Genomic DNA, 69,882 nt, shown 5'->3' with positions numbered 1-69,882 from the left:
TCAGGCAGTCTCACACGTGCTCTCAGCACCAACAATTTTGCCATCATCAAAAGCCTTCATTAAATGAAGAGAAATAAACAAGCCAACCAAATGACAACAAGGACGTGGGTTTAAAACTGCTCCTTTGTAAACATGAGCTGACAATGCGTATAATGACTTGAAAAGAAAACATGATTTCTGGGAAATGTATGTCCATAACACAGAATATTCCAGCAGAGGGTGTAATAATCCTGTCCTGCCAATGTTTAGAGATTTAGGCACGTGTAGGCGTGCGCACGCGCGCACGCGCACGCACCACGCCACACCCACCCCCAACAGCAAGTCTTTGGGAGAAAAGTGGGAATAGACTAAATGAGGACAGGAGAGTGAAGAATCCGGAAGGAGAAGAGAGCACGACATTGGGCCGTGAAAAGAATAAACGGCAGGAGAGCTTCCAGAAAGGGATAAATAAATGATAAGAGATTGAAGCATGAATGGATGCTAATGGGGCAGGGAACAAGAAGAAAAGAAAATTAATTATTTGCTAGTTTTCCAGCTCGCTCATGGATTTTGTGAAGTGTATGAACAATTTCAGCACTGCAGAATATTGAAGATTCAAATTTAAAGAGTATTTCAAAAGGAAGCAGATAATCCTTGTCTGTGATCCTTGCCATATTGGACATCGTCCCCAAGAAAATGAAATAAGAACATGGATTTATGTTTAACTTGAAGTACTTCCATGCTGGGTAATAAAAATCTACAGCATCAGCATCATTATCAGGGTTTCAAACACTTTCTTATTAAACACACTTGGACCCAAGATCAAACTTTCTTGAGAAAAATAATTCTTGAATTAAGATGAGACAAAAGTAATATTTTCACCAAATCTGGAAATGTTTTTTACTGATTTTTTTTGCAAACCATCGAGAATTCTTTCTGCAAAATTGTCGGTCCAAAAGCAACCAGACATCTTTACTTACCTCTATGCAGGTATGTGCATGCGTACGTTTGGGGGTGTTGTGTCTGCAGACAACTGAAGTCAGTACCAATGAAGAAAGCAATTCTAAGCAATTCTTCTGACTTGACTTACATATCCTCTGTACAGGGTGAGTCAAGATACTTAATTCAAGTTCACACACTGAGTGAATAACAAGTGCTTTAGTTAAACGGGATAAAATCCCTGTGTGAAAGCTGTAATGAAAATGGAGCAGGGTTTAATACAGAGAGTGTAAACCACTTCCAAAGGAAATGAAACCAAAGCAAATTAAGGTCATGACAATTTTCTGTGAGACTGTCCAATCAGGGGCTCAACCCAGATTAAACACATCACTTCAATAATTGGATTCTAATCCAGAATGAATTTCCAAGTGTCCTTCCTTGTCCACACCAGCCCTTCGACTCAGTCAGTGACGCCGACCTCTGAGGGTGCCCAGGCCGGCAACCTGCCTGCACAGGCAGAACCGTCTCTGCCTGCCAGGGGCCCGTCACAGAGGGGGACGCACAGGAGGCAACGCTGTGCCGGCACCGTAACAAAGTTCCCTTAGGATGATGAAGGATAATTAGTGTGAGCCCTAGCATCCCAAGTTCACCTAGAGATCCCTCTCCAAACCCAGAGATCGCCTGCATAAAGACCTAAAAATTAAGCTAGAGAAGGCAGAAATGCCTTTATAATAGCGGAATTCTTTGAAATTCAGGTGTTCTGTTGGGAGGATTTTTCTGTGAATGAAAAAGTAATTGAGAAGCACTTCCACTGCGCTAAGACATGAACATTTATTTATTTATTTATTTATTAATGTCATGCTGGTTTATCCCTGCCTAAACGATGTTAAAAAGAAGAGAAGTTGCTGCCGTGGGAAAAAGGCCTTTTTTTTTTTTTTTTTTTTTTTTTTGACACACATTACATTTCTTCCTTGCTAGACAGTGGGAATACGGCCACTAACAGACGCACATTCATCACTCTCGCTGCGTAAAAAACTGTCTGGATAGTCGGGCCCAAAGAGTGGTGGTGAACAGAGTTAAACCCAGCTGGCGGCCGGTCACGAGTGGTGTCCCCCAGGGCTGGGTGTTGGGGCCGCTCCTGTTTAACATCTTTATTGATGATCTAGACGAGGGGATCGAGTGCCCCCTCAGTCAGTTTGCAGATGACACCCAGTTGGGTGGGAGTGTGGATCTGCTCGAGGGTGGGGAGGCTCTGCAGAGAGACCTGGCCAGGCTGGAGCCATGCGCTGAGCCCAGCTGGGGGAGTTTCACTAAGGGCAAATGCCGGGGGCTGCCCTTGGGCCACAACAACCCCCAGCAGGGCTACAGGCCTGGGGAGGAGTGGCTGGAGAGCTGCCAGTCAGAGAGGGACCTGGGGGGTGATTGACAGCCAGCTGAACAGGAGCCAGCAGTGTGCCCAGGGGGCCAAGAAGGCCAGTGGCATCCTGGCTTGTGTCAGCACTGGCGTGGCCAGCAGGGACAGGGAAGGGATCTGAGCCCTGGGCTCGGCACTGGTGAGGCCGCCCCTCGATGAGTGGGTTCAGTTTTGGGCCCCTCACCCCAAAAAGGCCATTGAATGACTCGAGCGTGGCCAGAGAAGGGCAACGGAGCTGGGGCAGGGTCTGGAGCACAGGTCTGCTGGGGAGCAGCTGGGGGAACTGGGGGGGTTCAGTCTGGAGAAGAGGAGGCTGAGGGGAGACCTCCTGGCCCTCTGCAACTCCCTGCCAGGAGGGTACAGAGAAGGGGGACAAGCCTCTTTAAGCAAATAGTAAGTGGTAGGACAAGAGGTACTGGCCTCAAATTGTGCCAGGGCAGGTTTAGACTAGATCTGAGGAAGGATTTCTTTGCAGAAGGGGTTGTTGGGCTTTGGAATGGGCTACCCAGTGCAGGGGGGGGAGTCCCCATCCCTGGAGGGGTTGAAGAGTCGGGTCAACACAGTGCTGAGGGATCTGGTGTCGTTGGGAACTGTCAATGATAGGTCAAGGTTTGGAGGACTGGATGATCTTCAAGGTCTTTTGCAACCTAGACGATTCTGTGTGATTCTGTGACCAGGGGGTGTCTGATTTCCTGACAGGCCAGGCAGTCAGAAGTCTCTGGGTGCAATGCAGGTCTATATCAATCCAACAGAGGTTGGAGTATCCGGGAGCCCAGCCCTGGGGCTCAGGCGGGGTCGTGGAGCTCCCGGTGCAAGCCAGGGCCGCCCTCGTGCTGTCCCGCTGCTCTGTCTGGGGCAGTTTAGGGGCCCCGGGAGCTCTGTCCTGCCAGGGGGTTTGTGCTGTGCCCGCTGCAGGGGCTGCAGAGCCTGGGGCAGCGGCCGTGGCCCAAGGGGCGGGTGTCCCCGTGGGGCTCTGGCGCCTGTGACATCACAGAGGAGAAGTCCCCGAGGGTGTCACCAGGGTGCCAGGCAGCAGCACCCGCTGCAGTCCGGCTCGAGCCAGCGGTGAGTGAGGGTGGCGGGGGGAAGGCTGGGCCGGCCGAGGGCCGGGGCAGAAGCTCTGGCCCCCGAGGGGGGTTTCTCCAGCGGGTGCGTGGGCACAGCCGCTGCGGGGAGCGCCTGGGGCAGGGCAGGTGCCGCCCTCGGGGCTGGGCGCAGGGGTGCCGGGGCTGCCAGCCACGGCCAGTGCCCGGGGGCTGTGGGGAGATGTCCCCGTCCCTGCAGCACTCACCACCCTCCCCCTTACTGCCTCCCAGCTCCCTCTGGCCCTCTCCCACCCGTCCCCAGGCCCCTGCATGTTCTCCCCTGCTGCTCCAGCCGCCATCTCTCTCCCACCCACTACCACTGAGCCCCTTCTCTCCCTCCTCCTCCAGACCATGGCTGTGGGCATCACCCGCGTCCTGATGGTGCTGACCGTCCTGCATCACGTGCTGAGAATGGATGACCAGAGTGACCCGGCCACACAAGACCTCCTGCAGCAGCGTGAGAAGCAGCAGCAGCAGGAGATGACCTGGCTGATGGAGCAGATGGATCAGATGGAGCAGAGGAGCCAGAAGCTGTTTGGCCTCATTCCGGTAGGCGTGCTGCACGCTGTCTACCAGTACTGGTGCTTTTGGACCTCTGCCGAAACCCTGCTCCTGCTCCTTGAGCTCTACCAGCTGCGCAGGCGGAGGAGAGCTGTCTCCGACAGCGGCAGCCAGCAGGGAAGCTGCAAGCTGTGCCAAGAAGCAGAGAGAGGAGGGGGACTGGGAGGGCAAAGCAGAGCCCTGTGACTCCCTGGGTCGAGAAAAGCCTTCGCTGCATCTGCCAAGCCCTTCCCAAGAACTCGTCTCTGATGGGGTCGCATCCAGCCTTGGGATGGGACAGCGCCTGTGAACACCTGAGCACCTCCAAGAACAACATCACCAACCGCCTGCTGCTCGTGCCCCTGAGATCACCCCTCGGGCACGTCTTCCACCAGAGCTGGGCACTGTGGGGGACCTGCCGGCGAGGCGCTGCTGCATCCCCGTGGAGCACCTGATGAACTACGCGCTGTGCTTCCTCCTCTGCCCTGTGACGAGCTGAACACAAGCTGGGTCCCCGCTTCCCACGCAGCCTCTACGTCTGCTCCCTGTTGTGATGCTCCTCCCGCTTGGAGGCGCAGGAGGGATTTACCCGATGTAAATATCCAATAAACAGGCTTGTTTTAAGAAATCCTTGATTGTCTGGGCAAGTTCGTGGTGGAATGTTATCCCTTAAAGAGGTGAAGTTTGTTCTTGAATTTACGTTTGCAGTGGTTACACTTAAGAAGTTTAGTGTCTCCTTCTTCTTCTGGTGTTGTCCAGAGCCCCTCCTCCCCGCCTCTTTTCCCACGGCCTGGACCAGCTCTGGACTTGCTTCAGAGGCTTCCGCTGAAATCAGCTGTTCCATCCCTGGGTCTGGCTTTTTCTGGCTGCCGGGCATCTGGCCGAGATCAACCCACCACAAGTGGTTCCCTTCTTTTCCTCGGGGAAAGAGCACCGAAGGTACAAACAAAAGCAATCCTATTAGTAAGGAGCAGAGTACCAGTAGGCAAGGAACTCTGAAGTTCAGTGGTGTGCTGAAAATCTAGAAGATGTCTCTTTGTCCCCAAAATGCAAATTAATGCGTTGTGTGTGGTGATTCATGTACGTGTAGTGACTGGTGAGAAGATTTTGCCATCTCTTGGGTGCCCGCTTAAGCTCCATCTTAAGTAAGGGGAGGGTGCCCTGCAGGTCCCGAGCATCCGGGGGGAGGAGGGGGTGGCAAAGAGGGGGATTTGGAAAACACGCCCCTCCCCAAATTGCCAAATCCCCAGTCCCCCAGCTACTTACTGAGGCCAAGGCAGGAGCAGACCCCTTTGCACCCTGGCACTTGAGAGGAGCAGCTCCAGCTCTGCCGGACATGCAGCATCAGGGCTCTCCTGTGGTACTTCGGTGCTTGAGAACAGAGACGCTCCGGCCACCTGGGGCCAGGCAGGATCCGACATTGCGCACGATTGGAGCACAAAAACCATACAGCCGGCCCGGAGAACGCTGCTGACCGGTCATGCACCAGCCCCAAGGGCTGGCCCCTGTCGCCAGCACAGTGAAGTTGGTTGTTCACCCCATCTGCACCGGGAGATCCCACATTAAATGTCTTGGCACATGTCAGATCAGCTCTGAGAGCATCCGCTGCCTTCTGGTGATAGGTCACAATCTTTAGTCTCGTGCTAGGTTTCCACCTGCCAACGCTTCCGTGTACTTCTTGTCCTTACAAAACCGACAGCCGGTCTCTGGGTCTTGTGCTTTGTAGTCAATGATACTGTTTTGTAGTTCAGGTCATCTGCACGTCTCTCTTTCTCTCGGTCCCTCTCTGGTTTGAATAGCTGAATAATGTAACAACCTGTTCAAGACTAACCGTGTGCCTATTCCTGTACTAAAGAAGACAACGTAGGAGAGAAAGGCCGAAGCGTCTCATCAGGACACACGTAAAAATGCAGCGGGGTTGGCAGTTTCAGCTGTGTTTGGCTGTGGTGGTTGCTCTAGCCCTGGGCTAGCTCAGTGCTTCCGGCTCCAACACGCTGCACAGGTTGAGTTGCTTGCCGGGTTCCGTCCATGTGTGGCTGGCTGCAGTGTGGCTCCGCTCCTTACCCGATTCATCTGCTTTGGGAAGATTTTGAGCTGTTGCACAGGTGGGACTGAGCAGGGAAGGTGTCTGGCTTTGGGCTCTAGCATGATTTCATTAATGCAACAACACTGACTACTCTTTGGCTTATCCCTGTTGTTCAGTCCAGGCACATCAGCCTCCGAGAAGGCTTAGCCTACCTTGGCACCCTTTTGTTTTTACAGAACTGTTATGCAAGCTATTGAACGTGCTTGAATGTCCAGAAATGCACTTCTTCATGTTTCAGCTCTGGACTGAGGCCACAGACAGAGTTCTTAGCTATTTTAATGGGAAGGAAATCCTTGAGTTCTTAGTTCTATGCAGGACAGTTTCTTCTTGTCAGAGAAGAGAGGACCAGCTGGCAGGAGGCTGACCTGAGGCTGTTCCCAAGGTGGCCATGTTGCCTGAGAGCACACTCCACTTGAAGAAGGGACAGCTCGACTTTGCAAGGAAGATCAGTTTGCTTCCAGTAGTGGTTCTCCAGAGAAATCCTGATTCGTGGTGATGAGTTTTTCTCCACATTAAAGCCTGTTCATGAGTAACTGGGTATCTTACAAGGCCTTGCAGAAATTATTTCTAAAAAACGCTGCAAAACCCCTCCCAAATCTGCCCTCATCCAGAACTCAGTTTCCTGGGGGAGGATAAGGCCATTGTTTTAGTGATCAGAGCTCAGGTGTTGGAAGAACTATCAGATGCTGCCTTTTCTTGTCTTTGTAAAGCCGTTTAGCTGTGTCCTGGAAGTAACCGGCTTTTAGTGTTCTGGCTTCTTGGTTTACCCTGAACTAATTAACTCTCATCTCTTCAAACTATTCCCAGTGCAGCTGATTACCTGAAGGCCTCTCATGCCTGTGCAGCAATGGCTGCCCATCACTGATAAGGGGAAGCATTCTCCATCACGAGACGTCTGCCCAAACACAACTAGACCAAACTGCTAAGCAGTGCCGGCATATCGTACCCAATATTCTACCTTTTCTCTAGCTGCTTTTTCTTCCTTTCCGGGGGACACTGACTACAGCTCTGAATGCTGTTTTTCTATTGTATGGGCTGCAACATCTTCCCGAGAAACAAGACTCCGTGCAGGTGGCACAGCTCGGCTTGATGGCGCCCCTTTGCCCTTCAGTGGCTGATGATCCATGAGTGGCAGAAGATGACAGCCCTGCGTGGGTTCTAGGGTACAGAACACAACATCATTTTCCAAGCACGAACGGCGCCCCGGAGTTACACGTCACTGCGCTCCTCTGCACCTCTTAAGCAATGGCTTGGATGCAAAGAATGGTGAAATGAGGTGGGGTCGTAAGAGGAAGCCAAAGCCACACCCCACTATTACAGCACAGCATTTGTTGGTTCTGAGACCTTGAGAAATGCGAGGCACAAGCAAACACCAGTTACTTATTGCTAAAAGATGTAATGAAGTGGGATGTTCTTTAGAAACGAGAGAGCTGAGACCATCAAAGGAGTCTGAGTGCAGCGTGCTTACGAACACCATTCCCAGGGGTTACGTGTCTCCAGTGTCCTAGCCATGAATGTATCATCACCAGCAATTCCCCCCAAACATTCAAAAGAGTCACAGAGGAGCTATAGAAGTTCATTGTCCAGGAAGCTTTTGCTAATCTTTCTCTCTCTGATGCTAAAAGAGAAGCTGTCACCTGCCTGTGTGATGACTGGTGCCGGAATTCCAAGCCTGAGGCTCAACTTCATGTAAGAGAAGATGTTTGGCAAACACTGGCTGAAGCTGTTTGCTTGTCAGAGCAGCCTTGGGTGGTGTCCATCCAGGAGACTCAGTTCCTCTCTCCACCCAGATGGCCACAGAGAATCCCTTGCTAATCCTCTCACATTGCCCTTGGTTATTACCTGCGTGTCCAGCATTAGAGTTGTCAACACAGGCGTCTCCAGCAGCGGAATCGGTCCCTGCTAAAGCCTTGAGACGGAACCCCCAACTTGCAGAAGGGGCCCTTTCTCTGTGAACCATCCCAAAATGCAGATCTGGACAGCTGCTGCCACCAGAAGCGTGTGAAATTCATCTTTGGAGCTGAGTATTGCAGCACGGCCTGCGAATCTGCCCGTTGTTAACCTTCCACACAGCAAGCTGAGGAGACGTCCTCCAAAACGGGGGCGTACAGTGAAATTTGCGTTAAGATTCAGTGACCTTTAGGAGCAACACATCGCCATCTGTGTACTATGTCAGACATCACAGAGATCTTTGGAAACTGCTGGAGTGTTGGAAAATACTTTTTCTGAGGTGGGACATTTTTCTAATTAGATTTCGGCAATCTACTTCAGATTTGCAGTGTTGTTTACCTGCTTTGTTCTCAAGGATCTTAAACACCTCCTCAGACCTTCAGCAGACCACATCAGGGTGCTTGGGTGGTTCCCCGATGTGCATGGATCCGAGGCTCCAAACCTGTCCTCTAGCCTTACAGGACACCCATAAGAAGTCAATCGACTAATGAAGATTACACAGAGAGGAATCTGAGGGGAGAGACAAGCGGGAGGAAGTTTTTAATCTTACCTCTTCTTGCTCACATCCCGCCCTTTTGTGTCATCCAAAATTTCTGTCACAAAAGTTACTCCTCCTCTGCACTGAGCTGCGTGAAGCCGTTAGGTCTGAATGATGATCTCGCCAATACTCGACTGTTTCTGTATGCCTGTGTATCTTGGGTATGAGCACCAAATCCCTTTGCAGACAAAGTTAGTAAGCGACACCTTCGGCTCCTCTCCTGAAGATGTTTGTATCATTTTGTCACGATCTCTTGCCATTACCTGTCCAACGGAGGAGCAGTTCTGGGCTGCTTCTTGAGTCAGACTCCTAGTGACAGCCCAGGTGCCCAGGAAACTGCCACTGGTGTCTGTGCTAAATAAGTGGGTTGGCTCAAGGTCCTTGTTCAGCGGGGTTTAGCATTTTCATCCCGCTTGATGTGACCGGAGTGCGTCTCCTTGTTCTTGTGTGGGTGGGCATGAGATAGCTCGTCTGGTGTTCAGACCTGATTTTCCACGTGCATATTACCAGTTTCTTTGTAACTGAAAATATTTCTCTTTATTCCAAACAGGGAGCTGACCATACTCTAAAAGAAAGGAAGAGCATGGTGTTCCTCTGTGTACCCCTGAAGAGAATCACAGAACAGTGTTTCAACAACTTCACACTTCAGAGACAAGCAAAGCTTGTTATCCTATGTCAGGTAATGTCTGTAGTGTAACTGAAAGAAACAGTGACAGCAAAATGTTCTTTCACTCCAATTTTCCATCATACTTGTCTATAGATAAACTTCTGTGCTTAGGGTCTTCCTGATCCCACGTAAACTTCCTCTATAATTATGCACCCCGATCTACTTACACATTCCTGGATTTTCTGTAGGCAGATGAACTGCTTTGTCTGTTTCTAACCCCTGGGACAGATCATCTGGCAGGGATATCCCTGATCCCTGCGTTCCTTGCCGCATAAACAGATTCCTGAGCTGCGGGAGCTGCAGGCTTCCTACAACGACAGAGTGCGACGGTTCCTCTCCTCTTCCTGAGTGGAAGTGGCAGGGCCAGAAAATCCTGAACAACCTTCACCAGTGTGGCTGCAGATGTACAGCGTGGTGAGCTGGAAGAGCTGGGCACCATGAAGTCTTGTCTGTCAGATGGAACCTGAGGTCCTGGCACAAATACCCTTGAAGCCAAAGAGAAAGTTGCCTCGAAATATATGTGTTTGTCTCATGCAGTTTTAATTAGCAAGGATAACTATAACAGGTTACTAGGCGGTGGTTGGTTGCTTTTTAATGTTAAACCTTTGCTGTCAGCAGCCCATCAGAGATGTGCAAGATGGTCCTTATTAAGGAAGGGTGCACCTGTCAGGGGGAGGGGAGTGACCCATTGTGCCAGCTTCCCTGCATTTTTCCACCAAGCGGTTGTTAAGTCCTCTCTGCTTTATGGATTTGGAGGTCTCCTGCATCAGATTCAGAATTTCACGGAACTGCAGAAGCATCAGAGCGATAGCCAGGAGTTGTACAATGCCAGTGCTTTGCTTAGAGGCTTGGTCAGCAGCACCTCACAACAGCCGTTCCATGCGGTTTCTTCAGGCAGTCTCACACGTGCTCTCAGCACCAACAATTTTGCCATCATCAAAAGCCTTCATTAAATGAAGAGAAATAAACAAGCCAACCAAATGACAACAAGGACGTGGGTTTAAAACTGCTCCTTTGTAAACATGAGCTGACAATGCGTATAATGACTTGAAAAGAAAACATGATTTCTGGGAAATGTATGTCCATAACACAGAATATTCCAGCAGAGGGTGTAATAATCCTGTCCTGCCAATGTTTAGAGATTTAGGCACGTGTAGGCGTGCGCACGCGCGCACGCGCACGCACCACGCCACACCCACCCCCAACAGCAAGTCTTTGGGAGAAAAGTGGGAATAGACTAAATGAGGACAGGAGAGTGAAGAATCCGGAAGGAGAAGAGAGCACGACATTGGGCCGTGAAAAGAATAAACGGCAGGAGAGCTTCCAGAAAGGGATAAATAAATGATAAGAGATTGAAGCATGAATGGATGCTAATGGGGCAGGGAACAAGAAGAAAAGAAAATTAATTATTTGCTAGTTTTCCAGCTCGCTCATGGATTTTGTGAAGTGTATGAACAATTTCAGCACTGCAGAATATTGAAGATTCAAATTTAAAGAGTATTTCAAAAGGAAGCAGATAATCCTTGTCTGTGATCCTTGCCATATTGGACATCGTCCCCAAGAAAATGAAATAAGAACATGGATTTATGTTTAACTTGAAGTACTTCCATGCTGGGTAATAAAAATCTACAGCATCAGCATCATTATCAGGGTTTCAAACACTTTCTTATTAAACACACTTGGACCCAAGATCAAACTTTCTTGAGAAAAATAATTCTTGAATTAAGATGAGACAAAAGTAATATTTTCACCAAATCTGGAAATGTTTTTTACTGATTTTTTTTGCAAACCATCGAGAATTCTTTCTGCAAAATTGTCGGTCCAAAAGCAACCAGACATCTTTACTTACCTCTATGCAGGTATGTGCATGCGTACGTTTGGGGGTGTTGTGTCTGCAGACAACTGAAGTCAGTACCAATGAAGAAAGCAATTCTAAGCAATTCTTCTGACTTGACTTACATATCCTCTGTACAGGGTGAGTCAAGATACTTAATTCAAGTTCACACACTGAGTGAATAACAAGTGCTTTAGTTAAACGGGATAAAATCCCTGTGTGAAAGCTGTAATGAAAATGGAGCAGGGTTTAATACAGAGAGTGTAAACCACTTCCAAAGGAAATGAAACCAAAGCAAATTAAGGTCATGACAATTTTCTGTGAGACTGTCCAATCAGGGGCTCAACCCAGATTAAACACATCACTTCAATAATTGGATTCTAATCCAGAATGAATTTCCAAGTGTCCTTCCTTGTCCACACCAGCCCTTCGACTCAGTCAGTGACGCCGACCTCTGAGGGTGCCCAGGCCGGCAACCTGCCTGCACAGGCAGAACCGTCTCTGCCTGCCAGGGGCCCGTCACAGAGGGGGACGCACAGGAGGCAACGCTGTGCCGGCACCGTAACGAAGTTCCCTTAGGATGATGAAGGATAATTAGTGTGAGCCCTAGCATCCCAAGTTCACCTAGAGATCCCTCTCCAAACCCAGAGATCGCCTGCATAAAGACCTAAAAATTAAGCTAGAGAAGGCAGAAATGCCTTTATAATAGCGGAATTCTTTGAAATTCAGGTGTTCTGTTGGGAGGATTTTTCTGTGAATGAAAAAGTAATTGAGAAGCACTTCCACTGCGCTAAGACATGAACATTTATTTATTTATTTATTTATTAATGTCATGCTGGTTTATCCCTGCCTAAACGATGTTAAAAAGAAGAGAAGTTGCTGCCGTGGGAAAAAGGCCTTTTTTTTTTTTTTTTTTTTTTTTTTGACACACATTACATTTCTTCCTTGCTAGACAGTGGGAATACGGCCACTAACAGACGCACATTCATCACTCTCGCTGGGTAAAAAACTGTCTGGATAGTCGGGCCCAAAGAGTGGTGGTGAACAGAGTTAAACCCAGCTGGCGGCCGGTCACGAGTGGTGTCCCCCAGGGCTGGGTGTTGGGGCCGCTCCTGTTTAACATCTTTATTGATGATCTAGACGAGGGGATCGAGTGCCCCCTCAGTCAGTTTGCAGATGACACCCAGTTGGGTGGGAGTGTGGATCTGCTCGAGGGTGGGGAGGCTCTGCAGAGAGACCTGGTCAGGCTGGAGCCATGGGCTGAGCCCAGCTGGAGGAGTTTCACTAAGGGCAAATGCCGGGGGCTGCCCTTGGGCCACAACAACCCCCAGCAGGGCTACAGGCCTGGGGAGGAGTGGCTGGAGAGCTGCCAGTCAGAGAGGGACCTGGGGGGTGATTGACAGCCAGCTGAACAGGAGCCAGCAGTGTGCCCAGGGGGCCAAGAAGGCCAGTGGCATCCTGGCTTGTGTCAGCACTGGCGTGGCCAGCAGGCACAGGGAAGGGATCTGAGCCCTGGGCTCGGCACTGGTGAGGCCGCCCCTCGATGAGTGGGTTCAGTTTTGGGCCCCTCACCCCAAAAAGGCCATTGAATGACTCGAGCGTGGCCAGAGAAGGGCAACGGAGCTGGGGCAGGGTCTGGAGCACAGGTCTGCTGGGGAGCAGCTGGGGGAACTGGGGGGGTTCAGTCTGAAGAGGAGGCTGAGGGGAGACCTCCTGGCCCTCTGCAACTCCCTGCCAGGAGGGGGCAGAGAAGGGGGACAATCCTCTTTAAGCAAATAGTAAGTGGTAGGACAAGAGGTACTGGCCTCAAATTGTGCCAGGGCAGGTTTAGACTAGATCTGAGGAAGGATTTCTTTGCAGAAGGGGTTGTTGGGCTTTGGAATGGGCAACCCAGTGCAGGGGGGGTAGTCCCCATCCCTGGAGGGGTTGAAGAGTCGGGTCAACACAGTGCTGAGGGATCTGGTGTGGTTGGGAACTGTCAATGATAGGTCAAGGTTTGGAGAACTGGATGATCTTCAAGGTCTTTTGCAACCTAGACGATTCTGTGTGATTCTGTGACCAGGGGGTGTCTGATTTCCTGACAGGCCAGGCAGTCAGAAGTCTCTGGGTGCAATGCAGGTCTATATCAATCCAACAGAGGTTGGAGTATCCGGGAGCCCAGCCCTGGGGCTCAGGCGGGGCCGTGGAGCTCCCGGTGCAAGCCAGGGCCGCCCTCGTGCTGTCCCGTTGCTCTGTCTGGGGCAGTTTAGGGGCCCCGGGAGCTCTGTCCTGCCAGGGGGTTTGTGCTGTGCCCGCTGCAGGGGCTGCAGAGCCTGGGGCAGCGGCCGTGGCCCAAGGGGCGGGTGTCCCCGTGGGGCTCTGGCGCCTGTGACATCACAGAGGAGAAGTCCCCGAGGGTGTCACCAGGGTGCCAGGCAGCAGCACCCGCTGCAGTCCGGCTCGAGCCAGCGGTGAGTGAGGGTGGCGGGGGGAAGGCTGGGCCGGCCGAGGGCCGGGGCAGAAGCTCTGGCCCCCGAGGGGGGTTTCTCCAGCGGGTGCGTGGGCACAGCCGCTGCGGGGAGCGCCTGGGGCAGGGCAGGTGCCGCCCTCGGGGCTGGGCGCAGGGGTGCCGGGGCTGCCAGCCACGGCCAGTGCCCGGGGGCTGTGGGGAGATGTCCCCGTCCCTGCAGCACTCACCACCCTCCCCCTTACTGCCTCCCAGCTCCCTCTGGCCCTCTCCCACCCGTCCCCAGGCCCCTGCATGTTCTCCCCTGCTGCTCCAGCCGCCATCTCTCTCCCACCCACTACCACTGAGCCCCTTCTCTCCCTCCTCCTCCAGACCATGGCTGTGGGCATCACCCGCGTCCTGATGGTGCTGACCGTCCTGCATCACGTACTGAGAATTGATGACCAGAGTGACCCGGCCACACAAGACCTCCTGCAGCAGCACGAGAAGCAGCAGCAGCAGGAGATGACCTGGCTGATGGAGCAGATGGAGCAAACGGATCAGATGGAGCAGAGGGAGCAGAGGAGCCAGGAGATGTGTGGCCTCACTCTGGTAGGCGTGCTCCACGCTGTCTGCCAGCACTGGTGGTTTTGGACCTCTGCCGAAACCCTGCTCCTGCTCCTTAAGCTCTACCAGCTGCGCAGGCGGAGGAGAGCTGTCTCCGACAGCGGCAGCCAGCAGGGAATCTGCAAGCTGTGCCAAGAAGCAGAGAGAGGAGGGGGACTGGGAGGGCAAAGCAGAGCCCTGTGACTCCCTGGGTCGAGAAAAGCCTTCGCTGCATCTGCCAAGCCCTTCCCAAGAACTCGTCTCTGATGGGGCCGCATCCAGCCTTGGGATGGGACAGCGCCTGTGAACACCTGAGCACCTCCAAGAACAACATCACCAACCGCCTGCTGCTCGTGCCCCTGAGATCACCCCTCGGGCACGTCTTCCACCAGAGCTGGGCACTGTGGGGGACCTGCCGGCGAGGCGCTGCTGCATCCCCGTGGAGCACCTGATGAACTACGCGCTGTGCTTGCTCCTCTGCCCCGTGACGAGCTGAACACAAGCTGGGTCCCCGCTTCCCATGCAGCCTCTACGTCTGCTCCCTGTTGTGACGCTCCTCCCGCTTGGAGGCGCAGGAGGGATTTACCCGATGTAAATATCCAATAAACAGGCTTGTTTTAAGAAATCCTTGATTGTCTGGGCAAGTTCGTGGTGGAATGTTATCCCTTAAAGAGGTGAAGTTTGTTCTTGAATTTACGTTTGCAGTGGTTACACTTAAGAAGTTTAGTGTCTCCTTCTTCTTCTGGTGTTGTCCAGAGCCCCTCCTCCCCGCCTCTTTTCCCACGGCCTGGACCAGCTCTGGACTTGCTTCAGAGGCTTCCGCTGAAATCAGCTGTTCCATCCCTGGGTCTGGCTTTTTCTGGCTGCCGGGCATCTGGCCGAGATCAACCCACCACAAGTGGTTCCCTTCTTTTCCTCGGGGAAAGAGCACCGAAGGTACAAACAAAAGCAATCCTATTAGTAAGGAGCAGAGTACCAGTAGGCAAGGAACTCTGAAGTTCAGTGGTGTGCTGAAAATCTAGAAGATGTCTCTTTGTCCCCAAAATGCAAATTAATGCGTTGTGTGTGGTGATTCATGTACGTGTAGTGACTGGTGAGAAGATTTTGCCATCTCTTGGGTGCCCGCTTAAGCTCCATCTTAAGTAAGGGGAGGGTGCCCTGCAGGTCCCGAGCATCCGGGGGGAGGAGGGGGTGGCAAAGAGGGGGATTTGGAAAACACGCCCCTCCCCAAATTGCCAAATCCCCAGTCCCCCAGCTACTTACTGAGGCCAAGGCAGGAGCAGACCCCTTTGCACCCTGGCACTTGAGAGGAGCAGCTCCAGCTCTGCCGGACATGCAGCATCAGGGCTCTCCTGTGGTACTTCGGTGCTTGAGAACAGAGACGCTCCGGCCACCTGGGGCCAGGCAGGATCCGACATCGCGCACGATTGGAGCACAAAAACCATACAGCCGGCCCGGAGAACGCTGCTGACCGGTCATGCACCAGCCCCAAGGGCTGGCCCCTGTCGCCAGCACAGTGAAGTTGGTTGTTCACCCCATCTGCACCGGGAGATCCCACATTAAATGTCTTGGCACATGTCAGATCAGCTCTGAGAGCATCCGCTGCCTTCTGGTGATAGGTCACAATCTTTAGTCTCGTGCTAGGTTTCCACCTGCCAACGCTTCCGTGTACTTCTTGTCCTTACAAAACCGACAGCCGGTCTCTGGGTCTTGTGCTTTGTAGTCAATGATACTGTTTTGTAGTTCAGGTCATCTGCACGTCTCTCTTTCTCTCGGTCCCTCTCTGGTTTGAATAGCTGAATAATGTAACAACCTGTTCAAGACTAACCGTGTGCCTATTCCTGTACTAAAGAAGACAACGTAGGAGAGAAAGGCCGAAGCGTCTCATCAGGACACACGTAAAAATGCAGCGGGGTTGGCAGTTTCAGCTGTGTTTGGCTGTGGTGGTTGCTCTAGCCCTGGGCTAGCTCAGTGCTTCCGGCTCCAACACGCTGCACAGGTTGAGTTGCTTGCCGGGTTCCGTCCATGTGTGGCTGGCTGCAGTGTGGCTCCGCTCCTTACCCGATTCATCTGCTTTGGGAAGATTTTGAGCTGTTGCACAGGTGGGACTGAGCAGGGAAGGTGTCTGGCTTTGGGCTCTAGCATGATTTCATTAATGCAACAACACTGACTACTCTTTGGCTTATCCCTGTTGTTCAGTCCAGGCACATCAGCCTCCGAGAAGGCTTAGCCTACCTTGGCACCCTTTTGTTTTTACAGAACTGTTATGCAAGCTATTGAACGTGCTTGAATGTCCAGAAATGCACTTCTTCATGTTTCAGCTCTGGACTGAGGCCACAGACAGAGTTCTTAGCTATTTTAATGGGAAGGAAATCCTTGAGTTCTTAGTTCTATGCAGGACAGTTTCTTCTTGTCAGAGAAGAGAGGACCAGCTGGCAGGAGGCTGACCTGAGGCTGTTCCCAAGGTGGCCATGTTGCCTGAGAGCACACTCCACTTGAAGAAGGGACAGCTCGACTTTGCAAGGAAGATCAGTTTGCTTCCAGTAGTGGTTCTCCAGAGAAATCCTGATTCATGGTGATGAGTTTTTCTCCACATTAAAGCCTGTTCATGAGTAACTGGGTATCTTACAAGGCCTTGCAGAAATTATTTCTAAAAAACGCTGCAAAACCCCTCCCAAATCTGCCCTCATCCAGAACTCAGTTTCCTGGGGGAGGATAAGGCCATTGTTTTAGTGATCAGAGCTCAGGTGTTGGAAGAACTATCAGATGCTGCCTTTTCTTGTCTTTGTAAAGCCGTTTAGCTGTGTCCTGGAAGTAACCGGCTTTTAGTGTTCTGGCTTCTTGGTTTACCCTGAACTAATTAACTCTCATCTCTTCAAACTATTCCCAGTGCAGCTGATTACCTGAAGGCCTCTCATGCCTGTGCAGCAATGGCTGCCCATCACTGATAAGGGGAAGCATTCTCCATCACGAGACGTCTGCCCAAACACAACTAGACCAAACTGCTAAGCAGTGCCGGCATATCGTACCCAATATTCTACCTTTTCTCTAGCTGCTTTTTCTTCCTTTCCGGGGGACACTGACTACAGCTCTGAATGCTGTTTTTCTATTGTATGGGCTGCAACATCTTCCCGAGAAACAAGACTCCGTGCAGGTGGCACAGCTCGGCTTGATGGCGCCCCTTTGCCCTTCAGTGGCTGATGATCCATGAGTGGCAGAAGATGACAGCCCTGCGTGGGTTCTAGGGTACAGAACACAACATCATTTTCCAAGCACGAACGGCGCCCCGGAGTTACACGTCACTGCGCTCCTCTGCACCTCTTAAGCAATGGCTTGGATGCAAAGAATGGTGAAATGAGGTGGGGTCGTAAGAGGAAGCCAAAGCCACACCCCACTATTACAGCACAGCATTTGTTGGTTCTGAGACCTTGAGAAATGCGAGGCACAAGCAAACACCAGTTACTTATTGCTAAAAGATGTAATGAAGTGGGATGTTCTTTAGAAACGAGAGAGCTGAGACCATCAAAGGAGTCTGAGTGCAGCGTGCTTACGAACACCATTCCCAGGGGTTACGTGTCTCCAGTGTCCTAGCCATGAATGTATCATCACCAGCAATTCCCCCCAAACATTCAAAAGAGTCACAGAGGAGCTATAGAAGTTCATTGTCCAGGAAGCTTTTGCTAATCTTTCTCTCTCTGATGCTAAAAGAGAAGCTGTCACCTGCCTGTGTGATGACTGGTGCCGGAATTCCAAGCCTGAGGCTCAACTTCATGTAAGAGAAGATGTTTGGCAAACACTGGCTGAAGCTGTTTGCTTGTCAGAGCAGCCTTGGGTGGTGTCCATCCAGGAGACTCAGTTCCTCTCTCCACCCAGATGGCCACAGAGAATCCCTTGCTAATCCTCTCACATTGCCCTTGGTTATTACCTGCGTGTCCAGCATTAGAGTTGTCAACACAGGCGTCTCCAGCAGCGGAATCGGTCCCTGCTAAAGCCTTGAGACGGAACCCCCAACTTGCAGAAGGGGCCCTTTCTCTGTGAACCATCCCAAAATGCAGATCTGGACAGCTGCTGCCACCAGAAGCGTGTGAAATTCATCTTTGGAGGTGAGTATTGCAGCACGGCCTGCGAATCTGCCCGTTGTTAACCTTCCACACAGCAAGCTGAGGAGACGTCCTCCAAAACGGGGGCGTACAGTGAAATTTGCGTTAAGATTCAGTGACCTTTAGGAGCAACACATCGCCATCTGTGTACTATGTCAGACATCACAGAGATCTTTGGAAACTGCTGGAGTGTTGGAAAATACTTTTTCTGAGGTGGGACATTTTTCTAATTAGATTTCGGCAATCTACTTCAGATTTGCAGTGTTGTTTACCTGCTTTGTTCTCAAGGATCTTAAACACCTCCTCAGACCTTCAGCAGACCACATCAGGGTGCTTGGGTGGTTCCCCGATGTGCATGGATCCGAGGCTCCAAACCTGTCCTCTAGCCTTACAGGACACCCATAAGAAGTCAATCGACTAATGAAGATTACACAGAGAGGAATCTGAGGGGAGAGACAAGCGGGAGGAAGTTTTTAATCTTACCTCTTCTTGCTCACATCCCGCCCTTTTGTGTCATCCAAAATTTCTGTCACAAAAGTTACTCCTCCTCTGCACTGAGCTGCGTGAAGCCGTTAGGTCTGAATGATGATCTCGCCAATACTCGACTGTTTCTGTATGCCTGTGTATCTTGGGTATGAGCACCAAATCCCTTTGCAGACAAAGTTAGTAAGCGACACCTTCGGCTCCTCTCCTGAAGATGTTTGTATCATTTTGTCACGATCTCTTGCCATTACCTGTCCAACGGAGGAGCAGTTCTGGGCTGCTTCTTGAGTCAGACTCCTAGTGACAGCCCAGGTGCCCAGGAAACTGCCACTGGTGTCTGTGCTAAATAAGTGGGTTGGCTCAAGGTCCTTGTTCAGCGGGGTTTAGCATTTTCATCCCGCTTGATGTGACCAGAGTGCGTCTCCTTGTTCTTGTGTGGGTGGGCATGAGATAGCTCGTCTGGTGTTCAGACCTGATTTTCCACGTGCATATTACCAGTTTCTTTGTAACTGAAAATATTTCTCTTTATTCCAAACAGGGAGCTGACCATACTCTAAAAGAAAGGAAGAGCATGGTGTTCCTCTGTGTACCCCTGAAGAGAATCACAGAACAGTGTTTCAACAACTTCACACTTCAGAGACAAGCAAAGCTTGTTATCCTATGTCAGGTAATGTCTGTAGTGTAACTGAAAGAAACAGTGACAGCAAAATGTTCTTTCACTCCAATTTTCCATCATACTTGTCTATAGATAAACTTCTGTGCTTAGGGTCTTCCTGATCCCACGTAAACTTCCTCTATAATTATGCACCCCGATCTACTTACACATTCCTGGATTTTCTGTAGGCAGATGAACTGCTTTGTCTGTTTCTAACCCCTGGGACAGATCATCTGGCAGGGATATCCCTGATCCCTGCGTTCCTTGCCGCATAAACAGATTCCTGAGCTGCGGGAGCTGCAGGCTTCCTACAACGACAGAGTGCGACGGTTCCTCTCCTCTTCCTGAGTGGAAGTGGCAGGGCCAGAAAATCCTGAACAACCTTCACCAGTGTGGCTGCAGATGTACAGCGTGGTGAGCTGGAAGAGCTGGGCACCATGAAGTCTTGTCTGTCAGATGGAACCTGAGGTCCTGGCACAAATACCCTTGAAGCCAAAGAGAAAGTTGCCTCGAAATATATGTGTTTGTCTCATGCAGTTTTAATTAGCAAGGATAACTATAACAGGTTACTAGGCGGTGGTTGGTTGCTTTTTAATGTTAAACCTTTGCTGTCAGCAGCCCATCAGAGATGTGCAAGATGGTCCTTATTAAGGAAGGGTGCACCTGTCAGGGGGAGGGGAGTGATCCATTGTGCCAGCTTCCCTGCATTTTTCCACCAAGCGGTTTTTAAGTCCTCTCTGCTTTATGGATTTGGAGGTCTCCTGCATCAGATTCAGAATTTCACGGAACTGCAGAAGCATCAGAGCGATAGCCAGGAGTTGTACAATGCCAGTGCTTTGCTTAGAGGCTTGGTCAGCAGCACCTCACAACAGCCGTTCCATGCGGTTTCTTCAGGCAGTCTCACACGTGCTCTCAGCACCAACAATTTTGCCATCATCAAAAGCCTTCATTAAATGAAGAGAAATAAACAAGCCAACCAAATGACAACAAGGACGTGGGTTTAAAACTGCTCCTTTGTAAACATGAGCTGACAATGCATATAATGACTTGAACAGAAAACATGATTTCTGGGAAATGTATGTCCATAACACAGAATATTCCAGCAGAGGGTGTAATAATCCTGTCCTGCCAATGTTTAGAGATTTAGGCACGTGTAGGCGTGCGCACGCGCGCACGCGCACGCACCACACCACACCCACCCCCAACAGCAAGTCTTTGGGAGAAAAGTGGGAATAGACTAAATGAGGACAGGAGAGTGAAGAATCCGGAAGGAGAAGAGAGCACGACATTGGGCCGTGAAAAGAATAAACGGCAGGAGAGCTTCCAGAAAGGGATAAATAAATGATAAGAGATTGAAGCATGAATGGATGCTAATGGGGCAGGGAACAAGAAGAAAAGAAAATTAATTATTTGCTAGTTTTAGTCTTTTACATTTCTGTAGGTAAATGCCCTGTCCTGGCAGGTGTGCTGTCTCTCGTGCAGTGTTTGCAGAATGTCTCTAGGAAGATGTACCAGCTGTTACATCAAAGATAAATATATCTTCTGCAAACTTGATTATTTCAAGTATATCATACAGGAATATAATTTTATTAAACATGTTGCACTTGCTTATTGCTTTTCACTTAAGCCACAACCAGAGTGCACATTTCAGCTCTTTGGTTTAATTTGCCAGGTTTATTTTCAGTAGTCAAACTTGGGAAACCCCAAGTCAATCTGATGTAACTACTTACATTGCACCCCACTCCCCCCCCCCCCCCCCCCCCCGCCTCACCCTTGTCCTCGGCCCCTTCCCTCACACCCCTCCTGGCTGACCCCTCACCTGCAAGCTCCATTGGCTGCCCCTTCTTCGTGCCCTGCAGACCCCTAGAGCACCCTCCCTCAGCTGACACCCCTGCCCTGCTCTATCTCCCCCACCCCTGCTCCCATCACCCCTCCGTGTGCCCTGTCACCCCCTGTGCTAACCCCAGACACCATCCCTGCCCTAGGCCACCTCTGCTCCCCACTCTACAGATATCTCTCCCTCCCAGGATCCCTTGACCCTGCTGCTCCACCCATGGCCATGGCACATGCCCAGGTGTTCATGGTGGTCATACCAGTGGGGGGTCGACCTGTTGGCATCTCCAATCTCCGCACATCTTCCTCACCCAAAATTCCTCTTCACCCGTCTAACACACAGGTGCAGCTTGGCAGGCACTGCCAAGCATGAGGTTTCAGATTTGGGAAGATATCGTTGTTTTGTTGGGAATAATTTGTCTCTTTCAAAGTGTACTCCTCCACAGTGACAGGATGCTGAGGCCAGGAAGTGGTAGTGGCCCAGCAGCAAAGTTGAGACATAGTCCAACACAGTCCCTTATAACTTAGTGACAAGCTACTGAGAATACCCGACAGTTTAAGGCGTAAAAAAAAGCCTTTGTGGTGAGACAACAATGTTTTGCCAGTGGCAACACTGTTGGACAGTTTGCTTTTCTCACAGATATTCAGTGTAATATTAGTTCTCTTTTTTTTTTTGATGTTGTGCACATCTTGGTTTTCCCTAAGTGCCACCTACCTTTTTTCACTTTGAAGTTAATTACTTCCTAGCAAGGGTTAGGAGAGCAGAAATTACCATGAGTAGCATTTCCAAAACCATAAAATTATCCATTTGGATGGTTTTGCGTCTTACCAAAACTCCACCTGCTCAGCCTACAGGCGTGCCCGTGTTTTGAAAGCACACAGCTGGCACGTCTGACAGCCACACCACCAGCAGCACAGCAGGGCTCTGAAGCGGAAACTGCCAAATTCAGCTCAATTCCGTGTCTGGTTCAAGTCCTCCAACCATTTTAGAAATCAGTTGCCTTACAGGAGCCAGACGTGAACAGCGCAGTGTCCCAGGCATGGGTCGGGCTCACGTCACCCTGCAGCCGCGCTGTGCCAAGCAGCTGCCCATGGCATTGCCAGTGTGTCAAAAACTGAGGAAAAAGGTGAATATGTGAGCGGGGGGAAACCATCTGGTACAGTGCAGAGTGAGCTGTCAGGATGGGGTACGGGTGGTTTCCTCGCTTGTATCCATCCTGTAAATGTGGCTGTCAGAAGGAAGCATGAGAGAACAAAGATTATTTCATCAGTACAGTATGAGCTCAGAAATTGTGGGGTGTTCTTGGGAGATCTGATCTTTTCATTTTTCCTATCTGTATATAGAACCAGAGTATCTGAAGTGTGGGTTTTTAGAGCAATACAAGAACTGGTATGAGTCTGCATGCTCCTAAGCAAAGGATTAATTTCCCTAATTGTTAAATTCTTATGCACAAGTGCCATTTATAAGTACTTTAGATAATGAATTGTCAGCTTTCCAGTTCCCTCCAACAACTACTGCACCGTTCATCTGGGCCTTGCCCGGTGCTCCAGGTGTCCTGCCGCCCGAGCGCCTCGGCAGATCGGCTGCCTCGTGGTTCCCCACTCGCCTGCTCTCCCCCAAGGCCGAGCGGCACTAGTGAAGCTGTCTGCTGCCGCTGCCAACCCACCCGCCCCCAGCGCCGGGGTTCTCTAAAGGCGGCTTCTACCCCCAAGGAAAGAGCCCTGGCCCCTGGGAGGGAAGGGCCGGGGCTCGGCTGCAGCCCCGGGGACATGGGATGGGGCCGCTTGGGGCTCCTGGGGGGCTGCGGCTCCCGGGCACAGCACGGAGCCCGGCTGGAGCCGGGACCCCGCTCCCGGTTTGCGGAGCGAGAGGATTGTCTGAGCGTGCGTGGAGAGGCCGTGCAGATGGCTCCAGCGCTGGCCTGCGCCGGGCGAATCAACCCTCCCGCCTCGAGCGTCTTCTCTCTGCGCTCAGTGAAGCCGCTCAGATGAGCCAGTGCGGCTCGGGACCTGCCCAAGCGCAGCCTCCGGTCTAATCCCGACCCTCCCGGGGACTCCCTGCCAAGGCAGAGCTCTGCGCTTCCCCCTCCGCCGCCGGTCACCCGTAGCCCCTGAACTGCATCACCCACGGGCGCCGGCCAATGGCTTCGGCACAGTCGCGCCCGCAAGCCAGAAGCATTTGCTTTGCAGGGGATCTGCGTGACACGGCTTCAGCAGCACAGATGGAAAGGCAGCCTATGAAATGGAGTTGTGGGTGAAGGGCACCTGGATTTGATGCAAGAAGAGCAACAGCTGTTTGAGAATTGTCTAAGTGTCAGAAAAAGATCAAGTGGAGTTGATGAGAATTGTTCAAACAAGTTGTTGAGGGCAGCATTTGTCAAAAGGCGTAGTAGTGGAGAGAGGGAGAGTTTGTAGAGAGAGAGTGAGAATTTCCAGCCAGAAAAATGGGGGAGGAGAAGCAAGGGGGGGGCGGGGGGGGGGAGGGGAAGCAAGGAAGGAAGGAAGCAGGGAAGGGGTGGGGGAAGCAAAGAGGGGGGGAAGGGGGCTCCAAAGCCTCATCCTACCTCTGATCTGCAACTCTGGACACACCATTCTTTGCAGCTGAATGCTCACAGACTCAATCTTTTGGACAAGTGGCACTACAATAGTCTCATTAATCCACTAGGAAAGAAAAAGGTGAAAATTCAAGAGGTCAGAAGCAAGAAAAATGTTTAAAAATCCCCAACCTTTAGCTTACATCCTACTAATCATCACTGTTACGATCACAAAGGAGCTTAACAACGGAAATGCTGAAGCCAACCAAGGAGAAAAGGAATTCAATTAGCATATCAAGTTAGGCGGAGTTTCAGTGACTCTCTAATACTTTCTAAAAGACCAGAAAATTCAGTACAGAAATGGACTAAAAGGTCTAAAAAAACCTAACAGGTCTAAAAGACCAGAAAATTCAAATAAAGGAGGCAGGAAAACACATCTCTAGAAAGTATCAAATAAAGCTTTTCTTTCTGCAGCTTTTCTGAACCGTGAGGAAAGGGGCATTAGGAACACAGCCCTCCAACCATAAAGGGAATTTATACTTTGATGAGGCCACTCTCTCTCACATTTGTCTGGGGAAATCAAGAAGCTGAAAAACACTCCGTGTGGGATTTGATAACTGAAGCGCGCTAGCCCTGGGTTTAGGAATAGATGCTCAGCAATCTGGCATGGATCTCATACCCATCTTTGCTTTTCACAACTCTTATTAAAAAACAAAAAAACACACAAAACACACAAGCAAAACTTTAGACCTGATAGATGGCTGTGAGTGAAGGGGCAATCCAAAGCCAGACCGACTCATTATTTTGCCACCGTGTGCAATTCACTCTGCCCTGCTCCAGCAAGGGCTGTTGCTAAGATTGAGGTTTTCCCTTTTGCTTTTATTACGCTGCTCGGGACAGTCAGAAAAAAAACAGCCTTTGGGTTGGAATTTGCCACGCTTTGAGCCCGGGGGAGTGAGTTAGAAATACTGCAGAAATACCAATTTAGCAGTCTGGGTTCCAGCAAGGAAAACCAAACCTTGTCACAGAGACGGGACGTCTCGGCCCCAGACGGGACTTACGTTTCTGAACTTCATGGTCCAGGAATCCATGGGACCAAGGAGGTGGCGCTGCATCGTCCCCCGTGCCCAGACCTATGGAAAGGTTCATTAAGTACGTGTAAGAACTTCCGAGAATACCAAGAGTTTTAGGGTCTGTGACAACTTCTGACACTAGCTGCATCATTCCAATCGCATTTTTCCCCAAATTCTTATACGCCTGCTGGCTGGATCACGGGACTCCTACAGCAGCTTCACGGAGGACACGCTGACTCTCCAGTCACGCTACAGCCACCCGCCACGAGGCCAAGTCAGTCTGAAGCTCTCTGCTCTACGAGGATAAAATTGCTCTGAACTGCAGGCTTGATGGAAGAGGTACCTGAATGGGCAGCTTCATTAAAGTAACGTAGGAAATAATCGATCCTATTTCAGTGAAGCCACGGGAATGGCATTCCTTGGCATCAGACTTCTTTCAGACGCCAGCGTAAAGGCTTTATGCTTTATATCCTTCAGCTGTTCCACGGGGTTAAACACAAATCCCTTCCAACTCCAGTTTTAGATCAGAAATTTACTGTATCCAGTGTGAGCCTTGCTCTCCAAGGGAAAACTACTTTTCCCACTACAATTCAGAGTTTGCAATGGCCATTTACAGTGACCAGGAGCCTCGCAAGCTGGATGAAGACAGCTCAGAGCCAGAGGATTTCTCTCTCCCACTTTTTTGACGCAGCTCAAATCCAAACGTCTGCCCAAAGCTGTGTACTTTACAGACCCGTTTCTCTCCCTTGACCACTTTTGCTGTGGAATTTACCTCTTCTGCAGCCCATATCGAGCGCAGGTCAGGTACATCCTTGTGTGGTGATGGGGCCCGGGGCCTGCAGGCCAGCTGGTACCGGAACTTTCTCAGCACCTGCACGCAGTCGGCGATGGAACGGCTGCAGTTCCCCAAAGCTGGGCTGCTGGAAGGAGAGCTGGAATCCGAACCCCCGGAAACGATTCCTTCATTAAACACTCACGTACAGTCATTGCATAGAAGTTCTCAATGCAACAGCACAGGCACAGCGGGTGGAGGCTTTGGCCAGACACATGGACACGAACTGCCGTGAATACAGACACTGAGGTCAGTCTACAGAAACACCGACTGCACCCCGACTGTCCCTATCCAGGACAAAAACTGCCTGCAGGTAATTCACCCCCCGCATCTGAAACGCCTTCTCCACAAGATATCCCTCTCATCACACGGCAACACAGCCCGGCAGCTTATCACGGGCCGCTACGGCCAACAAGTGCCACAGAGACGATCTTTCAGCACACATTCCCAGCTCATCCCCAGCAAAACTCTGGAGGAAAACATCCTGAGGGCCACGGAGACAGGTAGAAATGATGGTGTCCCACCTCACGTCCGAACCCCTCAGGAAAAGACTCCACTAGTCAGCAGCCACCTTTACCAAGGTCACAGGCGATCACCATAAACGAGTCAGGTCTATCTCCTAGTAGGCTGCACTGGAATCCTTTGGGACTTTTCTCATCCGTAAAAGCCAATCTCCAATAAACCCAGCCCCTTCTCCTGACCAAGCTTTTCCCATCAAATCAGTTTGTTTTTTACCGAGTTGAACTCTCTGTCGCCTCTGTTCCTCTCTCCGAAGGAGGGCGTGCAGTGCCTTGAGGTCTGTCACATCCTCCTCTGCGCCCGTAGAATTACACAGAGCGGGGGAAGAGCGGCAACGAGACCTTAACCCGCCGCTTTCCACTGGCCCAGCGCTACTGGGGGACGGTGACCTGCTGGGAGAGGAGCTGGGGCTGGAAACCTTGGGCAAAGGAAAACGGTTGTGTCATAGAAGGCAGACAGAATTCCACCTTGATTTCTAAACGACATGAACGTAAAAGACTCTTGTTTGGGGTCTGGGTTGCGTCTTTTTTTGGTCTCCTTTGCACTTACATTTTGATTGCTTGGTTTTGCCTTGTTCTGAAACAAACCAGCTGCTCTAAACGGAAGGAAGCGGCACGAGGGAAGAAGGACAAATCCCCATACGACAAATTTAGATCCGCTTTGCAAAAGGAGCAAACACACACATAGACAACTCTCCACTGGCTACCGCTCCCCTTCAGCAGCACAGGGCACCAAACAAAGACCCAAACTGCACCCTGGGGAGCTGTCCTGGTCCTTACCTGAGTGCAGCTGCTGCTCGGGGAAGAGGTTCCAGTAAGGCTGTAAGAAGCGCTGCCGCTTGGCAGAGCCCGTCCTTGGGGGCTGTACCCCGGGACACAACCGGTACCAAACTGTGGGTGGGTGCGAGGGCAGCGGGACGGGCTGTAACTCAGCACACTCTGGCCCCAGGGCGGAGGAGAAGGTGCCGGAAGGGAAAACCAGAATGAGCATTGCGGATGCAGCAGCCCCAAACTCTCCTCCCCGCTTTAGACGCACACACAACGCCAGCTTAAGGCGATTTAGAAAAGATGCTAGAAGGGATGCTAGAAAAATCTGGCCCCCACAGAACTCGGCAGTCAAGCCACTGACAGAAAAAAAAAAGAGAAGACTGAGACACAGGACCACAACTCAGCACGAATCCTGCAGCTTCAGATTTCAGTTCAGTGTTACCAGGCACCTTGCTTAACGCAGGAGGGTTCTCTATTCCATCACCTATTTCATCACGTCCTCTACCTGCCTCCTCTGTGCATCTTGAGCCGCTGAATGTCTCAAGTGATCTGTGCAAATAAACACGGGAGATGCTCAGACCTTGGTGTTACAGCGTTACAACCGTCTGCTCCCCATTTTCTAGGCCAGATGAGCAGAGCGCAATACTACCGTGCCAGCATTTCGCTTTTGGTATATTTGCCTTGTCAGGTTCTTTTTAGAACTTTGCTTTGATCTTCAAAAGCTTTCTGAGTGACCACTCTCGAGGCTCATTTCAGACTTCACAAGAAGGTCTGTCTGTCCCTCTCCTTCGGTTCTCCTTACCCAGCGTGACAGTAGTAAGACATCAAAATTAAATATGAACCTGCGCTCTCTGCCCAGATCCTAGTTCCATGGACAAGTCACAAATTCCTTGCCCGACCTCACAGGGTTCAAGTCCCTCCCTGTCCTGCAGCCGCCGCTCTCATCCTGCCCTTTCCCACCGTCTGTGTTTGTTTCCCCTCCAGTTCTCCCACAAACACTCATCAAATTATCACTTGATGCGGTGAATTTTAATACGCTGCGGGTAATTCAGTTTACGGCTCCTGTCAGAGGAGGCGATTCAGAACTTGCTTCGCTAGAGAATCCTGCCCTTAAGACAGACACCATCTTGAAACAAGCAAAAAAAAAAAAGAAGAATTGCCGGAGATATTGACTGCACCCAGCTGCATTCTGCAACCCCAGCAGGGTCTGCTGGCGAGGACTCGCGACCAGGCTGGTCGGTGCCACTGTGTATTTGAAGTACACCCAGAAATCAAAGGCAGCGTTCAGGATGAACAGAGATGCAAGTGGTGCGAGATCTAGAAGAAACAGAGAAGTTTTTACCGTAGCTTGAGCACAGGGAATAACCAAAGCGTCTCGTTTGCAAAAACGGGCATATGCCCATTAAAAACAGGTCTAATTATCAGTGCTGTCAGTAAGTACCAATTTGGGCAATAGCCAAGATTTCTTCACCTTTGCATGCCAGAACCCTTGGAGACAATTTTCCTTTCTATATTGACATTAACTGATACTGCTAAAATGGAATTTTTAAAGATGGACAGTCATTTTCAAATCCACTACGGTGAAGTTTCACAGTATTTCTCAAAAACCATCTTCTGTCAAATCATCTGTCATTCATCTCATGATTTTTCTCCTCCTCTTGCTTCATCCTCTAACCATATTTGATACAGCTGGCTTAGAGTCTGCTCCTCCAAACCAAAACTGAATTCTTGTGAAATGCCATCCACGCCCACGGGACAACAGAGCTGGAAAATCTGCCGTGTTCCCCAAAGCCTTCCTCTACACGGTCAACAGATTTAATGCACCAAGTAAGTTCTTCCTATCTAAGAAAGCTGTTAACACTCCTTACCTGTCACTAACACGGATGAAATTCCAAGTTTCAAGGGAGGCAGCAGAAAGCAAACTAAAGCTTTGGTTTAAATTTAAAACAAAAAAACCTTTTTTAAAAAAAAAAAAAAAAAAAAAAAAAGCTTGTTTAAAGACTACTCTCCAGCAATCAAACTGACAAGTGAAAAAAAAGAAAAGAACCCCAAACACTAATTTAAATGCTGCAGCAACTCACCAAGATGCCAGATTGGCCAGCATGTGATGTTGTAATATGAGCTGATGAGATTTTCAGTCCTGAAAAGACACAAAAGAAGTTATCATTTTGCAACTACTCAGTCCCAGGAAATACTTAGGGAGATACGAAGGAGGAGGCTTTGCTTCTTTGACTCAGGTGTGACAATTAACGCACATTTCAGTACATCGCATGCCTGCGAGAGACACATTAAGGAGTGCCCAGGCCAAGAGCCCTTTCCGGGCTTCCATCTCCTTCCTCATCTTGACGGCCCTGTCGAGGATGGAAGTTGCTGTTTCTGGTGCCATGATCTGTAACAACAAACACAGAGAAATGCCAGAATTTGACAGCTTTTATACAGTAAGACCCTCAGTCAGCACAAGATTCAAGAAAAAAAAAGCAGTAATCCAAAACAGACTATGTGAATGGACTTGCCCTTTAGCCAGAGTCATGTTTAGCATCTTAAAAAAACAAACTAACCAACCACAGATTCCTTTTACCAGTAAAAACAGGTAATACTGCTTTGATGAACACTCCTGTCAGCACTGCCACCTCATTACTGAGGAACAGCACCCACCTTCTCCAGTGAGGTGCAGATAAGAGGACAGAAACAGACTCCAACCTCAGTTTTGAAAAATAACATCCTTCAGCAGCCAGAGGCAAAGCTCCTGCCTCCTCCAGGCAAAGGGAGCCAGAGGCTGGACAGGCCTTGCACAGCTCTGCAGTTTTTCTACTGAAAAATCCCACTCGTTTCAGTTGGGAACAGAGGATTTTCAGACTGTACAGCCACATGCTGGGCGTTCGGTACATCTAAAAGTTAATACCAGATATGAAAGAAATAACCCTGGTGACTTTTTCTTCTAGTCCTGTCACCAAAATATGCTGCTGTTCCTTCCTGCCACTCACTTGAAAGCTTGTCACATAGTTCCTCACTAGAGGGGAACATAAATAATTTGCTTTCTGGGACAAATACTTCTCGTACACATCACTACCTCCTTACTGGTACAGGATTCAACGGTGAAATAGTGAATATCAGGGTTACTGGGAGAATTCTATCAGAACACGTTGTCTGGCAGTTTTCTTGACAGGTTTTTCACACGGTTTCTTTCAGCCCCAAGACCTCCCTTCCCACACTGACAAAAGGAGCGACCCCAAGCAGAGACCCTCTCCCCATCCTCACGCTCCCCACCTCTCTCCCTGAACCACGTCCTCCTGCAGAAGCTGCACTCTCGGGGCACGGAACTCAAAGGCACGCTGGATCCTGTTCTACCGGCAGGGGAGGGCTGCCGGGGGGGTTTCCCCTCCAGACTGAACGGTGTCCTCCCACGTCCCTGCCCTCTGCTGCTAAGGAATGAGGGGAGGCTTCGCCCTGACAGCCCGGCAGGCGCTGACCCCGGGGCCACACAGGGAGGTGCCCCACACCTCCCCTTGCCCCAAGCCCCCCGGCTTCCCCCCACGCCCCCCCTCTGCCACACACAGCCCCAGCTTCCCCCGCCCCGCGGCACCTCCCCCCAGAGCTGCCACACACACACACGCAACTGCCCCAGCTTCCCCCGCCACGCACAGGGACCCTCGGAGCTGCCCCTGCACGTCCCCGCTGTCACGCGCCGGCAGCCCCACAGCTCGCACCCCCCTCTCACAGGAGAGGCTCCCCATCCCCCGTCCCGACCCCTGTCACACACGGGTGCCCCCACACCCCCCAGCCCCGACCCCCCCGCACAGGCCCCCCGCCTCTCCCTCAGACCCCGGCCCTGCGCAGGCCCCGGGCCCCAGGCGGTGCGGGGCGGGGGCAGCCACAGTACCTGCGGCAGAGCTGGGGCTCCGCAGAGGCGAGGAGGCTCCCCCCGCCCTCAGGCGGCGCAGGGGCTCCCCCTCCTCCAGCCGGCAGCGGGCGGGGGTGCCCGGCAGCCGCGGCCCCCCCACACCCGGGAGCCAACGGCCGCGCCGCGCGGGGGGGGCGCCTGTTGCCGCGGCGGCAGGCGGGGCCGGGCAGGGGGGGCGCGGGCGGGAAGGGCCGCCCCGGGTAGACCCGGCCTCCCCGCGCTGCGCCGGGCGGACCCGCCTGCCGGGGCACCGGGCAGGGGCGCCGCCGCCGCCGGGACCCCCTCTGCCGCCGGCACGGAGCCCGCGGGGACGCCGCTGGGTCCTAAAGGCTCCCGCCTGCCTCCCGCGGGGGGCAAAAAGCTTGCCAGCTCTGATCTGGGGCTCAGCGGGGCTGCTGCACCATCGGGTGCTGTTTCCCGGCGCCCCTTGCGCTGCCTCCCCCTCCCACACTGACAGGAAGTTTTTCTAGAAAACAAATTTTAATGAAAAAAACAATAGAGAAGGTCCTGTCCAAACTATTCTAATCCCACTCCCCCCCCCCAAACACCAACATTCCCCCCTCCCCCGCAAATACACCACCCTCAACACCCCACCCACAAAAGAAAACAATAGTCCCCCCCCAAAATACCCCACCCTCCTTGCCCACCGCCCCGCTCCCCTCATCACTCCCCCCGGCGCCCCCGGCCTGGCTGCGAGCGCCCTGCGCTTGCTGGGGGGCGGTGACAGGGTGCTCTGGCCCCGCTTCCAGTCCCTCTCCTCTGGCACGGCCGGCTGGGACGGGGGCGGCTCCATCCCCGCATTCCCCCACGGCTCCCGGGCCTCCAGCCCCATCCCAAAGTCCTCCAGGCCCAGGATGGCGTCGGCGGTCTCGAGGACGCTGCAGTCGGGGCTGAGCAGCTCCTCGGGCAGCGAGAGCCAGGCCAAGTCACGGCTTCAGTCCAGGCTCCGCCCCACAGCTGATGAGGTCACAATGGCCACAGTGGGGGCTCTGTTGCTGGGGCGCACTGGGGGCCACTTGAGCTCCACTCGCTGAGAGCTGCACTGGTGTCCTGGGGGAATCTGACCCCCGATTGCTCTGGAGGGTCGACTGACCCCAAAACCAGTGACCAACGTGAGGATGAACCCGAGTGGGGGCTACAACACGTCCCTTCTGGAAGAGTTACAGGTACCAGAGCCGGGGCTCTGCCGAGGGGCTGAGCATCCCCCAGCCAGGGGGAAAACTCTCCCCAAAATCCCACTGGCATTTCCCCGGTGCGCAGGAGGGAGATGCTTTGCGCCAGGGAGAGCTGCTGGGGCAGGTTTAGTGTCGCTGGTTGGAGCACAGAGGAAAAGTGGTTTCTAAGAGAGAAGGAGACTTTCCCCGTGTTGCCCAGGGGCGTTTGAAAGCGGCGACTCCCAAATCGCTCCGTTTCTGCCCACTCCAAAACCCATGTAACACACTTGAGCTTGTGATTTTATTTAAATTGCTTTTTTAATTTAAATTGTGATTGAAAGCAATTTTATTAAGCCCTTTCATCCCGTGATTTTTCCAAGGTCGGGGTTTGGGGTTTTCTTGACAAATCCAGAGGGGAGCAGGATGCGTTGCTCGGAAGGGACGGAGGGTGGTGGGGGCTGTCATCAGAGGGAGGGCACGGTAATCTGGGTGCCGGGAAACATGGGCACGTCCCGGGAGCTGGCAGGGAGGTAGCAACAAGTTGGCTCTGAAATTAGTACTCAGGGACCAGCAAACTCATCACCAGACAGGAGCGTTTGTTCCTGTTGCCCATCAGGTTAACCGGTGCCACCAAGTGCTTCCAGGAGGCCCTTTCACAGTCACAGTTGTGACCTGAGTGTGAGACCCAGTGGCTGGGATTTTCTTGCTTTGAATACGATAATCCTGGCAATGCCCTTCCCCAGCCCCGGTGGCAAGGGGAAAGAGAAGCCAAAGGACTTATTTCTGTTTGCCCCTGTAGTTCTCCTTCAGCTTTTAAGGCGCAACTGCTCTTCATGCAGCACCAGCAGTGGTACTTCAGGCGAGGAGGGCGTCAGCTCTCAGCCCCTGGCTTTTGCAAGGATAAAATCGGTGTGTTTGGTGGGAAGCGCCCCTGCAGCAAGGGAAGCTGGAGCCTCGTAGGGCTGAAGATGCAGCTTTGCCCTTACAGGCTCTTGAGAGCCTTTGAGGGTTGTTGGTGGCCATGTCCTGTGGCCAAGGGCCAGCTAGTGAGTCCCGCAGGTATCGCCTTTGGAGACTGTAACCTGCTGTGATAAAAGGTGCAGGGTTTGGGGTTTTTTTCCCCCAGTTTGGAAATCCCTCTTTGTTTGTTTTTAGAAAGGAATGACAGGAAGGAAGCAGGAGGTTTGTTTTCCTGGTCTGAAACCCTCGGCTCTCCTCCCCTGTAGTAAATACTTCCCGACTCACGTTGTGTACAACGGAGGTGATGTTATGAGCTGTTTTATTTCAGTATGGGAAGAAAAAGCTCCTACAAGTCCGTGTTTTTAGGGCTGTGCCTGGAGGAGGAGGAGGCACGCAGAGGCCTCGTGGACTTGCGTGGAGGCCAGGGTGGATGATGGGTGGGAGGATGTAAGGGAGCTCCACACACCCAGCCCCAACTTTGTACCTTCTTCTCATTGCTCTCCAGAGACACGACGAGGAGGCAGTGATTGACCAGGGAAGGGTGAGCAACCTTGCCAATATTCACTATGAGAGGGAGGATTTGGAAGGTGAGTCTCTGCAAGTGCTGTGCTTCTGAATAAAGCAGCACAGTTCTTTTCACAGAATTTACTATTATGGCTTTTTTAACAAAGGGAAAAAAGCCCCTGCAGAGGCGATGGTGTGAGTTTTAAATGACCCAGAGCCATCGCTTGTTGCTCAGTTGTTGCAAAGCTCGGGTAAAATAAACCTCAATAAAAGGGCAGGTCTGTGACATTCAGGGATCCAGTGAAAATCACAAAATTAAGAGAAGTTGGTGTTTCCTCCTGGGATAGCTGCACTGTTTTAACTGTGATGTCTGCGTCAACCATCCCACAATAGTGAGAACGCTGCAAATGCTGCTTTTTCTCAGGCCACTGGACCCTGGACATGTGGATGCCACCGGTGAGGCAGAGCCACCGGCGTCACCGCCGCCACAGCCAGAAGCATCGGAAACGGGAGCGGGAGAAGGACTCTGCCCCAACGGAGCCAGGCTACCACTGTGAGTCCCGCCGCGGCCTTCATTAAACTCCTCAGGGCTATGGGGGTGCTGGGGTCCATGTGGCTAGCTGGAGTGACTTGTTGTTCTTCCGAGGGAAAGGGGCATTATTTAGCAAGACTCCCTTTTTCCAAACTTTTCTCAGATTTTTTCTCTTTAAGGCAGTTAAATGCATAATGGAATTAGGGTCACCTTCCTTAGAGGGATCCTGGCTTTAAGAATGGAAATGTGGGGAAGGAAAACTGCCCATCCCTATGCAGAGGTGGAATCGAAGCTTCTCCTTCTCCGAGGCTCTGTGCAAGCCTGGCCAGAGCCAGGGGAGAGGGCCCAGCCCAATATTTGTGGCTGAACTGGTGCTGATCCGATGACCACTTTGCATGTGAGCATGACGCGCCGTATTCAAGTGCGGTAACGGGACGGGCCTTTGTCTTCTAGCCCCAGACACCCCGTCCCAGCAGGTGCAGTTCATCCTGGGGACCGAGGAGGACAAGCAGCACGTCCCCCATGACTTGTTCACCGAGCTGGACGAGATCTGCGCGAAAGAGGGTGAAGGTGCCGAGTGGAAGGAAACAGCAAGGTAAGTCTCTGCTGCTGGCTGCGGTAGGAGAGGAGTCCCCGTGCCGACAGCGCCCGCGGGCTCTGCTTTCTGCTCTGTGGGAGGCAAGGCTTTGCAGCTGCAGGTGATGCTGTGAGGAGCCTTCTGCTCTCGGCACCCCACAGCTCGATCCCGGGGGCTGCAGGGCTGGGGCTTTTTTCTTGCAATGGGGCTGACGGTGCTCGATGTCTGCAGGTGGCTGAAGTTTGAGGAGGACGTGGAAGATGGTGGCGAGCGCTGGAGCAAGCCCTACGTGGGAACGGTGTCCTTGCAGAGCCTCTTTGCACTGAGGAGCTACATCCGCAACGGCACGGTGCTGCTGGACATTTGTGCCAACAGCATCGAAGAGATCGCAGGTACCGTGGGCGCGGCGAGTTGCAGTCGATCGGCCAAGGCAACTCTGGCAAAGACTGTGCCGTAGGTTGCTTATAAGTTGGTTAAATGTGTAGAGTCAGACAGAACGGCCAGACGGGACAAGAGAATTGCATTCTTTAGAATGGGAAATAATTACCTTAGTGGAGTAACGAATAAGCATTTTGATGATGTTTTTTAGCAAAAGAAAATTCTTGCTGTGGCTGCAAAGGGTGAACTGTGTTAAAACGTCTTGCTAAGCAAGGCTGAGTCCGCGTTAGGGTATCCTGCATGGCATGGGCCTCCCCGGGGTCTTTGGGGGTCAGGACTTGTGGGGGTTTCTGCTCTGATGGCTTCATTTCCCTCTGCCATCCCCAGATGTGATCCTGTGCCAGCAAGAGCCGTCCACGGAGTTTGACGAACACATGCGGGCGAAGGTTCGAGAAGTTCTTTTGAAGAAGCATCACCATCAGGACAAGAACAAAGGAAACAAGTTTTCTGACATTGTCCACTTCTTTGCTGACGAGAGCAAGAAGCCGCCAGACCTGCATGTCCTCGACAAGACCGGTGAGGGTTCCTGCAGGGCTTCGGCCCCATTACATTGTTCCTGGCAAAGGGGAAGCATCCCAGTTGTGCTGTGTCTGTCTTTCTGACTGTTTTTCTTTTTCCTACCAGCCCAAACACTCACCCCTCTTCCTTCTGCCACAGCTGCAGAAGCTAAAAATGGGGTGAACCAAGAGACCAGCACAATGGCTTTAAGCAAGGTGAGACACTTGTAACTTTCTTATGCTTTTGGGGCCAGATTTGCTCTTGCAAACTTGGCTGCAGAGTTCTGTGGGCTTTGTTTTGGGGGTAATTGCCTGAAAATTGCTTGTTGTGCCCAGGCGGAGCTGCACTTCCTGAAGAAGATTCCTGTTGGCACTGAAGTGTCCAACGTGCTTGTAGGAGAGCTGGATTCCCTTCAGCAGCCCATTGTGGCATTTGTCCGCCTGACCCCGGCTGTCCTCCTCTCTGGCGTGACGGAAGTTCCCATCCCGACAAGGTCTGAATGAGAAGCTGAGAATTTTATGAAAAAAAACCCCAGCAAAACAGTATCAGATTGCATGCATCAGTTTGGTGTCCCAAGGGAACAAGGCCAGCGGGAGCAAGCACGTTTCTCCCCTGCACATCTCCTCACCATTGTTTCTCCCTTCCCTGCTGTATCTTTTAAACCCACTGGCCAATTTTAATGACAGTTGGCCGAAAAGTTAGATTTGGGATTGGTTTTGGTGAATTTCAAATTCACCACAGAGTCGGTGAGCCTATGAGTCCCCTTTCAAACTGTGCTCTGGGCTGGGAGCTCCCAGGGGTTTTCTTGGGTGGCCTTTGACCAAGGGCACGTTCGTCTCTCTCACGTTGTTTTTCTTGCCCAGGTTCCTGTTTGTTTTGCTCGGACCAGAAGGAAACAGCCATCAGTACCATGAGATCGGCAGGTCCATGGCTACCCTCATGACTGACAAGGTGCGATAAGAGAGATCTCCGGGTCACTTTTGGCTTTCTTCCCCTCTCCCTGTCTCTGTAGTAGTGAGGAAGAGGATTTGCTGTCCCGCAGCTCTCCAAATAGCCCACCCCTCGTTCTCAGCCCAAAGCAAACACGCACATTTGCTGGAGGCTGAAATCCCACCCGGGGTGCATCCTGCACCTCGTCCTTCTGCCCGGGGGTTCCCAGCATGCTGTCCCCAGTGCTAGCATTGCGAGGGCCAGGAAAACTTGCCTTGCTCCTGAAGGAAAAGGCTGTGGTGTGCCGTGGGGGACGGGGCCTCATGCAGATACCTGGATGCACAGATTTTTCCTTTGTGGGGAATATTTCCCGCCATTTGCAGGGGAAAATGACCTTGCGTTTATCCAAGAGCTGATTGCACTGCTCAGGCTGTCCGGGATGGGTTGTCCTCTCACCAGGTTGTCTCCTCTTGGCAGGTTTTCCAGGACGTGGCCTATAAAGCCCAGAACCGGGCTGACCTCGTGGCCGGCATCGACGAGTTCCTGGATCAGGTCACGGTCTTGCCACCAGGAGAGTGGGATCCATCGATCCGAATCGAGCCCCCCAAAAACGTCCCTTCGCAGGTGGGTGCTGCGGCGCAGGGAGGCACGAGGGGGCCGGGCAGGACGGCAGCCTGGCTGGGGATGCTGCTCAGGGCCCGAATTCCCAGGGTCCAGTTTGACACAGTCACATTCCCAGAGCAGAAGCAAGGCAAGCCAGGGCTTGCAAATCCATCCCTTTACCCTACTCCCATTTCAACAGCAAAAAAGGATGATGTCAGGAGCTCCCGATGACAGTGCTCACAGCAAGCTGGAGAAACACAGCGGTCCTGAACTGGAGCGAACGGGAAGGTGTGAGCTTTATTTGGTTTTTTTTTTCTGTTTGCCTCTCAAACGTGAGCAGGTACCTTCCCTTCTAGCAGGTTCCTGGGGTTAGATGGCTGAGTGAAGGGGCTCCACGTTACCAGCGTGGTCCCCTGGGCGGGGCAGGTGGGAGATCTGGGCAGCTGGGCTCAGCCACAGCATCACTGCACACAGGTTTTCCTGATTTGGGGTGGAAGCAGATGTGTAAGTGCCTCCAGGTCGAGCTCTGCTGCTTCCCAAAGCAAGGGACTGTTGCAGTAAGAGGGGAGAGGCTCTCAGGTTGGGTCCTTTGTCTTTTGGTCGGAGGGGTGTGTTCGTGGGCCTGTTTCTACTGGGTATGAAATGGGAGGAGGCAAGCGCTTCTGTGGATCAGCGCCTGTGAGGGCCCTTCTGCAGCAGAGCAAACTCCCGTGTGTTCTTCCACGAGAACAGTCTATATTTTTATTTTCCATTCCTCCAGGCTCTTTGGAGGTTTGATCCGGGATGTGAAGAGGAAAGCCCCATGGTTCTGGAGCGACTTTCGGGATGGGCTGAGGCTGCAGTGTCTGGCGTCCTTCCTCTTCCTCTACTGTGCCTGCATGTCCCCCATCATCACCTTCGGGGGGCTGCTGGGGGAGGCAACTGACGACCACATCGTGAGCACCTCTCTCTGTTGGGTGGCACGGGGGAGGGTAACACTCGTGCAAAAGACCTTGCTGCAGTGAATTTGCTCTGGTTTTGGTTTTTTTCCCCCTCATGATTTATTCCCTGACTGCTGCCTCTCTTCCCTGGACAGAGTGCCATGGAGTCGCTGCTGGGCGCATCCATGACCGGCGTGGCGTATTCCCTCTTTGCTGGCCAACCTCTCACCATCCTCGGCAGCACCGGACCCGTCCTTGTCTTCGAGAAGATCCTCTACAAATTCTGCAAGTAAGGCTGCCTGCTGCTGCTGGGTGCTGCCAGAGTCTTCAGAAGGCAGCAGTGATGGAGAAACAATGTTTTTCTTCTTTTTTTTCGGTGGTAGTTGTTAGATTTGTCTTCTGTGTCCAAGACATTGCCTGCTGCTGCTGCTTTAGTATGTGATGGTGCAAGAGCCCTCAGCCTCTGAGGGATGGATGGGGGCGTTTGGGGTTTCAAGGGTTGAAGTACAGCAGTGGCAGGAGGAGAAGCCACAAGAATGTGGATGCCCAAGATGGGCTGCACAAGGAAGATGAGACAAATCAGTCTGGTTTGGGAAGGAGGGAAGACTTGCTTTTCTCAGAGTTCAAAAGCAGGCACTTCCTAGCCCGGATTTTGCAGGGAGAAGAAAGACATTTTTCCCAAATATCCAAATAGTTTTTCTGTGTTTGTCCATCAGGGAGATGGGGGAGAACACCGTCTTGCACACCAGCTGCAATTAGCCTCAATTAGATGAGTGCTAAATGATGATAATGAAATAACTGGCCTCTCCTCCTGCAGCCCCCTACCCTGCACTGCAGCACCAAGGCAGTCTGTGGTAGTACGTGGAAACTGCATTTACCCTCCACAGCCTTGATGGGCTCCTAAATTGTTTCCCCCTTCACGGGAAGGCCTGGCTCGGAGCCTCGTTGCTGGCCTTCCCACCCTTGGTGTCATTTTGGTTTCCCAGGGACTACGCGCTCTCCTATCTCTCTCTGCGGGCGTGCATCGGGCTGTGGACCGCCTTCTTCTGCATAGCGCTGGTGGCCACCGATGCCAGCTCTCTGGTGTGCTACATCACCCGCTTCACCGAAGAAGCCTTCGCCTCCCTCATCTGCTTCATCTTCATCTACGAGGCTCTGGAGAAGCTGAGTCACCTGTGGGAGATCTACCCTGTGCACATGCACAGCAAGCTTGACTTGCTCACCACCTACTAGTGGGTTTTTCCTCCTAAAACATGGCTGCCCCTTGGCAGGAGCCCAGGGCTACACCTTCACTGCCTTCCCCTGACCCCTCTCTTGGCCTGTTTCCTCCCAGCTGTAAGTGTGAGGCACCGACCCATCCCAGCAACGAAACCCTGCGCTTCTGGGAGAGCAACAACATCACTGGGTCTGGCATCGCCTGGGAAAACCTCACGGTGACTGTAAGTGCCCTGAGCCACTGCTGGGGGAAGGGACGACTTGTCTCTTACCCTTTCCTGCCATGGCTCTCTTACACCTCCTTCCCCGTTCCCTCTTTCTCTATCCCCAAGAGTTTCCAGCGTTTCCTTCCCCTCTGGTGTCTTCTTCAGCCACGGCTACCTGCCATTCTGGGGGAGGATGTGCCGTGGCTCTGTGTTATGGTGTCCCATCACCTCCCATCTCTCCGCTCTCCTCTCTGCAGTTCCCTGTGTCACTCGTTCAGCTGCTGCTGCTCATTAACTATAAATCTCCAGCAGCAGCAGCAGCAGTCACAGGACCTTTGACCACGATCCTCCAATCCCGCTTGTTATCCCAGGTTTCCTGGCCGCACGTGCACTGCGTGTCCTGACGCTCTGTTTCTCCAGGAATGTCGGTATTTGCATGGAGAGTTTCAAGGACCTGCCTGTGGACACAACGGCCCCTACGCACCCGATGTCCTCTTCTGGTGCTGCATCCTCTTCTTCTCCACCTTTGCGCTGTCGAGCTTCTTGAAGAAGTTTAAAACCAGCCGTTACTTCTCAACCAGAGTAAGCAGAAGATGGTGGCCTGCAGCAGTTTCCATGCTCATTTCCCAAAATGGCTTTCCTGGAGCACTGAGCAGTGTTTGCCAGCACTTGGTCAAGCTGGGAAACACCGACCTTGGAGACCGAGCTCTCCATCAGCTGCCATGTCCCTCGCTCATTTCCATGAGTGCAAAGCCATTGTAGCATTTCCCACCTGCCTTGCGACCTGCCCCGGAGTGATTTTTTGATCAGGCAGTGGGAAATCAGGTCTTCCAAAGTGTTGGGTTTTTTTCCCACCTTCTGTGCATCATGTGCTCAAGGGGAAAGTTGGTTCAAATGAGGAACAAATGGTGCCTCGGTGCCTTATTCCCACTGTAGCAGAGAGCGTGGCTGTAGTGGCAGACATCCATTTCCTTATTTCTTGATTATTTTTTTTTAAAGGTCTGAATTCAAACAACGCTTTTCCACCCAATTAAGCACCAGATCTCCCAGGGACAAACGCAGCAGCAGCAGCACCTAACCAAGGGAACTGGCTGCATGTCTGCAGAGGGCGGGGGGGGGGGGGGCGCGTTTTTAACCAACCTTCACGTTGTTGATGTCCCCAACTCTTCCACCTCGTGTTAGGGCCCCATTTGCGATGCCCCTCTCAGCTCTGGTTCTTGCTCCAGGTACGGTCCACAGTAAGTGACTTTGCTGTTCTCCTCACCATCGTCATCATGGTGCTCATGGACTTCATGGTTGGGATCCCATCCCCGAAGCTCCACGTCCCCCATATGTTCATGGTAACGGAGGGGTTTGGCTTGGAGCTGGTTTCAGCTCTTGGGGATGCCCCAAGGGGATGTCGGGGCAGGGCAGGTCTGAGTCTGGAGGAGGTGCTGGTGGTGTGACCATCTCTTCTTCCACCTCTGAACGCATCGTTTCCTTCTGGAAAAGAGAAGGCAGCCCCAAAGTAGATACCTACAGGAGAAGTATCTGTAGGTGCTTGCACAGAGGACGCTGGCACTCTGAACCCCACGGGAGAGGGCGACATGAAGCCAGGGCTGGGAGATGCTCTGACACAGGCAGGGAGGGAAAATCAAAACCAGTGAAGGGGCTGGGCTGGGAGGTGATGCTGAGGTATGAGCTTTGTTTGCAGCCTACCAGAGACGACCGCGGGTGGTTCATCAACCCCATAGGACCCAACCCTCGGTGGACGGTGTTGGCTGCGCTCATCCCAGCTCTGCTCTGCACCATCTTGATCTTCATGGACCAGCAGATCACTGCCGTTATTGTGAACAGGAAGGAGCACAGGCTGAAGGTACGGGGCTGCAAGAGAGGGGCTTGTGCTCAAGTAGGGTTTGAGCCGGACTTGTGACGTTGTTCTTGCTCTTGTGCCGCGGGGTGCTGTATCTCATGTTTTGCTCCCTGCAGAAAGGATGCGGGTACCACCTGGACCTTTTCATCGTGGCCGTGATGCTCGGGGTCTGCTCCGTGATGGGGCTGCCCTGGTTTGTGGCTGCGACCGTCCTGTCCATCACCCACGTGAACAGCCTCAAAGTAGAGTCCGAGTGCTCAGCTCCAGGAGAACAACCCCATTTTCTGGGGATACGAGAGCAGAGGGTCACTGGCTTGATGATCTTTGTGCTCATGGGCTGCTCCGTCTTCTTCACTTCTCTGTTAAAGGTGAGAGGAAAATGCAAAACACCCAATCACCGTGAGCTTTTTGGGGGTTATGCACAAGAAGTCCCCTCTCTGCAGGGCTGAGTGGTTGTGGAGCAGAGGAGGAGGTGATCCCAGACCTTGGGGCTTGACCTGCAGTAGGAACCAGCCTCGGCCACGCTTTCCAGCCCTTCAGAGCCCCGTTTGCTGTGCTCGAGGCAAGCGAGCAATGCAGCGGCTTTAACTTTCGGGCATCTTTCAGGCCCACCCGTGTTTATGGGTTGCAACTAAGGGTATTCAGAGCAGGACATCTGCTTTCTTTCAAACAGGCAGCACTTCACTGGTTGCAGTTTGCTGCTCCCAGTGCCCCAAAACTGCTGTTGCCAGTAGCTGAACACACTGACATCGTCCCCATGGGCTTCCTCACACAAAGTGATCTCATCTCTAGGCTGAAAGCAGGCACGTCACCTTTGCACGTTGCCACAAGAATATGTAGAAACAGAACATGGCATAGGGTAGCATGGGTGAAGTCACCTCTTTTCCTCCAACCTTTCGGGAAAAGAGGATTATTCTCATGAAAGAACTCCAAGGTTCAGCCTAAAGCAGAGCATTAGCTCACTTGCACACACAGAATCTCTGAGGGGGAGAATCCGACACACCTCTAACCCCGTGGAAAGTGGAAACCTTTAGGCAATTTTCGGCAGTGCCTGTAGAAGAGAGAGATAATACTGAAATTGCAATTCAACGCCCCAAATGATTGCATTCTTCGTTTTCAGTTTATACCAATGCCGGTGCTTTATGGCGTCTTTCTCTACATGGGCGTGTCGTCGCTGAGTAGCATTCAGGTATGGACTCTTGTGCAGCATGTCGGCTCCCTGGTATTTCACCTCTGTAGAAGCAGGAAAAAAGCAGCAGTGTGGGAAAAAACCTCTCCAAAAGCGAGCAATGACAATGTTTGGTGTAAGGGAAAGATTGGTGGAGGCACAGCAGGTATAGAGGGCTGGGAGGGGCAGGCGGGTTCAGTGCTCTCTGTTACACAGTTTAGAGCAGGTCGGTGTTTGGTTCTGTGAAAATGGGGGAATTCAGGGCAAATGGGCGGTTTCTCCCACTGGTGGAAATCCTTGCTGGGGGATTCAGTGGGCCACAAAAGGCTGTTAATAGACCAGTGTGGAATAACAGCAATTTGGTGGGCAGCCCTCATGGGCAAGCTGGTTTATAGATGGAGCGAAGGGAAAATGAGTGCTGCTCCCAGGAGGAACATAGTGGGATCCAGGATTTCTCACTGCAGGTGAGGTCCTGAAAACTCCTCCCACATCTCAACAGGGCCGGAAACTTCCCGCAGTCCCAAGGTGGCCACTTGTCCCTTTTATTTTGCAGTTCTTTGACCGCCTGAAGCTGTTCTGGATGCCGGCAAAACACCAACCGGATTTCCTCTACCTGCGGCACGTCCCCTTGAGAAAGGTGCATCTCTTCACCGTGATCCAGCTGATCTGCCTCGTCCTGCTCTGGGCCATCAAGGTGTCCCGTGTCGCCTTCATCTTCCCCATGATGGTAAGAGCCGGTGCCGCTGGGCAGCGGGATGTTTGCAGCGCTGGAGGGAGATGTAGCCTCATCTCTGGCCTCACCGCTTCTTCCCTCTGACTCGTGAAGGTTTTGGCTCTCATTTTTGTCCGGAAGATGATGGATTTCTGCTTCTCCAAGCGAGAGCTCAGCTTTCTGGATGACCTTATGCCAGAAATCAAATTGTTGGATGGTGCCAAGAATGAAGCCGAAGGAGAAGAGGTAACACTTTCTGGGTGCTGGGGCTGGACATCACCCTCAGGCTGTGAGATCGCCTGTTTCTGTCACAGCTTGTCTTGAAATGTTGGGGGAAGGTCAGGACTCAGCAGAAATAGATCCTAATAGCCTGGACCCCACATTGCAACCTTTCTTCCTAAATTAGGAGGGAGCTTAACCCTTGAATTGAGGTATAATCTTTAAAATGAATTATTTATAACAAAGATGGTTATTATGGAAAGCTTTGCCCATAATGGTGTTTTTAACCTCCAGTCTTTGGAGTGAAAAGACTTTACCCTGCTGCACTCACAGCTAAAGCTGCCAAGGGTCAGCAGGAGAGGGCAGCAGGCACTGGTTTTGCTGGGTGTTTAGTTTACGCCCACTTGGGTCAAAGACAGAGAACTTGATTTGTCCCTCTTACACCAGGAGCCCCAGAAGATGATGGAAGCTGCTGCTACAAAGTCAGTTCAGCTAAAGCTGGGGAAGACAAGCGACTCAGTTACCCCAGAGCAGAGCAGTGACAGGTAAAGCCCCGCCTGGCGCCAGGACCCACAGCAAGATTGGTCGGAGGGCGTTTGGAGAGATTTCCCCCCTTGTATCTTTATGGAGCATCCCATGGAAAGCAGCAGTCAGCCTGGTGGGAAATGCCAGTTTAGGGGCAGGGCTGCAGGAGGTGATCGCAGGGCTCTGACCCCAAGCAGAGTGGCTGATCAAGTCACGTTTGACCCCAAAACTGGCCTCATCAGTGACTTGACAGTGGCTGGAGATCCTCACGCTTAGCAATGAGGAGTTGCAGGCACGATCCGTACCAGCGGTGGCGGCTTAGGAGCCCACTGCAGGGCCAAACACCAGCAAGAGCCTTTGCTGGAGCTGTTGCTCTGCAGCTCTCCGGTTTGCCTCCCCAAACTCCTCAGCCAGCACAACCTCCTGTGCTTACGCTGAGCTTTGGTTCTCTGCCCCCCCTGTGCCTCATGCTGCTGCGCTTGATGGCATAAGTTCCTGTCCTCACGGGTTGCTGTGTGAAATACTTCTTGCAGGGCGGCTCCTGGCACATTTGATATCTGGGATGACACGTACGAACCCACCGTTCGTGGGGCAGGACCCTGACCTGCCGGGGGAGCAGGACGCAGACGATGGGGATGCACCCATGGACATGGCACCGATAATAAAACAGTTGATGCTGCACCTTGTTGTAGGGTCTGTGGTGTGCAGCGGGCCCTGGAGGAGTGAGATCCCCCACACACTTCCCGGGGGCCCCCAGGCTGCCAGGCCCCTGCCGGCCCCACTGGTGGGAGCTGCCCGACGCTTCCCTAGGGGGGCAGAACGTGAGGTGGGAGAGACGGTTTGTCAGGGCTGGGGCTGGTGCCCAGAAAGCGGGTTCGTCGCCCACTGGGCAACAGGTCAATAATCCCACCCTTATTTATTGTAGGCTTGCACAAGCCTGGGGGCTCGGCACTTTCCCACAAATCAAGCACCCCACGGGTCTTTTCCTGCTAGATTTATACACAGAACTTGCAGAGTTAGTAATCTCCCAAGCCCATCCTCTCTAGGAGGATGGGTTAGTAATTTACATACACTTATAACACTGCTGGCACAAGACTTCTACTCTACGCATGCTCAGGGGAAGGGTCTTCACCTGGCCAAGGGTCTGCTTGACCTACAGGCAGGATTTTTAGTATTCTAATGAGGGCAGTTCAGTGAAGGATACCCGGACCTTGAGTTTGCTTGCCCAGTTGGCAATGTACCCCCTTCAAGGTCAAATGGCTCCAGTCTGTCCTGGCTCAAAGGCAGCTGTGGACTTGTTCTGCTGATGAGGGATGACTTTGGCTTTAACACAGCCAAAGGACATCTTGCTTGACCTAAGCATGGCTACGCCGTGCTAAAAGTTTAACCTTCAAGACCACTGCTTTAAAAACAGGGAAAAGATCACGTCTCCATTATAAAATAGTTTGCTGAGAACCAGACAGAATCTGGGCAGTGATACTGCTTGGTGGGTGCTGGAGTATCTGCCGTACATCTCTGAGTGCACAGGGGACTGTCGACAGGTTCTGTAAGAAACAACTGTTTTCAAAAAGACTTCTTCATGGAAAAAGTTGGCTCAGTGCTTAAAGGGGAAATTCCCATAGTACGTTTCTTCTGTCGTTCTGATAGATTTGACTGTTTCCAAGAAGAGATGGCTCCTTCCTCTGAAAGGGAAAAGATCCATAATGCTACTGTTTGACTCCAATGGATAAAACAATTTGCCAGCCTACAGTTTCAATTCATTGCAACTCCATCACTTTCTCCATCTTAAAATGCAAAGCCTCTAAGTGGAAAGGGTTGGGATTGCCATCTCAATCCCCAGGGGAAGGACACTGGCGATTGACACTTCATGATTAACCGAGAACAGATAAGGAAGACCTAATGCCTGCAGGCCACTGACCCACCCTCCTGCCATTTTCTGGGAAAGGAAAAGGTAAAGGGGAGAGTTGCAGGAAAGCCCAGAACAGACAGGCAGGCAGAGACTAAGGCTCTGAACAGCTCCTGACAGAGCCTCTTGGGCCTTTCTCATCTAGAAATTAAGGACTCACAGGCAGGATAAACAGACTGTTACGTGGGTTGAAAATTTTCTGGACGACCAGGCTCAAAAAATGACTGACAGCAGGACACCTGGCCAGCGGCTATAACACGCGGAGCACCCCGAGGACAGGTGCTGGGGCCCACACGGCTCAGCATTTTCACTAGTTGGTGGCTTGGTGACACCCAGCACAGCCGGAGCAAACTGACAGGTGACTGGCTCTTAAAAGAAACTGCAGGACCTTAACGGAGACCTCTGTGACCTGGAGGGTGAGGCAGGATCCAGTTCATGGGGCTCAACAAGGAGATGCACCACGTTCTGCAGCAAGGCTAAAACAAACCCAGGCACTGGTACTGTTACCTGAAAAGCAGCTTCGTGCCCGGCGTGCAGTAACCGGATCTGAGCACGCTCAGCAGGGATGGTGTGATTATTCAGGCCTGGGTGCTGGGTGGACTTTTCCACAAATCAAGCTCACCAACTGCACTTTTTCACGCTCCTTTTATACACAACGATCAGAAGCTAGTACTTTTCCATAACACGCCTACTAGGTACTGATTGGATAGTCATTGTCATACTATTACAATAAAGCTCACCTAACACTTCTAATACTACTAACACTCAGGGGAAGGGTCTTAACGCCGGCACGGGTCTTTTTGACCCGTGGGTGTGGTTTTTAGTATTATAATGAAGGTAGTTCACTTTCAGGACACTCCAGAGTTGGTTTCATTGCCAAGTTAACTGATCAATTAATGACTTTGTCAGGCTGTCAAACAACTCCTTCTCAGCACAATTCTATACATTGTCCTTATGGCCCAGGACCTTCTGGTTGTTTTCCAGGGTATGGAGAACAAAGCCTATTCTTTACAAATTTCAGTGTCTCGCCCGACCGATCTTACTGTTATCCCCAGGTGTGCAATAGCTACAGCTACTACCATAATCATCGGCCATGGAATTTAGTAAATATGAAGTACACTGTATCACCAGCAGAACAGGCACAGGGAAATACTTGATGCCCAGGAAACCAACAGCTGCCCATGGTTTTGCCATGAAAGGCTGGAACCACTAAACCACTGAAAGTCAGACTGAGGATTTTTCTTGCCTTTTGATGTTTGAGGCTCTTTTAAAGAGCACCCCAGAATGACACACACCCCACACACCCCCAGCCCCGTGCCCTTCTCCCGTGCCCGCCGCAGCCGGGCCGTGGCTCAGGGAGTCCTCCGCTGCCGGGAGCTGCCCAGCCACGGCGGGAGACACCTGAGCCCCCTCCGCGCCCCGGGGCCGGGCAGACAGCGGGGGGCGGCGCTGGGCCCCGGCACTGCCCCGCTCGGCACCCCCGGGGCTGGAGGCGCCTCAGCCCGGCCGCGCGGGGCAGGCCGAGCCCAGACAGGGCCGGGAGACACCGAGCCCCCGCCCAGCGCCCCCCGCCTGCGGCCCGGCCACCGCTGCGAACCCCGGGCAGTGGTGCCAGGATCTCTGTGATCGTGTGTGTCTGGGATATACCCACGGTGAAGCGACGCTCCAGACCCTGGGTTTCTGCTCTTGATAACACATGACCACCTACACACGTCCCCATAGCAGCCAAGGGTTGCTTTTACGGTGGACTGAGCTTTTTGGATTGCTGGTTGACTTTGTATAATATGCATTAAGTGCAGATTGGAAGGGTTTTGCTTCAGAGACGAGAGCCTGGAGCCTTTGCTGTGAGTTGGCAGCGCTGTGATTTCTCGTGTCCCTGGGCAGACCCTGGGGTTGAGAAGAGCCCCGCTGCTGTGTGAGGCTGCAGGAGGGCACACAGGGGACAAGGTTCCAGAAACACGGTTTCAGTTGGTGGTGCTGGGTTTACTTGTAAAGGCCAAACCCGAGGTTTTTCCCCATTAATGTTTTTTTTTGTTTGTTTGCTTATTTTGTTTGTTTGTTTGTTTGTGAGTTTTGGTGTACTTAACCTATTTTGAAAACAAATTACTTGTGTTTTAATATGTAAGTCTGCATCCTAGAGGTTGACCTGTGTCAGGTGCACACTTGAATCGGTAGCTATTCACGCCTCGCCACTGAGGGATGAAGAGAAACTCCTCAGTCTGCAGCTGCTGGGAGAGCAGCAACCTTCACAGTGGTGTGAGCACCGAGGCACACGCAGCACTGCCCTGCATCTTTAAAGCTACTTCTGTGCTAGCCACAAACTGAAACAAAAATTTTGGAGATGGTAAAACCGGCTTCACACTGCAAATAGTAAAAAGATTGCATAAAGCAGTGGATTAAAAAAGGGGAGTTGACTGGCAGTTCTGAGGTCAGGTGGTTGTGCCAGCTTCTGCATCTTAAGGGTTTGCACAGTAAAACAATTGGCACGACTCTAATTGGGTCATTTAAGTTTCAATTAATGTTATTTCTCTCATCTTATGCAATATATGTAATTAAGATATATAAGTGCACATTTTATAACACACTGGAAGGCTGTATTACAATCTGTTTATGGTAGGGCTTTTCTGGCTGTCTTTAGCACTTGCAATATTATGCATTAATGGGTAATTCAGGTTCATTTGCTGGTTTAAAACAAAGAAGTGGAGTGAAAATTAGGGCAAGATACAATGCAATAAGATTATTTTCCCCCCCAGATTGCTTAGCAGACTACTCTAGCTGTCAGAGATGTGAAATATGTGGCCTAACTGAAATTTCTGGTGAAATGTTTGTCCTGTTGGTGGCACTGGCACGTGTAGACACGCGCTGCTGCATCTCCCCTGTGAGACAGGTGGGTGCCAGTGGAAGCTCTGCAGTTCTATTGCCCTGGGCTGTGTAGGGCAGCCGGCCTGTTGGAGCACAGCGCTGTGTTCTGCCCCCTCACACGCTGGTGTTTATGTCTCAAGAAAACAAGAATTTGCCCTAGAGAGAAGTGATGCTGCGTGTTGTGCTCTTGTCCCAGCACTGAGCGGAGTGGAGACCAGAGCTGGGACTTAAGGACAGACTTAACCTGTTGCAGGGAACCCTTTATTTGCAGGACGAGGTTGTGAGACAAGACACACACCAATATGGTTAACAGTCAAGCTCCGATCTTTATTAGAAAAACAAGTCCTTAGATACTCTTGTGACAGCAAACCCGTGTGTTGCTCTGGCGCATGCTCATTTCAAAAACTCGTTCCTCTCAGCACTTTCAACAAGCGCTACTAAGCGTGCACAGCCGGTAGATACATTTCTGCTTTGTTACTCTAGGGATTCCCTTCTTATCTGTTTCTTCCCTAATGAGCAAAAGTACTTTCGCTTTTAGCCGTCGTTAATCTAGACGCCGTTAATCTTCTAACACAAGTGCGTCATTAATTTAGACATCGTTAATCTTCTAACTTGAATGCTGATGACACTTTTACATTGTCAGTGACACAGACGGTTCGTGACCCGGCATACGCACCCACAATTCCCCCTTTTCTTTTTATTAAGGCCTCCATCCTATTTACCACACAAGACAGACGACATCGCATTAAAACAGGAAGACAGCATGTCAGTAATCCCACAATGCACATTGTCTTGCAGTTACCATCAATGCCTAGACATAAATTGAGAGTGATCAGAAAGATTCACACAGCACATACCCTCAAATTCTTCACATCCATGTCCTGGTGCCAGTAACAAAAATCTATAATTGCTTTATTCTGCAAAACAGCATGCCTTACACTATCTTCATCTGTCAACAAATTACTTACTATATTAGATGTTAAGTTAAATTGTTTTTCACTCCAACAGGCTATTTTGTTCAAGGTGGATAGAGCTTTTACAACCCCTACTCCTGGGGGCTAAGAGAGATGCAGTGACAATCTCTCCAGGCCTCCACAATGCCATTTTATTAAAGGACACACCGCAATCTATAGACCACCATAAAGCACACGCGCAGCTACCTGATTGCTCATAGGCTAAAGCTACTTGTCCACGCGCCCTTTTACCCTCTACGATTGGTCCCGGTGTGGTGTCCACGAGCTGTTCTCCTGCCAGGCAAACATCTTGTTTTCCACAGTCCAGCTTCCTTATCTTTTTGCTGCGCACGCGGTTTCTCAGCCCCTTGGCCTTGCAGGTGTTCTTCACACCAGCTACAGCCCGTTGTTACAGTGAGGCCACTCGGTCTGGATCGCTCATAGTGTGCCCGTTGTTTTCCAGCCATTCAACAAATCCCTCTTTTTGTTTTTGAGCGATCCAGGCCCCTTTTATTGCTCGGTCCATCATTCTCAAAACACTTCCACACACAGTTTAACATCATTAAAAGGATTATAATGACAATTTAAACTGTTATTCCATGTAAAACCAAATCTTTTAACTATCCAGTATTTGGTAACCTTTTAGCCGAATCATTATTAAATATTCTTCCTTCTTTAAGATGTAAACCAAACTATATCCGTCCCCAGGCCTGATCTTGCACGCTATTCCCAGCTACTGGGGGAAGAGAGCCTCTCAGCTCTAACTCCAATCAAACAGCTCTGAGATGGGTCGGCAGCAGTTGCTAAACCCAGCAATATGCCTGCTGTGCTGATTGATTTTTCCCTGCCACCTTGGCACAACTCAGCAGTTTCTTATCTATCCTACGAGGCCTGTTCTTCATCAAAGCTTAGCTGTTTGTCAGGGGCTGTGTAAGGCCGATGCCTCTCAGATCTCCCCTTTCTTGGTTTTGCAACGGCACCTGCAAGACTTGTTTGAGAGCTGTATCAGTTAAGGGTTCGACAAACTTCAAAAACATAGTGTACTTGGAATAGTTCCACAGGAGGCTAAAACAATACAGCAGTTACAATTACTAGTTAAAAGAGTAGGCTAATTTCCCTACCTCGAAATAAGGGATATGACTAAATACCACAAAATAAACAGTAAGGAAAATACGGAGTAGCACACTTACTTAATGGGGTACTAACATTCAGATCCGCAGTCGCTGGGGAACCCTGGCTGCGGCGAGGATTTAGAGTGGCCTTCCTCGCAAATCCTATGCGATGCGTCCATCCGTAGGGGAGGCATCAAAAGTCTCTGCAAGCAGGTCCGGCCTCTAAATCAACAGGCCAAAATAACCGGCACTTTTCTGTGAGCAGAAACATCTGATCTCATCCTCCTGTTGGGTTCCGCCCAGAGCCTGGCCAGCACTCCAGGGGGAAAACCAAGGGATTTTCTGATAAGGTTAAACACTTGAGTTCTTAATTCTTAATATTGCTAAACAAAGAAAGTTGAATACACACATTCTTGCAGCATTTCATCCTTATTAATAACTACATTTTGTCTAATCTACATCCTTCACTAGTGACTAGTAAACCTATATATCTCATTAAGGAGTTGCAATTACTGTCAGCATTTTCTCTTAAAAGAATTGGTAACTGTAGTGTAGTTTGTCCTGTTTCAGTAGCAAACATTACCCAGACATTCTGCTTAAATGATCAGTCGAAGAGATCGCAAACTGTCGGCACAGGGGCACCCACAGCACCCACAGCTGGATCCTGAGTGCTGGCTGCCTCTCACCCTCAGGTGGGGTTGCACACACCCTGCCCGTGACCATTGGAGACTGAGACCTGTGCAGACACCAGCATCACCTCTTCCCCAGGTTATGAAAGGAAATGGTCCTTCCCAGTTACTACTTTCCAGGTTTTTTGCTAACACCTGAGCCTTGCCCTGGACTTCTTGTTGATCTGGTATCTGTGATGAGAAGTGACGCAATATTGGTGGAACCTGTGAGACAGGGGGAATGTTTAAAAGGTTCATGACATTATTTAGCCTTATTCAGCCTTTTGTGAGGTGTAGATTGATACCTTGCATCTTCCCCCTCCCCCCCCCTTTTTTTTTTTTTTGTTATTGTTGCAATAGATGCTTTAGCTTGATAGATGTGTGCTCCACAGTGGCCTGACCGGCCGGTGAGTGCAGAATGCCGGTCAGATGCTTGACTCCCCACTGCATGGGCCAGGATGCAAACACTGCTCCAGAAAAGGTATTAACAGACACATGTACATATTTTAACATTTCAAATGGAGCTAAGTGATTGACATCAGTTTGGCATAATTCTGAGGAGGTGAGCCCCCAAGGGTCGACACCACTTCCCTTTGAAGAGAGGGAGTCTGTCTGGTATTCAGGGCAAGTGGCAATGATGTCTTTAGCCTGATGCCTTGATAAAGAAAACTGTTTTTGTATTGCTCTGGCATTCTGGTGGGAAAAATGCATGTGTTTTTCATCCCACTGAAAGAGCAGAGCATATGGCTGACCTGGAGCCAAGACCTCTCCCCCTTTTGTTTTTGCAAAAGCGCTTTCAAGGTTTGGCGTGCTCTTTCTACGATGTCTTGTCCCATGGGGGAATGCAGTGTACCTGCGATGCTTGTCTGTTTGAGATGGTGCTAGCTGTACGGTGGAGATCTTGTTTTGCTTTCTCTGTAAGTACTCTGGTTGATGTCAGTGAAGGATCTTTTCATAAAATATCAAATAAGCTATGCAGATCATCATGAGTTAGGCCCACAACGGCTGTATCCAATTTATGGTTCCTAACAGTGTCTGTAAATCTTTTAAAGTCTTAATACCAGTTTTACGTTTAACCTGTTGCAGGACAGTGGTCTGTTCACAAATTCTTCAGCCCAGGTACTGCCTGGTGATGATATCTGTACCTTTTCAAGTGCTATTTGCAACCCCATTTGAGTGCTTGGTTAAAGCAAGAGCCTTTTCCATGATCTCCTGTGTTTCTGCTGCAATAAGGATGTCATCCATATAATGATGTACAACAGCTTGGGGGACCTGGTGGGACTTGCTAAAATAACGCAGTGGTATTGTTTTGCAGGTTGTGCAGGTTCAGCTCCTGCCGGGATCGGAGAGCACGTTGCCGTTGCCCCTCCCCCACCCGCGGCCGGTCGGGCTGGAAGTTAGGCACAGACCCGGGCTAAAGTAACAAGGAATTTAATGCAACAGAGTGATAGAACAATCTGAACAACAGTAGCAATGATAATAACAATGAGCAGCAATAACAGTGAACAAGATAAAAGATATACAGAGAAATACCGCTAGATGGTCAAGGAGCAAGCCCGCCGCGTGTATGGCAACCCCCAAAACCAGAAGCGAAAGTAAAAGTGCTCCACCCCTGGACCTGACGTCAGCATGGTATGAATAACCCAGCTGGAGATTCCTTCCCCATCTCTCTCTGCTGAAAAAAAAAACCTTGACTCTATTTTAGCTAAACTAGGACACAGGTTCAGTAATATTAATAGTGGGAATAGAAAAGGCAATTTTAGGTGCATCATTCGGATGCAAGGGAATGATAAAAGAAATCAATCCTTTAGATCAATTACTACAAGATGCCAGTTTCGGGTAATCGTTGTTGGGGAGGGCATTCATGGTTGTAAAGTATTTTTATCCTCCATGGTATCATTAATGTGTCGGAGATCATGTAAAAGTCACTATTTATCACTTTTCTTTAAAATAAGAAACTTAATTGTCCCTGAATGAAATCATTAAGGTGGCACGACTTTTTCCTTGGCAAGGGCCACCGAGCCACCCACACAGGTGATTCTGTTTCCCGAGTGGGTTTCAGGGTGCGTCGTGCTACCGTGGTGATTAAGACAAATTTGATCCAATTTGAGTTCCCCATTGAGCCATACAGTCACGACCCCAAAATGTCACAGGGGTTTCCAATATAAATGGGTGAATATTTGCTACCCAGGTTTTTTGGCCCCTTACATGAATGAGATCCTTGCTTTGAATTGCTACAGCATGACACCAACCCTGACAAGCATCTGAGTTACCGGAGCTAACAGCCAGTCTGCTCACGGATATTACGGTCACATCCACACCAGTATCTAAAATGCCTGCCAGCTCAACAGATTCTTTAGCTTTAGTGAGAGTACATTTTACCAGAAGGTTGACCTTGTGTCACTGTCTGAGCCCAGAATATTTAAGGGGTACCTGCCGATCCAAACCCTGAGTCATCACGGCTGCTCGGCATACTATTAGGGGGAGCCGCAGTAAAATAAGCAAACTGAGCAGTTTTTTGACCTTTTTGTTACTGAACATGGGGGTACAAGGGTCCAGGCCATAATTCTTATTTCCCCTTCTTAATCGGCATCTACGACCCCTGATAAATCAAACAACTCCCGTAAGATTGTAGATGATCTTTTGACAATATTTCCGTCAGGCAGATGGTGCAGAGGTGCCCTCCCCCCGCAGAGTATGCACCTAAATTCAAGACAACCATTAACACAGAATTTCTGCCTCCCACCAGAGGAGTATTTCACTTGAGACACTTAAAACCCTGAGCCCCAACAAACCGCAGCGCTGATGACCCAGCGGGCGGGCACTAGCACCCTGTCGTTCCTCCCCGGGCGCTTCCCCGGCGGGTCAGAGAACTCCGCCCTGCGCAGCTGCAGCTGGGCCGCATCTCACACCCGCAGAACAACCACACAGAGGAGCCCTTACACTGGTTACAGACACAACAGAAAATGACAAACATTACAAATACGAACGCACCGTTAAGAACATATAAAGCCATTGCTGCATGACAGCGTCAGCACCTTCTCTGTGACAGAACTGCCGCTGTTGGCGGGGGGGGGGTGCTGAGAGCGCAGTGCCGGGCTCGGCCGCAGGCGGTCACTCCGTGGCAGGGGGGGCTCGGGGAGGCCCCGGGCCGCCGCCGCCAGCTCCGCGCCTGCAGGTGGGGGGGGCGCGAATGCTGAGCACAGAGATCCACAAGCTCGGTTTTCCAGATAGAGCACTGTGCCGGCGTGAATGCCCTTTTTAAAAGTGCTGGCCAATTCCATGGGACCAACTGATACCCCTGAGCCTCAGTACAGCTGTTGTAAATGAGTTTTGCAGCCCGTCCTCATCAACGGTTTTCTGTAAATCTTTAATAACAGAAAAATGCCGTCCTTCCCAACGTGGCAGATGTCCCGGCTCATAGCTTACAGGAGCAACAATCTTTCTCGCCATGGCCATTATCCCCTTGTGCCAAGGTTTCTCGCCTCACTTTTACCCATGGATCATCCCCAGCTAAGGGAGGACACAGGCCAGATTCTTTTTCAGGATTTACAGCGTCAGGGTCTAAAAGATTATCACAGTCAAAAGACCCAGCACATCAATCTTGCTCCCGGGGTTCAAAATATGCATCCTCGCCCTGTGTGTTCTCATTCTCTGTGTTAACAGCCTGGCCGCGTTCATTATTTTGTCTTTTTCTTATCTCAAAAAAAAGTTCTCCATGCGCTCACTCAGTGAGCGTTTTAAGATTTCTAAGAGCAGTTTCTTCGCCTCTCATAGAGAGGATACTTAACATCAGTTTTAGGGCTGCGTCTTTTTACATACCTGCAGGATCTCCATGCTCCGGCGTTTCCTCCTGTGCCCTTCTACTTCCCTGCCTGCAAGCTCCCAGTATCACCTTCGGTGATGCTGTGGAGTCTTCCGCAATTAAGTGATAAAGAGGAGGTCCCTGTTTGGGCGCCAGTTGTTGCAGGAACCCCCTTATTTGCAGGACGAGGCTGTGAGACAAGACACACACCAATATGGTTAACAGTCAAGCTCCAACGTTTATTAGAAAAACAAGTCCTTAGATATTCTTGTGACAGAAAATCCGTGTTGTGTTGGTTTAAGCCCTGCCAGGACCGGTGAACATGTTGCCGTTGTCCCTCCCCCACCCTCGGACACAAGTAGGTCACAAACCCCGGGTTGAGATAAGAAGAAATTTAATACAACAGTGTAATAAGCAATCTGAACAACAACAGTAGCAATGATAACAACAGTAAACAGTAATAACAGTGAACAAGACAAAAGATATACAGAGAAATACCGCAATGGATACAGACAGCCCTGTGCTCCCCGCCACCAAAGCCACAAAGGAAAAAATTCCTGCGCTCCCGCGCCCAGACCTGATGTCAGCATGGTGTGAATAACCCGGCTGGAGATCCCTTCCCCCTCACTGCTGGGGAAACTTAACCCTATCCTAGCTGAACCAGGACACATGTGTTGCTCTGGTGCATGCTCATTTCAAAAACTCGTTCCTCTCAGCACTTTCAACAAGCGCTACTAAGCGTGCACAGCCGGTAGATACATTTCTGCTTTGTTACTCTAGGGATTCCCTTCTTATCTGTTTCTTCCCTAATGAGCAAAAGTACTTTCGCTTTTAGCCGTCGTTAATCTAGACGCCGTTAATCTTCTAACACAAGTGCGTCATTAATTTAGACATCGTTAATCTTCCAACTTGAATGCTGATGACACGTTTACATTGTCAGTGACACAGACGGTTCGCAACCCGGCATATGCACCCACGAGTTTTGAGTTGAATTAAGGTTATTTTCAGTCTTCTGATCAAGCATACTTCTTGACCCGGGATTTTTAATTTATTGACCTGCCGTTAGACTTAAAATATGGGAAAAAGTTTATCCGAAAGTACTGATCATAAATCTATCCTATAACTTGCTTGTATGTTTGAAGTGTACTTCTCCAGACTTCATGATTATTGAAGAGTCAGAATCACCATGCAGCCCTTTAAAAACAGCATTATTTGCTGGATCAGCACTGAATTTTCTGCAGTTATTTGAGACTTTCACCTGGTTTTCGATGTAGGAAATTCCCATATTGCTATATGAGAGTGTCAGTGTGGGAGCCTAAGAAATTATTTCAGTCATAAAACTTAGTTTAGGAAGCACTAGCAATTTAAAAAGACTAAATTTTATTTCAGATGTACCATATTTACAGGGGTTTTAAGTTGTTGTAATGAACTAAAGAAATGTATTTTTTCTGAGACATCAAAAGTTCCCAGCGTATGAGGTTATCAGCAAATTTCAGAACTCCTCTGAGAGCAATTTTGTAATTTTCCTTCTTTCTGCAATCTCCCTCCATTTTCTAGTTGTTTGGAGATGGAATTGCAATAAACCCTTTTTGTTTTCATTCTTTTAATCAAAGTGCTTTCTTTTTAATGCTAAATTTTTATAAAGAAGTTTTTCTTTGGTGGCATACTCCCATAATTTTTGTCTGTTCATTTTTCTCTCTAGGCCTCGTAGTCCTCATAGGAGACATTCTAACCGTGCACTAGGAATCCAACAAGTTTGTTGACTTCTGTTGGTAAGAAGTGATTATTCATTTAAACTAGGATTTTTTCTTAGAAAATGTGACAAGCAATAAAGATAATAAACGTAGATATAGACTGTATAAATATAGAAATATAAATACACACTCTGACTGTACGGACGGCAGCTTTTTGCTTGTGCACACTGTAGTGCGTGCATAGGGAATACTGCTAGCATCTGGGGTTGGGATCATGAGTTTATGATCATAAGTGGATTGCATGCAACTGGATCCAGGGAAATACACATATTGTTGGTTTCATAAAGCTGTTAATTAGTGTGTGAGCTTAACATTTTTAGAGGGCTGGAGATATACATACTTAAATTCTTGTTGTATGTGAAATACTGGCTTTGTCACTTTTGAACAACTGGATTTTTTTTTAGCAAGGAATTTAACCGTCACTTAAGTCTCAAGTTACTTACTTTGATTATCATATCAATTAGATTTTAAATTAAAGCGAGCAATACAAGAGAAGACTTTCTTCATTTCTTCACTTTCTAATGAGTCTCTTACTAAATGGGCAGTGGGATCAAGTGCCCCCTGAGCAAGTTTGCTGACAACACCGAGCTGTGTGGTGCAGTGACACGCTGGAGGGAAGGGTGTGCCATCCAGAGGGACCTGGACAGGCTGGAGAAGTAGGCCCATGCAAACCTCATGAAGGTCAACAAGGCCAAGTGCAAGGTCCTGCACGTGGGTTGGGGCAATCCCAAAATCAAATTGGAGGAGACTAATTAATACATGCTTGAGGGCAGTGCTGCAATTCAGAGACATCTAGACAGGCTGGAGGACTGAGCCAGTAGGAACCTTATGAAATTCAGCAAAGACAAACTCAGAATCCTACATCTGGGAAGGAATAACCCCTTGCAGTAGGTACGGGCTGGGGGCTGGCTGGCTGGAAAGCCACTCTGCTAACTTACTATTAATCAAAGACTAATCTGTAAATTAGTCTGCCTAACGTTAGGCAAAGCTTCCACTGTTTGCTTTCATGAATACTATTAGACACACTGATTTATTTCATTTTTAAAATCATGACACTTATCCGGATCCCCCAGAAGGGTTTTTATTGCTCAGTCCTGTTCACTGTGAGGATGTCAGGTGGGCCATGGCCCCTCTGTCGCAGCGCTCTGTGTTCAGCAGTGTCTCTGAGCAGACAGTTAGGGAGAAGCAGGAATGGAGCACGGGTATATGGATCTTCAGAGCTGCATGACTGATTTGTTAGGGTTTTATCAATTTTCATTATGATCCATTAAGGGATTTTGTACTTGGTCAGCATAAAAAAAGGTGCTAACAAAATCCTGCTTCATCCACTTCAGTTGGGAGTCCCTGTACTAGGAGTGATTAGATCGTACACGTCCAAGTGTGGCTTTTGCAAGAGTTAGAGAAGAATTACAGGTGGGGTTACTGAGGCTTGTAGGTTTGAAAGGCCAAACAGTTTAAATCAGCGTGATTCACTTCAGTGGAGCCCCATGAGTTCACAGCAGATGAGGATTTGGTCCGTGTTAACGCAGTTAAGGTCACACGTTCTGCCGGTGACAGAGGGGATCAGTGACCCCAGCCCTTGTTGTCACCGTGGTTGCCACATACACATCAGAAACAGGCAGCACTGGAGACTGAAGAGCAGCCGGGCTGGAAAATGTGCAGGAAGCTTTAGCATAAAAAATAAATGGTTGATGACCCTGAAGCTGTGATTCTGGAAGAGGAATAGACCCAGGGGAGCACAGGACAAGTATTGGCAGCCTCTTTGTTTTCTCAGGCAATTAAATACATGACTTTAAGTTATTTCTGAGATTAATTTGCATTTTGTAACATCTTGTTCCAGACCAGTGTGAAAGGAAACTATTTCGATATGATCAACTTTTAAAATTGCTAATAAGAGGGAAGATGTTTTGTTTGCACTTTGCCTGTTTCTCGTTTGCATTGATTTCAGCACAGGAGCTCAGAAACTGAGCTGTGGCCAAGCTCTTGAGGAGGAGCAGGTCCTGAAATATTCCACCATTACTCTGGCTACAAGTAAATGCTTTCAAAATAGTTTACTTACTTTCCTTCAGTACATCAAACTCTGTCTTGTGTAATGCCAGATGAAAAAATGTGCATCAAAAATCCATTCCATAAAAAACAAAATCTGAACATCTGTCTAATGCAGCATTGAGAGAACACTTGAGTTTCAGCAATAACTGGAGTTTAGAATTGGAAAGTATTACAAAGTGGTGTATATTTGTATATTTGACCAAGATCCAGATATCTGTACAGAATACTGTGTAGACTAGTTTTTGACTGTTCACATTATATGATAATGATGCAAATTGTATTTCTCCTAAACAAGGAGCCTGATGTAATTGAAAGCCTTCTCAGACTCTCACTTTTCCTTGATCCTTCTTCTTTACTTGACTTCTTGTTAGTACTCTTAAAACCTCATCATTTTAAGTCACAAAGGGCTTTTTCTTAGGTCCTAGACTGGCTGTAGGATCAGAGTTGTTGTCCAGTTTGATCTGGAAAGGGTCATCCCGAATGGCATAATACCATTGCAGAGGTGTCTGCTGTTTCCTTTTTCCTCTGTTGCAGCTTTGGAGATGATGCCACTAGGGATGAGGGTGTTGGATACAGAAAATGAGTGGTTTCGTAGAGGATATGTGAGGAAGTGAATTTCACTCCTTAAGGGCCACTGCTATAAAGTGGTAAGCAGAAATAATCATGTTAAATGTGAAGACTGAAAGGAAACACCTTCTATGTTGCTCATAATAGGACACGTATGGCAGTTTATATTCCCTCTGCAATGTGTGAAAAAAAATTGTGAAAGATCTTATTAATTTTTGAGGGTATTTATATCTTGAAATATATATATTATTTTTCCCTATGTTGCCAGCAGAATTGCCACTTGAAGTGCTAAACTTTGGCACTTTCACACTGCAAAATGTGCATATATATAAAATAAACTGTATATGCAAATAATATTCAATATATTAATAAAATATGGACAATATTCAAATTATTTAAACTGTCTATGCACATAAATATTCACATATGCGTGCATGCATGTATGTGTCCATGGATGTGTGTGTTTTTGGAAATGTCCTCTGACAGCTATTGCAGACCTAGAAAGAGCAGTATATTATAACCGGCTCCTGTTGTATGGCTGGGGAGTTCTGCTGCTTGGACAGGAGGAGAAATGTTGACAGTTTATTTGTGCCCTTCCTCCAAGAGGCAAGGAAGGAAGAATGGCTGAATAAATGCCATTTTGTTATCTGAGTTAGAGGCAATGTCTTCTGTTAAAGCTTGTCACCACCAGGAAAGCCAAGGCTGCATATGTTCAGTTATTAGGAATAATCTCTGTTATTATTTAGACACAGCCTTTGTATTTCCAGTGAGAGTTCCAATATGTGCTTTTTTCTCAGTTTTCTGCTTCCTTCTGCTCTCAGCTCGGAGAAACCTGTAATTGTAAAGCAGGATGGTTTGTTCTCCAGGGAGCTGACAGTTAAGGCGTGGGTAGGTGTGGGTGCGTATGCCGGGTCGCGAACCGTCTGTGTCACTGACAATGTAAAAGTGTCATCAGCATTCAAGTTAGAAGATTAACGATGTCTAAATTAATGACGCACTTGTCTTAGAAGACTAACGGCGTCTAGACTAACGACATCTAAAAGTGAAAGTATTTTTACTCATTAGGGAAGGAACACATAAGGAAGGAATCTGTAGAATAACAAAGCTGAAATTTAGCTACCGGTTGTGCACGCTTAGTAGCGCTTGTTGAAAGTGCTGAGAGGAACGAGTTTTTGAAATGAGCATGCGCCAGAGCAACACACGGGTTTGCTGTCACAAGAGTATCTAAGGACTTGTTTTTCTAATAAAGATCGGAGCTTGACTGTTAACCATATTGGTGTGTGTCTTGTCTCACAACCTCGCCCTGCAGCTAAGGGCGTTCCTGCTACAGGTAGGAAGGGGCGTAATGGGAGCAAATGTTTTGTCTGAGTGTAAAATGCCTGTAGTAATTTAATGTATTTCCAGCGTACTTTGCTCACCTCCTGCAGCTGTAACACTGCATTCTGAAGTCTGTTTTCCAGCAGTTACGGTGTCTCCTTCAGACACAAGGAGAAGCCCTCCCGGTCTGTGCCTGCCAGGCCGGGGGTGTGCGTGTCCGTACCCATTGCACGCCTGCAGCTCTGTGCTCACAACAGCAAAAACCCGACACAGCAGGTCTGGAAGTGGCTCAGGAACCAGGAGTGGTTTCTTTATTTATTTATTAATGTCATGCTGGTTTATCCCTGCCTAAACGATGTTAAAAAGAAGAGAAGTTGCTGCCGTGGGAAAAAGGCCTTTTTTTTTTTTTTTTTTTTGACACACATTACATTTCTTCCTTGCTAGACAGTGGGAATACGGCCACTAACAGACGCACATTCATCACTCTCGCTGCGTAAAAAACTGTCTGGGTAGTCGGGCCCAAAGAGTGGTGGTGAACAGAGTTAAACCCAGCTGGCGGCCGGTCACGAGTGGTGTCCCCCAGGGCTGGGTGTTGGGGCCGCTCCTGTTTAACACCTTTATTGATGATCTAGACGAGGGGATCGAGTGCCCCCTCAGTCAGTTTGCAGATGACACCCAGTTGGGTGGGCGTGTGGATCTGCTCGAGGGTGGGGAGGCTCTGCAGAGAGACCTGGCCAGGCTGGAGCCATGGGCTGAGCCCAACTGGGGGAGTTTCACTGAGGGCAAATGCCGGGGGCTGCCCTTGGGCCACAACAACCCCCAGCAGGGCTACAGGCCTGGGGAGGAGTGGCTGGAGAGCTGCCAGTCAGAGAGGGACCTGGGGGGTGATTGACAGCGGCTGAACAGGAGCCAGCAGTGTGCCCAGGGGGCCAAGAAGGCCAGTGGCATCCTGGCTTGTGTCAGCACTGGTGTGGCCAGCAGGGACAGGGAAGGGATCTGAGCCCTGTGCTCGGCACTGGTGAAGCCGCCCCTTGCTGAGTGGGTTCAGTTTTGGGCCCCTCACCCCAGAAAGGCCATTGAATGACTCGATCGTGTCCAGAGAAGGGCAACGGAGCTGGGGCAGGGTCTGGAGCACAGGTCTGCTGGGGAGCAGCTGGGGGAACTGGGGGGGTTTAGTCTGAAGAGGAGGCTGAGGGGAGACCTCCTGGCCCTCTGCATCTCCCTGCCAGGAGGGGGCAGAGAAGGGGGACAATCCTCTTTAAGCAAATAGTAAGTGGTAGGACAAGAGGTACTGGCCTCAAATTGTGCCAGGGCAGGTTTAGACTAGATCTGAGGAAGGATTTCTTTGCAGAAGGGGTTGTTGGGCTTTGGAATGGGCTACCCAGTGGAGGGGGGGTAGTCCCCATCCCTGGAGGGGTTGAAGAGTCGGGTCAACGCAGTGCTGAGGGATCTGGTGTGGTTGGGAACTGTCAATGATAGGTCAAGGTTTGGAGGACTGGATGATCTTCAAGGTCTTTTGCAACCTAGACGATTCTGTGTGATTCTGTGACCAGGGGGTGTCTGATTTCCTGACAGGCCAGGCAGTCAGAAGTCTCTGGGTGCAATGCAGGTCTATATCAATCCAACAGAGGTTGGAGTATCCGGGAGCCCAGCCCTGGGGCTCAGGCGGGGCCGTGGAGCTCCCGGTGCAAGCCAGGGCCGCCCTCGTGCTGTCCCGTTGCTCTGTCTGGGGCAGTTTAGGGGCCCCGGGAGCTCTGTCCTGCCAGGGGGTTTGTGCTGTGCCCGCTGCAGGGGCTGCAGAGCCTGGGGCAGCGGCCGTGGCCCAAGGGGCGGGTGTCCCCGTGGGGCTCTGGCGCCTGTGACATCACAGAGGAGAAGTCCCCGAGGGTGTCACCAGGGTGCCAGGCAGCAGCACCCGCTGCAGTCCGGCTCGAGCCAGCGGTGAGTGAGGGTGGCGGGGGGAAGGCTGGGCTGGCCGAGGGCCGGGGCAGAAGCTCTGGCCCCCGAGGGGGGTTTCTCCAGCCGGAGCGAGGGCACAGCCGCTGCGGGGAGCGCCTGGGGCAGGGCAGGTGCCGCCCTCGGGGCTGGGCGCAGGGGTGCCGGGGCTGCCAGCCACGGCCAGTGCCCGGGGGCTGTGGGGAGATGTCCCTGTCCCTGCAGCACTCACCACCCTCCCCCTTACTGCCTCCCAGCTCCCTCTGGCCCTCTCCCACCCGTCCCCAGGCCCCTGCATGTTCTCCCCTGCTGCTCCAGCCGCCATCTCTCTCCCACCCACTACCACTGAGCCCCTTCTCTCCCTCCTCCTCCAGACCATGGCTGTGGGCATCACCCGCGTCCTGATGGTGCTGACCGTCCTGCATCACGTACTGAGAATTGATGACCAGAGTGACCCGGCCACACAAGACCTCCTGCAGCAGCATGAGAAGCAGCAGCAGCAGGAGATGACCTGGCTGATGGAGCAGATGGAGCAAATGGATCAGATGGAGCGGAGGGAGCAGAGGAGCCAGGAGATGTGTGGCCTCACTCTGGTAGGCGTGCTCCACGCTGTCTGCCAGCACTGGTGGTTTTGGACCTCTGCCGAAACCCTGCTCCTGCTCCTTAAGCTCTACCAGCTGCGCAGGCGGAGGAGAGCTGTCTCTGACAGCGGCAGCCAGCAGGGAATCTGCAAGCTGTGCCAAGAAGCAGAGAGAGGAGGGGGACTGGGAGGGCAAAGCAGAGCCCTGTGACTCCCTGGGTCGAGAAAAGCCTTCGCTGCATCTGCCAAGCCCTTCCCAAGAACTCGTCTCTGATGGGGCCGCATCCAGCCTTGGGATGGGACAGCGCCTGTGAACACCTGAGCACCTCCAAGAACAACATCACCAACCGCCTGCTGCTCGTGCCCCTGAGATCACCCCTCGGGCACCTCTTCCACCAGAGCTGGGCACTGTGGGGGACCTGCCGGCGAGGCGCTGCTGCATCCCCGTGGAGCACCTGATGAACTACGCGCTGTGCTTGCTCCTCTGCCCCGTGACGAGCTGAACACAAGCTGGGTCCCCGCTTCCCACGCAGCCTCTACGTCTGCTCCCTGTTGTGACGCTCCTCCCGCTTGGAGGCGCAGGAGGGATTTACCCGATGTAAATATCCAATAAACAGGCTTGTTTTAAGAAATCCTTGATTGTCTGGGCAACTTCGTGGTGGAATGTTATCCCTTAAAGAGGTGAAGTTTGTTCTTGAATTTACGTTTGCAGTGGTTACACTTAAGAAGTTTAGTGTCTCCTTCTTCTTCTGGTGTTGTCCAGAGCCCCTCCTCCCCGCCTCTTTTCCCACGGCCTGGACCAGCTCTGGACTTGCTTCAGAGGCTTCCGCTGAAATCAGCTGTTCCATCCCTGGGTCTGGCTTTTTCTGGCTGCCGGGCATCTGGCCGAGATCAACCCACCACAAGTGGTTCCCTTCTTTTCCTCGGGGAAAGAGCACCGAAGGTACAAACAAAAGCAATCCTATTAGTAAGGAGCAGAGTACCAGTAGGCAAGGAACTCTGAAGTTCAGTGGTGTGCTGAAAATCTAGAAGATGTCTCTTTGTCCCCAAAATGCAAATTAATGCGTTGTGTGTGGTGATTCATGTACGTGTAGTGACTGGTGAGAAGATTTTGCCATCTCTTGGGTGCCCGCTTAAGCTCCATCTTAAGTAAGGGGAGGGTGCCCTGCAGGTCCCGAGCATCCGGGGGGAGGAGGGGGTGGCAAAGAGGCATCAGGGGGATTTGGAAAACACGCCCCTCCCCAAATTGCCAAATCCCCAGTCCCCCAGCTACTTACTGAGGCCAAGGCAGGAGCAGACCCCTTTGCACCCTGGCACTTGAGAGGAGCAGCTCCAGCTCTGCCGGACATGCAGCATCAGGGCTCTCCTGTGGTACTTCGGTGCTTGAGAACAGGAGACGCTCCGGCCACCTGGGGCCAGGCAGGATCCGACATCGCGCACGATTGGAGCACAAAAACCATACAGCCGGCCCGGAGAACGCTGCTGACCGGTCATGCACCAGCCCCAAGGGCTGGCCCCTGTCGCCAGCACAGTGAAGTTGGTTGTTCACCCCATCTGCACCGGGAGATCCCACATTAAATGTCTTGGCACATGTCAGATCAGCTCTGAGAGCATCCGCTGCCTTCTGGTGATAGGTCACAATCTTTAGTCTCGTGCTAGGTTTCCACCTGCCAACGCTTCCGTGTACTTCTTGTCCTTACAAAACCGACAGCCGGTCTCTGGGTCTTGTGCTTTGTAGTCAATGATACTGTTTTGTAGTTCAGGTCATCTGCACGTCTCTCTTTCTCTCGGTCCCTCTCTGGTTTGAATAGCTGAATAATGTAACAACCTGTTCAAGACTAACCGTGTGCCTATTCCTGTACTAAAGAAGACAACGTAGGAGAGAAAGGCCGAAGCGTCTCATCAGGACACACGTAAAAATGCAGCGGGGTTGGCAGTTTCAGCTGTGTTTGGCTGTGGTGGTTGCTCTAGCCCTGGGCTAGCTCAGTGCTTCCGGCTCCAACACGCTGCACAGGTTGAGTTGCTTGCCGGGTTCCGTCCATGTGTGGCTGGCTGCAGTGTGGCTCCGCTCCTTACCCGATTCATCTGCTTTGGGAAGATTTTGAGCTGTTGCACAGGTGGGACTGAGCAGGGAAGGTGTCTGGCTTTGGGCTCTAGCATGATTTCATTAATGCAACAACACTGACTACTCTTTGGCTTATCCCTGTTGTTCAGTCCAGGCACATCAGCCTCCGAGAAGGCTTAGCCTACCTTGGCACCCTTTTGTTTTTACAGAACTGTTATGCAAGCTATTGAACGTGCTTGAATGTCCAGGAATGCACTTCTTCATGTTTCAGCTCTGGACTGAGGCCACAGACAGAGTTCTTAGCTATTTTAATGGGAAGGAAATCCTTGAGTTCTTAGTTCTATGCAGGACAGTTTCTTCTTGTCAGAGAAGAGAGGACCAGCTGGCAGGAGGCTGACCTGAGGCTGTTCCCAAGGTGGCCATGTTGCCTGAGAGCACACTCCACTTGAAGAAGGGACAGCTCGACTTTGCAAGGAAGATCAGTTTGCTTCCAGTAGTGGTTCTCCAGAGAAATCCTGATTCGTGGTGATGAGTTTTTCTCCACATTAAAGCCTGTTCATGAGTAACTGGGTATCTTACAAGGCCTTGCAGAAATTATTTCTAAAAAATGCTGCAAAACCCCTCCCAAATCTGCCCTCATCCAGAACTCAGTTTCCTGGGGGAGGATAAGGCCATTGTTTTAGTGATCAGAGCTCAGGTGTTGGAAGAACTATCAGATGCTGCCTTTTCTTGTCTTTGTAAAGCCGTTTAGCTGTGTCCTGGAAGTAACCGGCTTTTAGTGTTCTGGCTTCTTGGTTTACCCTGAACTAATTAACTCTCATCTCTTCAAATTATTCCCAGTGCAGCTGATTACCTGAAGGCCTCTCATGCCTGTGCAGCAATGGCTGCCCATCACTGATAAGGGGAAGCATTCTCCATCACGAGACGTCTGCCCAAACACAACTAGACCAAACTGCTAAGCAGTGCCGGCATATCGTACCCAATATTCTACCTTTTCTCTAGCTGCTTTTTCTTCCTTTCCGGGGGACACTGACTACAGCTCTGAATGCTGTTTTTCTATTGTATGGGCTGCAACATCTTCCTGAGAAACAAGACTCCGTGCAGGTGGCACAGCTCGGCTTGATGGCGCCCCTTTGCCCTTCAGTGGCTGATGATCCATGCGTGGTAGAAGACGACAGCCCTGCGTGGGTTCTAGGGTACAGAACACAACATCATTTTCCAAGCATGAACGGCGCCCCGGAGTTACACGTCACTGCGCTCCTCTGCACCTCTTAAGCAATGGCTTGGATGCAAAGAATGGTGAAATGAGGTGGGGTCGTAAGAGGAAGCCAAAGCCACACCCCACTATTACAGCACAGCATTTGTTGGTTCTGAGACCTTGAGAAATGCGAGGCACAAGCAAACACCAGTTACTTATTGCTAAAAGATGTAATGAAGTGGGATGTTCTTTAGAAACGAGAGAGCTGAGACCATCAAAGGAGTCTGAGTGCAGCGTGCTTACGAACACCATTCCCAGGGGTTACGTGTCTCCAGTGTCCTAGCCATGAATGTATCATCACCAGCAATTCCCCCCAAACATTCAAAAGAGTCACAGAGGAGCTATAGAAGTTCATTGTCCAGGAAGCTTTTGCTAATCTTTCTCTCTCTGATGCTAAAAGAGAAGCTGTCACCTGCCTGTGTGATGACTGGTGCCGGAATTCCAAGCCTGAGGCTCAACTTCATGTAAGAGAAGATGTTTGGCAAACACTGGCTGAAGCTGTTTGCTTGTCAGAGCAGCCTTGGGTGGTGTCCATCCAGGAGACTCAGTTCCTCTCTCCACCCAGATGGCCACAGAGAATCCCTTGCTAATCCTCTCACATTGCCCTTGGTTATTACCTGCGTGTCCAGCATTAGAGTTGTCAACACAGGCGTCTCCAGCAGCGGAATCGGTCCCTGCTAAAGCCTTGAGACGGAACCCCCAACTTGCAGAAGGGGCCCTTTCTCTGTGAACCATCCCAAAATGCAGATCTGGACAGCTGCTGCCACCAGAAGCGTGTGAAATTCATCTTTGGAGGTGAGTATTGCAGCACGGCCTGCGAATCTGCCCGTTGTTAACCTTCCACACAGCAAGCTGAGGAGACGTCCTCCAAAACGGGGGCGTACAGTGAAATTTGCGTTAAGATTCAGTGACCTTTAGGAGCAACACATCGCCATCTGTGTACTATGTCAGACATCACAGAGATCTTTGGAAACTGCTGGAGTGTTGGAAAATACTTTTTCTGAGGTGGGACATTTTTCTAATTAGATTTCGGCAATCTACTTCAGATTTGCAGTGTTGTTTACCTGCTTTGTTCTCAAGGATCTTAAACACCTCCTCAGACCTTCAGCAGACCACATCAGGGTGCTTGGGTGGTTCCCCGATGTGCATGGATCCGAGGCTCCAAACCTGTCCTCTAGCCTTACAGGACACCCATAAGAAGTCAATCGACTAATGAAGATTACACAGAGAGGAATCTGAGGGGAGAGACAAGCGGGAGGAAGTTTTTAATCTTACCTCTTCTTGCTCACATCCCGCCCTTTTGTGTCATCCAAAATTTCTGTCACAAAAGTTACTCCTCCTCTGCACTGAGCTGCGTGAAGCCGTTAGGTCTGAATGATGATCTCGCCAATACTCGACTGTTTCTGTATGCCTGTGTATCTTGGGTATGAGCACCAAATCCCTTTGCAGACAAAGTTAGTAAGCGACACCTTCGGCTCCTCTCCTGAAGATGTTTGTATCATTTTGTCACGATCTCTTGCCATTACCTGTCCAACGGAGGAGCAGTTCTGGGCTGCTTCTTGAGTCAGACTCCTAGTGACAGCCCAGGTGCCCAGGAAACTGCCACTGGTGTCTGTGCTAAATAAGTGGGTTGGCTCAAGGTCCTTGTTCAGCGGGGTTTAGCATTTTCATCCCGCTTGATGTGACCGGAGTGCGTCTCCTTGTTCTTGTGTGGGTGGGCATGAGATAGCTCGTCTGGTGTTCAGACCTGATTTTCCACGTGCATATTACCAGTTTCTTTGTAACTGAAAATATTTCTCTTTATTCCAAACAGGGAGCTGACCATACTCTAAAAGAAAGGAAGAGCATGGTGTTCCTCTGTGTACCCCTGAAGAGAATCACAGAACAGTGTTTCAACAACTTCACACTTCAGAGACAAGCAAAGCTTGTTATCCTATGTCAGGTAATGTCTGTAGTGTAACTGAAAGAAACAGTGACAGCAAAATGTTCTTTCACTCCAATTTTCCATCATACTTGTCTATAGATAAACTTCTGTGCTTAGGGTCTTCCTGATCCCACGTAAACTTCCTCTATAATTATGCACCCCGATCTACTTACACATTCCTGGATTTTCTGTAGGCAGATGAACTGCTTTGTCTGTTTCTAACCCCTGGGACAGATCATCTGGCAGGGATATCCCTGATTCCTGCGTTCCTTGCCGCATAAACAGATTCCTGAGCTGCGGGAGCTGCAGGCTTCCTACAACGACAGAGTGCGACGGTTCCTCTCCTCTTCCTGAGTGGAAGTGGCAGGGCCAGAAAATCCTGAACAACCTTCACCAGTGTGGCTGCAGATGTACAGCGTGGTGAGCTGGAAGAGCTGGGCACCATGAAGTCTTGTCTGTCAGATGGAACCTGAGGTCCTGGCACAAATACCCTTGAAGTCAAAGAGAAAGTTGCCTCGAAATATATGTGTTTGTCTCATGCAGTTTTAATTAGCAAGGATAACTATAACAGGTTACTAGGCGGTGGTTGGTTGCTTTTTAATGTTAAACCTTTGCTGTCAGCAGCCCATCAGAGATGTGCAAGATGGTCCTTATTAAGGAAGGGTGCACCTGTCAGGGGGAGGGGAGTGACCCATTGTGCCAGCTTCCCTGCATTTTTCCACCAAGCGGTTGTTAAGTCCTCTCTGCTTTATGGATTTGGAGGTCTCCTGCATCAGATTCAGAATTTCACGGAACTGCAGAAGCATCAGAGCGATAGCCAGGAGTTGTACAATGCCAGTGCTTTGCTTAGAGGCTTGGTCAGCAGCACCTCACAACAGCCGTTCCATGCGGTTTCTTCAGGCAGTCTCACACGTGCTCTCAGCACCAACAATTTTGCCATCATCAAAAGCCTTCATTAAATGAAGAGAAATAAACAAGCCAACCAAATGACAACAAGGACGTGGGTTTAAAACTGCTCCTTTGTAAACATGAGCTGACAATGCGTATAATGACTTGAACAGAAAACATGATTTCTGGGAAATGTATGTCCATAACACAGAATATTCCAGCAGAGGGTGTAATAATCCTGTCCTGCCAATGTTTAGAGATTTAGGCACGTGTAGGCGTGCGCACGCGCGCACGCGCACGCACCACACCACACCCACCCCCAACAGCAAGTCTTTGGGAGAAAAGTGGGAATAGACTAAATGAGGACAGGAGAGTGAAGAATCCGGAAGGAGAAGAGAGCACGACATTGAGCCGTGAAAAGAATAAACGGCAGGAGAGCTTCCAGAAAGGGATAAATAAATGATAA

The 69,882-nt window shown here is 50.6% G+C and overlaps 2 protein-coding genes across 2 annotated transcripts; one reads left to right on the top strand and one right to left on the bottom strand.

Annotated features, from left to right (window-relative positions):
* Positions 1 to 23,232: 23,232 nt before the first annotated feature.
* LOC141967604 (transmembrane protein 209-like) lies at positions 23,233 to 31,553 on the bottom strand. The gene is made up of 9 exons (XM_074921562.1): positions 31,408 to 31,553; positions 28,941 to 28,999; positions 28,038 to 28,176; positions 26,872 to 27,115; positions 26,309 to 26,510; positions 25,514 to 25,701; positions 24,730 to 24,801; positions 23,699 to 23,795; positions 23,233 to 23,369 (listed from the first exon to the last, which is right to left on the bottom strand). Exons 1-9 carry the CDS (start codon positions 31,551 to 31,553, stop codon positions 23,233 to 23,235), a joined length of 1,284 nt encoding a protein of 427 aa, XP_074777663.1.
* A 325-nt stretch (positions 31,554 to 31,878) lies between these two features.
* On the top strand, positions 31,879 to 68,882 carry LOC141967603 (electroneutral sodium bicarbonate exchanger 1-like). The gene is made up of 26 exons (XM_074921561.1): positions 31,879 to 31,926; positions 33,380 to 33,461; positions 33,803 to 33,931; positions 34,370 to 34,505; positions 34,719 to 34,879; positions 35,253 to 35,441; positions 35,550 to 35,638; positions 35,759 to 35,916; positions 36,287 to 36,374; positions 36,831 to 36,977; positions 37,156 to 37,244; positions 37,717 to 37,891; positions 38,032 to 38,165; positions 38,863 to 39,108; positions 39,210 to 39,315; positions 39,718 to 39,879; positions 40,524 to 40,637; positions 40,991 to 41,152; positions 41,266 to 41,517; positions 42,270 to 42,338; positions 42,871 to 43,044; positions 43,144 to 43,275; positions 43,696 to 43,793; positions 60,271 to 60,337; positions 63,076 to 63,129; positions 68,814 to 68,882. The coding sequence occupies exons 1-26, from the start codon at positions 31,879 to 31,881 to the stop codon at positions 68,880 to 68,882; spliced, it is 3,330 nt and encodes a 1,109-aa protein (XP_074777662.1).
* Positions 68,883 to 69,882: the final 1,000 nt, after the last annotated feature.

This window comes from Athene noctua, chromosome 17, assembly GCF_965140245.1.
Source record: "Athene noctua chromosome 17, bAthNoc1.hap1.1, whole genome shotgun sequence".
NCBI classification, from domain to species: Eukaryota; Metazoa; Chordata; class Aves; order Strigiformes; family Strigidae; genus Athene; species Athene noctua.
Note: the sequence above shows the minus strand (reverse complement) of the source record. Positions and strands in the feature narration are given on the sequence as shown.

What these genes read in the sequence shown, in the direction of transcription:
- LOC141967603 (XM_074921561.1), top strand. Translation starts at nt 31,879, where the DNA reads ATGAACCCGAGTGGGGGCTACAACACGTCCCTTCTGGAAGAGTTACAG. An exon ending in TGAGAGGGAGGATTTGGAAG is followed by an intron (nt 33,462 to 33,802) that starts GTGAGTCTCTGC and finishes GCTTTTTCTCAG; the next exon opens with GCCACTGGACCCTGGACATG. An exon ending in CGTCGCTGAGTAGCATTCAG is followed by an intron (nt 42,339 to 42,870) that starts GTATGGACTCTT and finishes TTTATTTTGCAG; the next exon opens with TTCTTTGACCGCCTGAAGCT.
- LOC141967604 (XM_074921562.1), bottom strand. Translation starts at nt 31,553, where the DNA reads ATGGAGCCGCCCCCGTCCCAGCCGGCCGTGCCAGAGGAGAGGGACTGG. An exon ending in GTGATGAGGGGAGCGGGGCG is followed by an intron (nt 29,000 to 31,407) that starts GTGGGCAAGGAG and finishes GTGTCTTTTCAG; the next exon opens with GACTGAAAATCTCATCAGCT. An exon ending in TCCAGAGTTGCAGATCAGAG is followed by an intron (nt 23,370 to 23,698) that starts GTAGGATGAGGC and finishes TCCATTTCATAG; the next exon opens with GCTGCCTTTCCATCTGTGCT.